The sequence below is a fragment of the Phalangium opilio genome, unplaced genomic scaffold (genome assembly GCF_054372755.1).
Source record: "Phalangium opilio isolate 3A_F unplaced genomic scaffold, DU_Popi_V2 ptg000209l_1, whole genome shotgun sequence".
NCBI classification, from domain to species: domain Eukaryota; kingdom Metazoa; phylum Arthropoda; class Arachnida; order Opiliones; family Phalangiidae; genus Phalangium; species Phalangium opilio.
The window spans coordinates 7953645-8024520 of NW_028324217.1; the positions used below are offsets into that span (position 1 = coordinate 7953645).

At 36.2% G+C, this 70876-nt stretch overlaps 8 protein-coding genes and 1 long non-coding RNA gene across 16 annotated transcripts in view; 4 read left to right on the forward strand and 5 right to left on the reverse strand.

Annotated features, from left to right (window-relative positions):
• Positions 1-14196: 14196 nt before the first annotated feature.
• LOC149618826 (uncharacterized) lies at positions 14197-15175 on the forward strand. Its single transcript, XR_016375512.1, has 3 exons — positions 14197-14330; positions 14401-14446; positions 14512-15175. It is a non-coding gene; the product is annotated as an uncharacterized LOC149618826 (long non-coding RNA).
• Positions 15176-18262: 3087 nt separating this feature from the next.
• On the forward strand, positions 18263-20363 carry LOC149618827 (uncharacterized). Its single transcript, XM_089854533.1, has 2 exons — positions 18263-18905; positions 19786-20363. Exons 1-2 carry the CDS (start codon positions 18383-18385, stop codon positions 20361-20363), a joined length of 1101 nt encoding a protein of 366 aa, XP_089710659.1. The 5' UTR covers positions 18263-18382.
• A 2123-nt stretch (positions 20364-22486) lies between these two features.
• On the forward strand, positions 22487-24048 carry LOC149618828 (uncharacterized). The gene is made up of 2 exons (XM_089855009.1): positions 22487-23058; positions 23167-24048. Exons 1-2 carry the CDS (start codon positions 22554-22556, stop codon positions 23667-23669), a joined length of 1008 nt encoding a protein of 335 aa, XP_089711135.1. The 5' UTR covers positions 22487-22553; the 3' UTR covers positions 23670-24048.
• Positions 24049-29382: 5334 nt separating this feature from the next.
• Positions 29383-33177, forward strand: LOC149618829 (uncharacterized). Of its 2 annotated transcripts, XM_089854279.1 has the most exons (3): positions 29383-30246; positions 30541-30806; positions 31618-33177. In XM_089854279.1, exons 1-3 carry the CDS (start codon positions 30037-30039, stop codon positions 31892-31894), a joined length of 753 nt encoding a protein of 250 aa, XP_089710405.1. In that variant the 5' UTR covers positions 29383-30036; the 3' UTR covers positions 31895-33177. The 2 variants fall into 2 exon arrangements, 1 of the variants encoding a protein (XP_089710405.1); XR_016375214.1 differs by lacking the exon at positions 29383-30246 and having other exon boundaries at positions 30685-31511; positions 31618-31752.
• A 24929-nt stretch (positions 33178-58106) lies between these two features.
• LOC149618830 (uncharacterized) lies at positions 58107-59389 on the reverse strand. Its single transcript, XM_089854382.1, has 2 exons — positions 58888-59389; positions 58107-58791 (listed from the first exon to the last, which is right to left on the reverse strand). Exons 1-2 carry the CDS (start codon positions 59387-59389, stop codon positions 58337-58339), a joined length of 957 nt encoding a protein of 318 aa, XP_089710508.1. The 3' UTR covers positions 58107-58336.
• Positions 59361-60767, reverse strand: LOC149618831 (uncharacterized). The gene is made up of 2 exons (XM_089854374.1): positions 59878-60767; positions 59361-59808 (listed from the first exon to the last, which is right to left on the reverse strand). Exons 1-2 carry the CDS (start codon positions 60759-60761, stop codon positions 59361-59363), a joined length of 1332 nt encoding a protein of 443 aa, XP_089710500.1. The 5' UTR covers positions 60762-60767.
• A 407-nt stretch (positions 60768-61174) lies between these two features.
• LOC149618832 (uncharacterized) lies at positions 61175-65027 on the reverse strand. Its single transcript, XM_089854384.1, has 4 exons — positions 63699-65027; positions 61969-62343; positions 61822-61855; positions 61175-61706 (listed from the first exon to the last, which is right to left on the reverse strand). Exon 4 carries the CDS (start codon positions 61646-61648, stop codon positions 61175-61177), a length of 474 nt encoding a protein of 157 aa, XP_089710510.1. The 5' UTR covers positions 61649-61706; positions 61822-61855; positions 61969-62343; positions 63699-65027.
• A 197-nt stretch (positions 65028-65224) lies between these two features.
• Positions 65225-70876, reverse strand: part of LOC149618833 (uncharacterized) — an 8757-nt gene continuing 3105 nt past the window's right edge. The window contains exons 2-3 of one of the 2 annotated variants that reach the window (XM_089854370.1): positions 67676-67757; positions 65225-66929 (exon numbers count right to left, since the gene is read on the reverse strand). In XM_089854370.1, the coding sequence (XP_089710496.1) occupies positions 65326-66897 (1572 nt within the window). In that variant the 5' untranslated portion in view covers positions 66898-66929; positions 67676-67757 and the 3' untranslated portion in view covers positions 65225-65325. Of the gene's footprint in view, positions 66930-67667; positions 67955-70876 lie in introns of those variants that run through there. The other variant, XM_089854371.1, reaches the window with a different exon arrangement.
• The window catches only part of LOC149618834 (uncharacterized), an 8795-nt gene continuing 7066 nt past the window's right edge, over positions 69148-70876 (reverse strand). For 4 of the 6 annotated variants that reach the window (XM_089854368.1, XM_089854367.1, XM_089854365.1 and 1 more), the window contains one exon: positions 69979-70876. This exon is cut by the window's right edge and continues 802 nt beyond it. In XM_089854368.1, the coding sequence (XP_089710494.1) occupies positions 70075-70876 (802 nt within the window). In that variant the 3' untranslated portion in view covers positions 69979-70074. The other 2 variants (XM_089854364.1, XM_089854369.1) reach the window with 2 other exon arrangements.

Here is a 70876-nt window from a genome sequence, read left to right on the forward strand (position 1 = left end):
AAAGTTTCTTAAAACGATCTAACTAGAATCAAGCTAAATTAATGACGATTAAAATAATTAATATCAATTATATTAAATTAAATATTAAAGAAAATTCTCTTAATTGCGTCTCGACTCGGAGAGGTTTATTTTGGTTTCCCAACTTGTAGCAATGTCTGGTGTTAAACATAAAGATCGGAAAACAAAAACCAGTGAACTGTAAGGTGATTTTATTATTGAAGTGTGTTAAGTTCAAATTATAATCTACTTCAAAAGGTGAACCGTCCAGATCTCTTTGAGGAATTCCAGAGAAGGTTGAAGAAATTTCCGATGGAGAACACACTTTATCCCATGGATGACGAATTTAACAAATGAAACGCAGTTTACATCAGCAGTGTCGTTCATTTGGAGTATTTTTGTCTTCATTCTTACAAATTAAAAAAGCCATTACATTACGGGAAAGATAGTTTCTTTTTGGATTTTGATACTATCAAGATGTCAAGAAACGCATCAATTTTCATCAAAAACGTCATAAACATGAGGTATTCCATGTTACAAGGAACATAAAGCAGGCATTGTGCTTTTTACCTCTCCGAGTGACGAGGATGTCACAGAGAGGTATTACTAAGGACGTAGCTGTGTGTCTGTCACTGCGAAAGTTTACTTTCCTTACGAACTCCAGTTTTGGCTTGGCGAAGCTAGAGGCATTTGTGGGCGGGATTTATACGTGCATGTATAAATCCCACCCACTAGCCTTTGCCAAGCCAAACCCGGCTTGGAGGAAAGTCCCCTCGTAGGGGATCCACTGGAGCCGCGCTATGCTTTAAATTATTATTATTTTTTTTGGTTTTCATCAACATCACCATGCACTAGCTGGCTGCTTGTTTACCCTCGAGATTTTCGGTCAAGTGAGAACTTAGCTTTAGCGTATATCCTTTATGGAGGCGAGGAATGATAATTTGATAAAGTTAAGTTTGTTAACCACGTGTAAACCAATAAAAGTACCGGAAGTAGCTCTAAAAAATTTCAAGACAACCGAACTCAACAATGGTCTGATCTTCGATTGTATATCCTATGTGATGGAACCAATGACTGCAATTAAATCGCTGCAAGTTTCCATTCTTTGTTGCATGTTATCATTTGAGAGGCTAGATAAAATTTATCTTTACTATGGAGAAACGTTAACAATCATACGGGATAACTAAGATTATTGTTGAGATGCAACGACAGGGTAGTGATTACAGGCCAATCGAGTTGTCAAAAAGTTGCTTATTCAGAAAATTAAGTGGGTAGAGTCATCGTTTTGACTCGGAGAGGTTTTATTTCGGTTTACCAACTTGTTAGTTTTTAACTTTACATGGAATTCTATTCCGGTAAAATTTAGGAACAGAGAGAGAGAAAGAATTTAAATTTCGCGGGCTTTTTGAGCGTGTAAAACTAATATTAAGGCTTTTAAGACATTAATGGTATGAGTTATACTGGTAAATGTTTGTTATAGTGCCCTGTTGCGAGGTATTTCGCGATACCATAATTGGAGAAATGAGATTTTTATTTCTTTTCAGACTGATGAATTTTTGGGAAACAGGACATCCAACTGTAGCAAATAAATTTTTGACCGGGAATGCGTGTCAGAAATATCTGAAACAAAAAGAGGGCGTGGAAGTTTCGAAAACATCCATGTCTGATGTCGGCGTCATATTTATAGTATTCGTGGTTTTAAACATGTTGTCCATCTTGGTTCTCTTTGCCGAAATCCGGTACGCTTCGAAGAATACTGGGTTTGAGCGAGCTCTCAGAAATATGGAATTGGATACATATTTCGGCTAAATCACGAAAAGTGATTTTCTTCTAAATTCAGTTTTGCTTCATATAAACTTATTCTTAATGCAATAATTAAACCTTCTTCAAGTGACACACTTGTTTTTTGTTTTTTCGTAACCAGGGATAGATTTAATTTTAGAAGTAGGAATGGAGAACAGAATAATCTGGGCGCGCGTCAAAGTCCCGGACCCCCTTACACGGGACGGAGGGGTAGGAAAGAAGAAGTGGGTCATAGCGAGAGAGGTAAAAAGGAATTACGTACTTTTCGCCGTCCACGTCAGCAACGTCATCAAAACGTAGTTTAAGTGAGCCAATAAGATAATTTAAACTTTTCGTTACGAGATGGAGGGAGGGGCTCTTTGCTGGACTATGAGTCGGACTGAAGTAAATACTAACCGTTCTCCATTCCTACTTCTAAAATTAAATCTATCTCTCGCGTAACATACTCGATTTTAATTCCCTCAACTTATTTTGATAAGCAGTGGCTATGATTATAGTTCACTCTTCTTTGGTGCCACCATGGCAAAAGAACTCTCTTCAACCTATCCATTTCTTAAGAATATAATTATTAACATTACTGTGACTTTAAGTTAAATAAAACTTAAATGGCCAGTTGCAAATCAACGGAGCACCGCTGGTGGCCCTTGGTTTCTGCTTCTCAAATTAAAATACATATAGAAATTTTCCACGGTCTATATTCCGACTTCACAATTTTACCCTAGTTTAAAACAGGCTCTGTAAATAAGACTGCAGCTATTTCAATATTTTTTAAACTAAATTAAATCTGAATCTACTTTAATTAAAGTGTACATTTAAGTTTAACGAGCAGGATTTGATAATTGTTGTACTTTTTTCTCCATAAATGGAACACTTTTGGCTACCTCTGATTAATTTGAAAACTATAGTCTTGGCACAATTCATATTTATGATTATAATTAAGGTAATAATGTAAAAGATTTAATTATTCTTCATTGGCAACGCCATTTTTTGGAAACTTTTAAAGTGTACGAAATATACGATGTTTTATTTTAAGTGTTCGAGAAGCTGGAGGGAATACTGAAGGGAAATATTCCTTTCTATTCAAGAAACTGAATATTGTAGATAAATATTCTTTTCCAATTAAGAAATGTTTAAAATTAATGTTCCTCCTGTATGCTTCTAATTTGTAATCCTATCGGCTATTTACGATGAAGTTAAAACGAGCTTAAAAATTACCATCCGTCTTCTAAGAGTGCACGTTTGTGATTATGTACATTTAAAGTGTTAGAGTCACCAAAAATCGCTATTTTTAAAACTAAATGGTTTTATTCCCATCTGAAAGATCAAATCTTTCTGATTCAGAATATCTATTTATATAATGCATTATAATTTTTCAAATATTATTAAAACCCCGGCTTTCGGAACCTACTCGCAGAATTTTTTCAAACTATTTTGAAAGTAAAATTTCGTGGTACTACATATACCCCTGGTGACGTCACGATTCGAGCGCGCGTGAACCGCGACTCCGCAGGTCCTATTTTTTATTGATAGGTGGCGCTTTCAAAGTGATCTAATTTGACGCGCGCGCGATGTTTAAAAACTAGGCTTAGCTCTCGTAATGAAATCTGTCTCGCGCTGGTCAACCACTTATGACGTCACCAGGGGTATATTTATAATTTATTCCGTCTTAATGAGGTATGTGGAATATCAATTTTCTTTTTAATATCACAAAATGAATAAATTTCTATAAGACTTTTTACCTTGGATCTACTGTTATTATAACCTAATTGGTGTTTTAAAACGAAAATTAGCCACTTTTCAAAAAACGTGGCACTAACACTTTAAGGTCAAAAATATAGTAGAACAAAGATGTAGTAATTTGAAAAATTAAGAACATTGGTGACACATGCTAAAGAGGTGGTTTTTTTGAGGAGACGAGAATTGAGAAAAATAACAGTTTCAATCGCAATATGTAATTCGTTTTTTGTTCTACGATTTACCTTTCTTCTTGTAATAACTAAAGCAAGGATTATTCTATATGCAGATGTAGTATAGTTTAAGTAAATTATAAACAGCCATTTCAAATAATAATATTAAAAAATATCCCAGGAATATCAAAGTGAAACAGCTTTATAGCTACAATTACGATTAAAGTAATTAATATCAATTATATTTATTTAATTATTTAAGAAAAACCTCTTAATTGGGTTTTCACTCGGAGAGGTTTATTTTGGTTTCCCAACTTGTTTAAGGACTACGAAGCAAAACTCGTTTATTTAGTTTATATCGCATCGTCCACTGAGGAGATCATTATGGTCTATCTGAACAGTTTTATTTCGTTGATTACCTACTGGTAATATAGAAAGGAAGAACCATTTGTTTGCACGCATATAGTGGGGGAAAATTCAGAGAATAATCTAGCTAGGCATATTTTCTACTAGATTAAAATGAAAGAGTATAATGGTCAATAACGCTACTTTGTTACATGCGCAGAGACATTTACTGTAAATTTTACAGGCATTTAAACGCTCTTTGCCTAAGCTAAACCCTCAGTCGGTAATAGTAGAGAAATATTACAGTTCGCATTTTTCCGTTGAACTGGACTTAATAGCGTTAAAATTCTCGTAATAATAAGAAAGTCGGTAAAGACAGTAACAGTTTTGAAGCTTAAAGAATGGAGAAAACAAGTAGATCCATCCCTAATTTTTAGAGTGTAGCTTAATAAATAGGGATTATTTTATTAGTGATTACTGTAACTTCTTGCGCTGTCATTCGACCGCTTCAGAAGACATCGGCTGAGACTCATTAAAGGTTAATAATTTATATTCTAGTTTTTTATCACAACTGCATGTAATTTAAAATATGGCTTAGAAAGTATCCCAATAAATTAATTTGAACGTAATAGTTTAACTAAGAAGTAATCGATTCTTAAAACATTTATACAATAACTGGAATTAATTAATGCCTGTTCTACATCATAGTTTTAGAAAAACAATCAGATATAAATTAGATGTCTCAAAGTTTTTTGCACGAGTAAAATAAATCCTAATAAAAACAATAACATGATAAACATGAAAAACTTAGCGATTAATTTTCTACACCGTAAAACGTACTGACATCTCTTTTTAGACAGTTTTGAAAATACAGTTAAAATTATGTATGGGGTTCGGTCATATGAGGGCTTCGCAGAACTTTCATGATCGGTTAGTGACCAAATAAGGCAAAATAAGTAAATTTTGACTTAAAGCATTTAGAAAACAATATAAGAACACACAGGTAATAATTTGTGTCAGAGTACTTTGGGTAAATGATATTTCAGACCTTTACCCAAAACGAAGATGCGTTGGGCTTAAAAGTTACTATGTTGCTTCGAGTAGAAAAAATAGTGTTTGGAGTGCTCAACTTTGTGCACTGCACTGGCGTTCAGTCTGACTTAGTTCATAAAGCGATTGTATTTCCGCATATAATATATTGAAAACGTGATTTGTGTAGACTAGCAGAGCCTATTTGATACACATTACTGGCATATCGTTTCTATTGCTTCGCAAAATTTAAAATTTAAATATTTACACGCTCATTAGTTTCATTTGTTAGCATAAATTATCACGCAAAGATCATAACAGAAATCTTTAAGAGTAACTTGTCTTTTTTTGTTAATATCTTGTGATTAAAATGTTAAATCAATTTTCTTCATCGCTCCCAACATTGCCATGATCATTTCGACTATTTGATTATTTTCTTTATATTTATTGTTTCTGGAAGGCACAGAGATATGGATTTTAGACTGAATATATTTGAAATCATATATTATAAGGCATCGTATATTTTCAAGATAATTAGGGTCTTCCTGACCATTTTCATTTTGGTGAAACAAACATGTTTACAGCAAACACGCAATTTTAAGTTTGTTTTGTTGGTATTCGTATATATTCAAGATAATTAGGGTCTGCCTGACCATTATCATTTTGTTGATCACTTAGCGAAAATGTACAAAACATGTTTACAACAACCAAGCAATTTTAAGTTAGTTATAACGCATCCAGCACTTTCTGGTCATTAAGGTGAAATTGAACGTTTTCATTTTCATGATTACTTTCTGAAAACATATACAAAACGAAGAGGTTTAATATTTGTTAAAGTTATACAGAAACATCATGAAGGTTTATTCATTTTTATTTTGTTGATTACTTCGTGTCTATATAGAAATATGGCAATGTGTATATATATATACGCACTTTAAATATTGCTTTCTTGTGTTCGCATATTATATGGGAACAACCATTTCGCACATCATTAAGGTTTACTCTACTCTTTTCAATATGTTGATTGCTTAGGAAAGCAATTAAACACTTTTTACCTCTCCGAGTGACGTATGTCACGGAGAGGTTCTAATTTCGACGTGTGTGTCTGTCTGTCTGTCTGTCTGTCTGTCTGTCTGTCTGTCTGTCTGTTGTTACACCCACGTGACCGCGTTCGCAGTTTCCAAATCGGAGCAAACGTGTTCGCCATTTCCGAACTGCTTTCACAGTCACGGAAATGGCTCCTTTACTTGAGTTCTCACACCACCATCTTCTGGTCGTTGTCCATTCCACACGGACACCAGTCTGTACATACTGGCTTCTAATCACCACCATCTTCTGGTCTTTGCCCATTCCACACGGACACCAGTCTGTACATACTGGCTTCTAATCACCACCATCTTCTGGTCTTCGTCCATTCCACTTGGACACCAGTCTGTACATACTGGATTCTAATCACCACCATCTTTTGGTCTTCGTCCACCCCACATGGACACCAGTCTGTACATACTGGCTTCTAATCACCACCATCTTTTGGTCTTCGTCCATCCCACATGGACACCAGTCTGTACACCTGGCTTCTAATCACCACCATCTTCTGGTCTTCGTCCATTCCACACGGACACCAGTCTGTACATACTGGCTTCTAATCACCACCATCTTCTGGTCTTCGTCCATTCCACTTGGACACCAGTCTGTACACCTGGCTTCTAATCACCACCATCTTCTGGTCTTCGTCCATTCCACTTGGACACCAGTCTGTACACCTGGCTTCTAATCACCACCATCTTCTGGTCTTCGTCCATTCCACTTGGACACCAGTCTGTACACCTGGCTTCTACTCCATCGTCATCGTTGGGTTTAAGACATTCGCGGCGATCAGCTAGGGTTACGAGAAACGTCTAGCCTCCCTAAGGTGGGTTGTCCACCAAAGGTTTTCGCAATTGCGGTTGTTCTTGCTTTTAGCTGTAGTTCGACACCGTTATATACTACCTATTTGAATAAGGTAATGCAACCGGAGTATGCTTCATTTCAAACGCCAATATTAGTCAGGTCTCTCAAGAATGTCTAATTGTTCTTTATAAACGCGATGTAACGCTCAATAAGGCGAACAACTAACGAAGAAAATATTTAATATTAATTATATTTATTTTAATATTCAAGATAATCTAGTTTCTCAACTCAAAATTAAAACGGAAAGAGTTAAGAAGCAGCCTATGTTTTAGTCTGTGTGTGTCCGTCCGTTAGTGCACCGCGTTAGCAGTTCGCTTTGTTTTGTGGAAAGAAATCCTACAAAACCTTAAAATTTGGTTTTCTCATAATGTATAATTAATATTTGGAAATATTGTTCGTAATTTCGATGCGTTTAGTGATTTTGTAGCTATAAAGCTCTGTTTCATTTTGATATCCCAAGAATATTTTTAATTATTATTATTTGAAATCGATGTTTATATATTACTTAAGCTATACTACATCTGTTTATAGCATAATTCTTTCTAAAGTGATTTCAAGAAGAACGCAACTATATTGGTCAAATAAATTTTTGTTTGTCAATAGGCCTAGTGAACCAAAAAGTTAACGCTTGGGTTTGGTTTTCGTTTCTGTAATACAGAGACATTAACGGTTCAGAGTGAGCCGAAAGTTAAATACACTTTTTACCTCTCCGAGTGACGTATGTCACGGAGAGGTTTTGTAACGATCGTGTGTGTCTGTCTGTCTGTCTGTCTGTTGTTACACCCACGTGACCGCGTTCGCAGTTTCCAAATCGGAGCAAACGTCTTCGCCATTTCCGAACTGCATTCACAGCCGGGAGTGTGGCGCACTCCTGTAAGCCAAGCTACTGGGCGGCAAAGTTTGAGGGAATAAGACACATGTCGGCGATCCTACCCTATAGGTGCCGACTGCCCCGTGTCCGCCGGAGGTGACTTGACCCCCACACCCCGTCCGTCACCTCCCAAGTAAACCTCATTTCCTTCCCCTGCTTACACTCCTACTGAAACCTGATTAATCACATCCTTGCCGCGGTCCATAGACCCTATTCGCATTGAAACCTCAAAAAAAAAAAAAAAAAAAAAACTGCATTCACAGTCACGGAAATGGCTCCTCTACTTGAGTTCTCACACCACCATCTTCTGGTCTTTGTTCCATAATATAAAGTGAATATGTGGAAGTATTTTTCGTAATTATGATGCATTTAGTACTTTTGTAGCTTTAAAGCTTTGTTTCATTTTGATATTCCAAAGATTTTTTTAAATATTGTTATTTGAAATGGCTGTTTATATATTACTTAAGCTATACTACATCTGTATATAGAATAATCCCTGGTTTAGTGATTTCATGAAGAAAACTAAGACCTAGACTCCGGCGGGTATATTAAGTATCATCCGCAATAGGCTTAGTGAACCAAAGAGTAAATAATTGAGGCCTGAGGTGAAGTAAACTTGTGGCTTTGATTTTCGTGTCTGAAATGAAGAGACATCAACGGTTCAGTGTGAGCCGAAAGTTAAATACACTATTAAATAATCAGGTTAAGATTTTATAATAGAAGAAAAGATCATGGTGGCAATTCGAATAGTAAAAGGGCTAATGGTAAACGGGTAGTAGCTACAGACTTTTTATTCTCTTTATGGTGCGCATTGACTATTAGTGCGTCTAGCTACAATTTAGCTTTGGTGTTATTTAACATTAACATTCATGTTGGCAAACTAAGAATATTGTTGAGGTGAGACGAGACGATAGTGTTTACACTGCAAACCAGTTGTGAATGTAGCTATCAGAATATACGGTAAACAGCTAAAGCGTAGACTTCATTTCCTGATCTTTTCCCCATTGACTGATTTCCATGTGTCCAAGATTTATCCTTATTGGATGTAAAATGTCGTCTGCTTTACTGTATTATTCGCTATGCTTGGAATACTGCTTCAATATTTCGTAAATGTTTACTTCAAAAAAGAGAAATAATTCCATATCTAGGTAAATAAGTTTGTAGTAGTAGACCTCTTGACTCGGAGAGGTAATATTTTGGTTTTCCCAACTTGTTTAATTTATATTTGGTAGTTGGTTTACTTTTTAATTATACGGTCCGTGACATTTAGGCACCGCCTCTTAGGCGCTGGTTATTTAGGCGCCGCCATTTAGCCGCCAAGACAATTAGGCGCCGTGACATTTAGGCGCCGAGACAATTAGGCACCGTGACATTTAGGCGCCAAGATAATTAGGCACCGTGACATGTAGGCGCCGTGACATGTAGGCGCCAAGATAATTAGGCGCCGTGACATTTAGGCGCCGTGACATTTAGGCGTCGCGACATTTAGGCGTCGAGACACGTGCCGATAAACTTTCCACTATTTCTTCTAAAAATCCGTAATGACCTCTCAATTTGGCAACCCGTGTATAGTCCCTGTGAGTCACTGCATGACTATGTTCGCAATCCCCGTTAAAGGACACGAAACCTTAGCTGTTTTTACAAAACATATCCTAAAATAATAAAAAAAAAAACCTAACCTAACCTAAGTTGGGAAGTCAATGAAGATAAACAATAATATTTTGGAAAAGGCATACTATTTAGGGAAGTAAATGAAGATAAACAACAATAATTTGGAAAAGGCATATTATTTTGGGAAGTCAATGAAGATAAACAACAATATTTTGGAAAATGCATACTATTTAGGGAAGTAAATGAAGATAAACAACAATATTTTGGAAAGGCATACTATTTAGGGAAGTAAATGAAGATAAACAACAATAATTTGGAAAAGGCATATTATTTAAGTCAACGAAGATAAAAAAAAATATGGTTGAATTCTGATGTCAGTTGAATAAAAGAATATAAGCATAAAAATACTTGTCTTGTTCCATTATTAAATATCTCGAATCTTTCACGAAAATTATACTGCAATATCGCGGTGCCTAATTGTCTCGGCGCATAAATGTCTCGGTGCCAAATTGTCGCGGAGCCTAAATGTCGCGGCGTCTAACTGTCGCGGAGCCCCCAAATGTCCGGTTCCGTTAATTATATAATGCAATGCATCAATATTATACGTGATTATTAAGGTCTATCCTTTAGCATATTATTCCGTTGGTTGCTTTGGACTATATAGAAATTAGAACTTATAATCAATTCCATTATAGTACCATTTGTGATTATATATTATATTATACTAGCTGTTACCCGCGGCGTCGCTCGCGAGTAATAAGAACTTTCATCAAAATGATATAAAGAATGGGTAGATTTTACTGATGGCTAATATTTTTGTAGCACCTTAGGAGCGACGGCACTCGGCGTTGCCCGTCAGCCCGTCGGGACATTTTTTATTACTTTTCATGCGGACTTCATTCCATAAAGAAGGGTTTTTATGTTTTTGGCCGCCATTTAAAAAGATGGCAACAAATCGAGCCCAAAAGACCATTCAACCCGTCTATAGGTTAAAGGAAACCAATGTACTAAATATTTGTGGAATCGGTTGAAAAGCGCGAACTTTGTTGCATAGAGAAGATATTTTACATTTCTGGGCGCCATTTATTAAGATGGCGGCGGATTGGAAAACTCTTTTTAGTACGTCCCTACTACAGGAGTAACGTTCCTGCAAATTTTCAGCCTTCTAGGGCAAGCGGTTTGGGCTGGGCGTTGATAATCAAGTCAGTTAGTCAGGACTTTGATTTAGATAGATTGCAACGTTCTTTATTTTCTAGAAAATGACTTTCTGACTAAATATAAATAAAATTTAAATTGACGAACTTCATAATCGTTTTTTTACTCATATAATATAAGGCACATAGCATTGCCAAGATCATGGGCATCTAAATTATTATGTTGATTGCTTCGAAAATCATATGGTCAGTACTATATATTTTAAAACTAACCCCAAGTTAGTGTCGATGGTACACATATTTCAAACGCATCCAAAACTATCTGAGATCATTAAGCTCTAACTGTTCGATCGCGTAGAATTGGTGTTTTTCATTGAATTATCGCAAAGCAAAAAACAAAACCAGAGTCGCTAAAGCAAATCAAAACGAATCCAACGGCTAATTAAAATAAAGAATAGTTGAAATCATCCCATCGAAAGATTTGTGTCTAATAAAACTGTTGCAACTTAAATTAAAGGTTGGATGAATGATAAGGTAAAAATAATAAGGGTAAAAAAAAGAATATATTTTTAGATTAACTCTGATACAAGCTGTTATCGGCAAAATAGTACAGGTCCAATGGGAATGCGGTCCATTGGGAATACGGTTCATTGGGAGGATACCGTGTGGTGATTGTAAAGTCAGTTTTTCAAGGACTGCGAAACAAAACTCGTTTTGGTATATTTTAGTGTATCACTACTTAATAGATATATAGAAATATATTAACAAATTAAAAGTTATTCCAATTATATAGTAAACGTGTCGACTATTGCGCAGATCATTATTAATTTGTTTATATCGCATCGTCCACTGAGGAGATTATTATGGTCTACCTGAACAGTTTAGTTTCGTTGATTACCTACTGGTAATATGGAAAGGAAGAACCATTTGTTTTCACGCATAGTGAGGAAAATTCAGAGAACAATCTAGCTAGGCATATTTTCTACTAGATTAAAATGTAAGAGTATAATGGTCAATAATGCTGCTTTGTAATATGCGCAGAGACATTGAAAGATTGTGCAAGACATCGACATTTGTCTATCGCAGGTAAGTATGTACGTGCGGAATGCTCAACTTGCTACAGTGCACCCAGGTAGTAATTGATAGAGCTATTTATCGTATTTTCTTGATTTCTTGTGATTAAAATGTAAAAAGGTTATCCTCATTGACACTGCAGCTATATTAATCGAATTCAACATTGCCAAGATAATTTAGACTATTAATTCGAATATTATCTTCATATTGATTGCTTCTGGAAAGCACATGGATATGGATTTTAGGTGAGACTAGAAGTAAAGAGCTCTAGCATTGGTAGTAGATCCTGGCACTAGTGAACAAATTTGAGGATTTTATGCCGCTTCCATCGCGCCTACACTACAGAGAAAAAAATTGGTCGAGTTCCAAAACATTTCCTACCCCCTTCCCCTCAACCTAAAGCCGCGGAGCACGGACGCAGTTGCTTGAATCTAGTTCGGCCGTCTACCGCCGCGAGCGTCTCACGTTTTGGAGGGAAAATTTAGAAACCGCTACTAGAGGGCCAACCGTTGGTGCGTTATCAAGAATATTCACTTTCGCCAAGTGAAGAATTTGGTTAGCTCAGTACTTCTAGTCTCATCTCACTTCAGATTTTAGGCTGTATGTATTTGTAATCATATATTACAATGCATCGTGTAAATTCAAGATAATTAGGGTCGTCCTGACCATTTTCATTTTGATGGCATAAACATGTTTACAGCAACCACGCAATTTTAAGTTTGTTTTGTTTGGATTCGTATATTACAACGCATATAGCATTTTCAGATCATTAAGGTGAAATTGACCATTTTCATTTTCATGATTACTTTATGAAAAATGCATAATTTAAAACGAACAAGTTTAATATTCTTTTATTTCATATGTTATTGTGCATCCACCATCGCAAAGGCCCTTAGAGGAAAACAAAGATCTAGTGTTATAGATTATTTTCATTTGTCACCGGGTTCGAATTAAAAAAGAAAAAAACCAGCCCAAATATATATATATATATTTGGGCTGGTTTTTTTTTGCAAGCTTGAAACCTTTTATGCAGTTTTATTTCTGTATTGATTCTGTTTCTCAAAGATTGCATAAATACTTACGAATCATGAATCAATGATTTACGAAATCATGTAAATAGTGTTTGTTTCACTTTCAGCCTTTCCTTTGCAAATTTAGCGCGTTCGTCATAAATTTCTCGTGTGTTGTTGCTAAGGAGTTGTCATCCATTATGGATACTAGAGAAGTAATGAAAGTTGTAGTGGAAATGGTAAGTATTCTATAAGCCATTTACGATTTCTAGTTGTTTTCATCGCATTAGATTTTAAAGAAGATACTTTTCAAAAATCGATTTGTGATTTTTATGACCTTTTTTTATTTTCAGTATGACGGGGTATTATGACCGAAGAATTTTGTCTAGAACGTAGGGGGGTTTTGCCTGGAGAGTGGGGGGAGTTTGTACGCTTTCCTAGGATGGGACGAAAATTAGCGGCTAATTGGTCTATTGAGAAGAGATATTTTTACTTTTTTAATAATGGGGGTTATGGACCGAGGGTCATTTGTCTTTGGGGGTATTTGGTCCTTATATCGTGAAGAAATGCCTCGAATTCAATAGTTGTGTGATCGTAGATCAGATAGTTCTGGATAAAAATATCATTTTCTAGTTGTGAACTAGATTTGGGACTGTTCACGAGCTGAGATCAGCGGGCTTTTAGAAATAATAAAGCTCAGCTGAACTGGCTCGATTTTCAAATGTAAAGCGAGCCCTTCTTGAACAGTGTGACCGATCGTTCTAAAATCAAACTGGCAACGAACGGTACAGTATTAACTCAGAATTGAATTTAAGGAACGCCACAAATCGGAAATGAACGTTGCAGAAGATACCAAAAGTTTCGTTAAATAGAGAAAATAGAAGCTGTTATGAGATCTCTTCTCAACCAGTTAGAGAAACTAGACTTGGCATTATCTATCCATTATCTATATTCGTAATTATCCAATGAAGTTGCATGTTAAATCGTATTGTACCCACACCTTAAATAAACGGTTATTCATGATTATGAGTAGATAATGACAAGTTCTATTCTTGCAACAATGGTTTTTCGTGTATCTTAGCTCCACAATCACAACGATTACTTCTGCAATGGCTTCTAGTGTTTAGCCATAAAACCACACCTAAGAACATAAGAAAACGAAATTGCCACACATTTTCGACCATTTCTTCCGTGTAAAAATCCAAAAGTGAAAGAACAAATCATCTCGCGAGCTATACTGTTGGCTCGACTTAAAAACGTCGGTTCTTCAATTAATCGGTACGAACTAGTGGACAGTCCAAACCAGATTCAATGTACATTTAGGCTTGATGATTACCAGATTAAAGTTAATGTTGGTATGATTTTTATATGCAATCATCGAGAATACGGAATACGAGCGCGAGGTTTCTTTGCCAAACGAGTCGAAATACGGAGAGTGATCAACGGCGAAAAGCAAGAATAAAATAATTTTGTTTTTACTTTAGGAACAATACAACGTTTTAGAGAAAAGATATCTCTTCGAAGGACATCATCGTGCAGAGGTTTTATTTCTTAGATTCCTTTTGCATCCAACAGGACGGTAAATTTTGTTGGCGTTTATATAAATAATTTGAATTTAGTAGAAAATTTTAATTTCATTTCTTTATTAGGGTAAATGTAACGTACATTCCCGTCTTCGAAATGAACAACGAAGGGGTATACTATTTTCCTATATGACACCTTTGTGGAAAATTTTTATCTTTTTCCATATTTCCTTTTAGTACGGAGATCTTCACATCAGAATTTTAAAACTTTTCATAGATGGTTACAACTTAATGAAAAACTCTAACGTAACTTGCACGAGCCCAAAATGGTACTCAGAACACAACATGCTTTCTTATTTCCGTGATGCCGAGAATCATATATCAATGACCGCATTTCTGAAAGTCTATAGTCCTCAGGCATGTCTCTTCTCCTATTATTTATTGCCGATCAGACCGACGGTGGATACAGTGAGCACGTATAAGAAAGAGAGACAAAGGGGGAAGTGGGAAGATAACTAAAACGGCACAGGCAGATATCTCTCATGGACACCTACCTTCTTAACGGATCACGGGACGTCTAGCCGAGGAGCCAGATGTCACGTGACCCGTTAAGAAGGAAAATCATACAAGCTGCCCTAGCAGAAAGGACACCCGTGCGGGATATGTAAGATAATATGAAAGTTAAACAATAGGGGCTAAAAAATCGAGCATGAGGTAAAAATTTCTTTACTAGACGCCATACCTCCAGTTCTGAGCGAGACTGATAAATATTAACTTAACAGTAGAACTCGCAGCAGACAGCTTATGTCTTTAGAAGGAAAGTTATCCCCTAGCACCATCCCTAAACCATGGATTACAGAAAGAATTTTACACATAAAAGTCTCTCTGCATAGACTCAGCTCGCGGTACCCTTTTTGAAAGGTCTCTCCGATACATCGTCCTTCTCATACGTGCTCAATGATGCCTTGAACTCCATGTTACAGAATTCCTATTTCCCTAACAACGTGCATAAGCTAATAATTTTCATCTTTCAAATTTTTATTAAATGCACAGAAAAAAAAGTGTTTAGAAACTAAACACTTGCCTAAACACGAAAATGCAACAGATATTTTATCATGTTTAAAAACACTCATGTTTAAGTAAGAATGGTGTTTAGGTTTGCAACACCTTATGTTTAGGTTCAAAATGTGTTGATTGCTTGTCATATCTAGTATTTAAACATAATTAAGGTGGTATATGTCATGTTATTATTACCTCTCCGAGTGACGTATGTCACGGAGAGGTATTACACCGGCCGTGTCTGTCTGTGTGTGTGTGTGTGTGTCTGTCTGTCTGTCAGACCCCACGTGACCGCGTTCGCAGTTTACAAATCGGAGCAAACAAATACCCGATTTCCGGAACGCGTTCGCGGTTCACGGAAATTTGGTCATTCATCTACCAACACCAGTCTTTACTAACTGGCTTCTAAGGACCACAATCTGCTAGTCTTTGTCCATCCCACATGGACACTAGTCTGTACGTGCTTGCTTCCAAGCACCACCAACTTCTGTTCTTCGTCAATTTCACCTTGACTCCAGCTTCTATGCACCACCATCTTCTGCTCGTCGTCAATTCCACATTGACACCAGCTTCTATACACTACCATCTTCTGTTCTTCGTCAGTTCCACATTGACACCAGCTTCTATGCACCACCATCTTCTGTTCTTCGTCAATTCCACATTGACACCAGCTTCTATGCACCACCATCTTCAGGTCTTTTGTCCATTCCACATGGACGCCGGTCAGTACATTCTGGCTTCTTTTCCACCGTCATCGTTTGGTTTCAAGATATACGCGGCGAGCGGCTAGGGTTACGAGAAACGTCTAGCCTCCCAATGGCAGGGCTTCCACCATCGGTTCACGCGAATGCGTTTTTATCTATTATTTGGTTTTAAGATATACGCGGCGATCAGCTAGGGTTACGAGAAACGTCTAGCCTCCCAATGGCAGGGCTTCCACCAAAGGTTCACGCGAATGCGTTTTTATCTATTATTATAATGGAAACGGATCGTATATATACCCCAAAATTTGAAGAAAGCGGGCAAGAAGGGTACCCTTCACTTTAAACGTCAATATTAGCAAAGATTCGAAAGATATTATGAACAACTTTATTTTAAACGATTTAACTATTTTTAAAGTTATTTACTGGCGATTAAAATAATTAAAAATAATTATATTTATTTAAATATTAAAGATAAACCCAAGTACCGAAGTCGTTAAATCATTGCCTCCTATATCTATCAAGGCCCGTGCATTGCGTTATGTTTCCTACATTGCCTCCTCTATCTATCGAGGCCCGTGCATTGCGATATATTTTTGAGAACAACAACCAAAATGGGAAGCTCCTCTCAGAACCATAATAATTTGTTTTCTCAGTTATATGAAATGAAAATATGGATAATATTTTCGGCAATTCGATTTGAATGGCTCTTTCTGATGTATCATTCTCTCAGCACTGTTCATAATGCACAGGAACGTAGAGATTCGAGACACTAGGTATTACGATAGTGTTTCAAATCCTCTGTATTGAGGGCTTAAAGGCTTGGAGTGAGTCGAAAGATAAATACACATCCTATTTTTTAGTTGTACCATGCGTACCACAAGGTTGCCAGGCGTTTATTGAAGGATGCTTGGGTACTTGGTACAGACTGTTACGTCTACCAAGTTTCCTAGCATCCAAGAATAAATAGGATTCATAGAAGCCAGTGTTAAGGGCATGTCATGGGTCAAGTCGTTAAATATATCGACGCAGTTAAATAGCTGATGGCATTATTTTATCCACTTTCCCATTGCCTTCGAGTGGAAGTTCAACTTTGGCACGGACGACAGATGGCGCTCCTAAACTTCTACCCCCAAAAATCGTTGTTGTCTGCTCGTTTTCCCCTTCCGCGTTTTTTCGTTATAAACTTATGATTTAACGAACTGTTAAGATAAAATTTCATATTTCCTAAGACAGATAAGCTTCTACTCCTTTCATATTACTCCCAGTTAGATTTAATGCTTAAAAAATATATTTTCAATAAAAACACCGCTTCCACTAGTGGATTTTTACTCCTTGTTAGATTAGTGTAGGTGTAGAGAGTAATCATTACAAACGCTAAAAAATATATTTTCAAAAATGAAGAACATAGAACATTTATTCTATATCAAAAAATATTTTGGTGGTAAGATTGCTTTAGAAAAATCCAAACGGCTAGATATTGGTAAAAAAAGACATGTGTAAGCTATTTGTAGATGAGATAATTGTTTTACATGTTTTAAATGAGACTAAAACTTCCACTATTGTGTCTAAAAAAGTGTTGGCCATGTATATTTTTTAAATATGACGGAATTGCGGTTGATATGATAGCGCCCTATTTGCGAAAAAAACCTTTTTTTAAACAGTTGAATCATTCTTTGATAGAATTTCGAAGGAAGAAGTTAAGTGTTAGATTTGCTCGATTAATTTTGTTCGGCAAATAATATAATTAAGCCTTACGTATTACTGAAGGAGATTGATTTTGCCAACCTTTGTGAGTATTTAACTGTTTAATAATTATTTTGGTTAAGTGGGAGCCAAGCTTATGTGTGATTGGGTTGTGGCTTCCATGATTTGGGCACATTTGCTTTTTGTGTGGCGAGGTATGATTCAGCTTTGATATGGACAAATGTTACAAATCATACTGGTAGACTAAGAATGCGGTTGAGGTATAGCGAGAGAGTAGAGTTTCCACAGCAATTGAGAGATATTGAAAAGGCTTGAACAATAGACTATTTTAAAATTCAATTCCTGCACTTGCAAAGAATTAAAAAAAGCGATAGATGCATATATTTAGGTTGTTTAAGGGGTAGTGATAGTCATCTCCACTCGGAGAGGTAATATTTTGGCTTTCCCAACTTGTTTCTTGTAAAACAGAGTGTAACATCTTTGTGCTGAGTTCGTTTCGAGTGCGTTTTTCAAAGTTTGGAAGTTTTCATTAAACTTCAATCAGCTAAAAGTTTAATTATAGAAACGTGCCTCGCCACTATATCCAAAAATTCAAACAGTTAAAAGGAAATTGCGAGAATTTAGCCAGTTTGGATCTGAACATGGATCTACCTAATTGCCTACATACCGCGATTGTCATACATGCCGCGATTGCCCAAGGCCAGATAGAAATCTTAAATAATTTTTTAAATAGTGATAATGCGGACGTGATATGCGCCAACGCGCAAGGTGAATCACTATTGCACACAGCTTGCCTACATGGACGAATCGAAATCGTCAAGTTACTGATAAATCATAGTGCCCCCTTTAATATACAAGGACATAATGGTGATACTCCCCTGCATGTCGCCGTCTGGACGGGGAATCTTGAGCTTGTTCAATGGTTACACTTCGTAGGTGCAGATCACAATCTCGCGGACAGACATGGTTCTACTCCGTTGCATATTGCCGCTGTGAATGGTCTCGCGGACATAGTCCAATTGTTAATTGAGAATGGAGCTGACGTCAACGCCTCAACAACCGATCAAAACCGTCCCCTTCATATGGCGGCTTCCGAGAATCATTCCTTGGTCCTCATTCATTTATTGGAAGCTGGTGCAGATACCAAAGTGAAAAATGGTGCAGGTAAGAGGTGTTATGCTGAGGATTACGAATACAATATTTTTTACTAGGTGTGGTTACCTATGCGCTGGTGGTTTGTGTGTATGTGTATGTTTGTAACAGGGGTACGCCATGAACAAGTGTGGCTAGAAACTGATTAAGACGAGAACCGCTACCACATTGGAGCTTGTAGTGTGAAAGAATTGCAAAAAAAAGTTCATTAGTTCCATGGTATGAGTTATCAACAATTTTCCGACTTCAGACTGACGTAAAACAAGTTGGGTTGGACCCTTGTTAAGAAAAGATCCTCTTCCGGCTCTTGGAAGTATTGGGAGGGAAACAAAATTGGTATCGTCAAAGAATTCACCCGGTTATTAGTTTAAGGTTAATTTGATTAACGGATGCGAAGCCGATTTATTGGAGCGTCTATGAAGGGAAATATTTTCTTTATAGACCGGTTTGTTGGGTTGGACAGGAAGGTGGGGAATGCGGGCACGGTAGCTAGAATGAGAGATTGATTTTCATACGGAAAGGGCACTATGCGTAAAGGCTGGGTCGCTGTTATTTATTTATAGTTGTCGTTATGGTTGTGGTTTGTCTTGGTTTGTCTATGGTTTGTCTGTGGCGGCTGGATAGACGAAAAGACCATTTCAGTTAGGTGTGGTAAGACCTTAATGTACCCTAACTGTTGGGCCATCTCGAATATTACCTCAGCGAGTTGGAAAACAAGAATACTGTACTACATTAGCTTATTCAGAAGAACGAACACGCCCTCCCCACCCCAACCACGCCTAGCTAATACGTAAATTGTTTTACGTGACGTGTTATGGAAGGGTCAATTGTTAATGCAAGGCATTTATTATTGATAAAAGTGACATTTTATTTGCTTCTGTGGTGATTATAGGTCACACTGCGGTGCATGTTGCTTTACAAGGTGGACATGAAGAAAGCCTGTCTGCTTTACTGGCGTCCGGAGCTGATTTTAGTTCAATAACGGATAACGATGGTGATACCGCCTTGGACTACGCTGTTAAGAGAAAATTAACCTACTTCATAAATGTCTTTAACGCTGTCAAAGTCCAAAGTACGTGCGTAATGCAGGCAATCGAATCCGGTGAAGTTGTTAAGGACATTATGAAGTTATTGGACAATATGCAAATCCGTGCCGTTAATATCCGTAATATTCGTGACCATAACCAGCTAGTAATTTCTGAGAGGACAAAAGAAATAATGGACAAAGCGGATGTCGAGATCGAGGAGTGGAAAAAGATAAATCCTCAAGTCGAACATATTCTTATTAAACAGCCACTTGCATCCACAAGTCAAGATCAAGCAGCTAAGCCAGGACCGTCATCGCCTAGGTCCGCACCCCCGACTGGCGCCGAACCATCACATTCCGAACAAGAACTCGAAGATCCCGTTGGTTCTCCACCAAAAAAAAAGATGAAAACAACTGAGATGGAACCACCAGAGTTCGAATAAAAACCCAGAGCAGATAAGATGAAGTCAGAATGAAATACACTTAAGTTTTGTCTTAGAAAAACTACTTCAGTATATTAATATTACAAAATAAGAGACTGGATTCTTTTATATTACCGCGGTAAAACCTTTACTTTCATTCGATTTCCACTAGTGAAAGAAGATATTTTGAATTAACATTTTAATTCTAATTTTTTATAAAGTAGTGAATATTAAAAAAATATTTGAACTAATCATACATGAAATTTTGCAATTTTTCATGTAGTTGAGAATTTTAATATTTTATTGTATTTTAAAGTGGTCCGAATGAAGTAAAATTATTTAAAAATTACTTTCAGTATCTTTAAATTGTTTTCTTCATATGGTTAATAAGTGCGTGTGTTCTTTAGGTTGGAATGAGTTTAGTAGCAAAAGTTTCATAACTTTAAGTACCCATGTCTGAATGTCATCTTCCCAGGATATCTTTGAAGAATGCATGTTAAATGGTGAATGGACGTCTTTTGTTTTGAAGTTATCATCCGCGTTCTTTTTAGTTTTGAAATTGGAACAGTGAAATTTCTCCTTAATAAGTTAAGTAAAAGCAGACATATATTTTAAAATAGTCGCGTCACTTTTATTAGAAATTACAGTCCTCGGTTTTTCGAATTTTTTTGAGCTCAGAAAGAATTTTACGGAAGTGTATGATTTCATATCCAGCATATTTGATGCACAGGAAAAATACTTGATTAGGATATGCTACTTTGTATGGTCTTATACAGAATTTCTAAAGGCATTGGAACATTTCATAGGCAAGGGGAAATGCAAAATGTAAGCTACAGAGGGAAATTATTACACAAAGATTGCCGATGATGTCCTCGGGTTTCTTCAGACGCCTAAACCATGAGATTTTGTTCATGTGTTAAATAAAGATATGCCAAATCCGCAATTACCATTCTTGGAAGAAATATTAGATCAAGTTGTTAAATACAAAGACAATTTGTCTATTAAAATTGCAATTGATGGCATTGATTTTAAGGATTACACCAAGAAGTTCTTAGCCAATGATGGCTTGTTGACTTTCTATTTTATGAAAAAACAAATCATTAATTTGAACTAAAATTTAAGGGCACCCTACACGCTCAATAATTTGCGCAAAAATCGTGGGGCCCGTTATTTAAGTTACCAAGTATAAGTAAATCGTTATCCAGACTAATATTTGTTCAAATATAATGCTACAATATTTTTTAGGAAATGTAAAATCATTTGCGGTAAATTTTGGACAATACTTGCGTAAAAAAACTGAACATATATATTGAGTGAGTTTTTATTGCTCAAAATGTTATTCAAAATACGAACAATATTTCACATTCGAATGGCATCAAATAGCGTTTTCCTTTGGGTCCTCGCGGAGCGCTCCCATGGAGGAATAAAACTAGGAGATCCTATTCTTCAAAAACAGTCTTTAACGAAGCTGGAAACTACTACTACCATTTTTATTGCTCCTTGGGAGCGCTCCACGAGGACCCAAAGGAAAACGCTATAAGTCTGTGTATTTAACGATTCATATGTTATGGTTGGTCAATAAAATTGTACACGAGCATGGACTCAACATCAACTTTTTTATTGTGATAAAATATATTCAATATAATTGAATAAATCGTGTGGAATATGATCAATATATTTGTCCAATAAAATTTAAAATTTTGTTCTACATATTGAGCTTTCAATATCGTGACAGATTTTTACTTGCACAATTAGTAAAAAGTCTTGGGAATAATTTATGAGATGATGATTTTTTTAAATGTCCCCCACTTAATTTGTGCAAAACATTGAGCGTGTAAAGGCCGCTTTAGTTGAGGAACTTCTTATCTATAAATTTTTTATGGATCATTCGGAGCCTACGTAATCTGTCTCCGGATTATTAGGCTTTCCGGTAATTTTTTTTAAACCAACACTTATCTGAAAAATATTTTTTCTCATTCCGATTTGTAGCAAAATAAAAAAATTAATAATTTTGAACGGAGACGCCTTCAAAAGCCCATTTTTCTTTAAGAAAAGAGTTTAACATCTTTCTGCTGAGTTCGTTTCGATTGCGTTTATCAAAGTTTTAAAACCTTCATTAAACTTCAATCAGCTAACGTGCCGCACCACTCTATCCAAAAAGTGAAACACTTAGAAGGAAATTGCGAGAATTTAGTCGGTTTGGATCTGAACATGGCTCTACCTGAGGACCTACATATCGCGATTGTCCTAGGCCAGATAGGAATCTTAAACAATTTTTTAAATAGTGAAAATGCGGACGTGATAAGTGCCAACGCGCAAGATGAATCACTATTGCACACGGCTTGCGCGCATGGACGAATGGAAATCGTCGAGTTACTGATAGATAATAATGCCCCCCTTAAATTCCAAGATCAAAATGGTGATACTCCCCTGCATGTCGCCGTCAGGAAGGGGAATCTCGAGCTTGTTAGAAGATTACTCTCCATTGGTGCCGATCACAGTCTCGCGGACAACCATGGTTCTACTCCGTTGCATAGCGCCGCGGTGAATGGTTTCTCGGACATAGTCCAATTGTTAATTAAATTTGGAGCTGACGTCAACGCCTCAACAATCGATAATAACCGTCCCATTCATATGGCAACTTCCGGAAATAAATCCCAGGCCCTCATACATTTATTGGAAGCTGGTGCGGATACCGAAGTCCAAAATTTGGAAGGTAAGGGTTATTATGCTAAGGACTACGATTACAATATTTTTCATGAAGGGTCTAGTGTTAATGGAAGGCTATTCTTATTGATAGAATTACATTTGATGATAATTATAGGTTTTACTGCGGTGCATATTGCTTTACTAAGTGGATATGAAGAATGCGCGTCTGATTTACTGGCGTGCGGGGCTGATTTTGATACAATAAAGGATATCAACGGTCATAGCGCCTTTGAATTAGCCGTTAAATTAAAAGCAACATACTTTGTAAATCTCTTTAACGCTGTCCAAGTCCAACGTAAGTCCGTAATCCAGGCAATCGTATCTGGTGCAGTTGTTCCGGATATTATGAAGTTATTGGACCAGATAAGAGTCCGTGCCCTTAATCTCCGTAATATTCATGCCCAGTACCAGCAAGTAATTTCTGAGAAGGCGAAAGAAATAACTGACAAAGCGGATGTCGAGATCGAAGAGTGGAAAAAGATAAATCCTCAAGTCGAAAAAATCCTTATTAAACAGCCACAATCCTCCGAAAGTCAAGTTCAAGCGCCTAAGCCAGGACCGTCATCGCCCAGGTCCGAACCCTCGACCAGCTCCGGACCTTCACATACCCTAGAATAATTCCTAGATCCCGTTGGTATTCCACAAAAAGAAAGATGAAAACTCTTGAGATGGAACCATTATATTTGTCTTCAAAACCCGAAGCAGATAAGATGTTGTCAGATTGAAATATGCTTATGTTTTGTCTAGGAAAAACTACTTCACCATGTTAATATTATTACTAAATATGAGATGACTTTACTTTCATTCGATTACCACTAGTGAAAGAATATATTGGTAATTAACATTTTAACACTAATTTTTTTAGAGCTGTGCATATTAAAAAAAACATTAAACTATTTATACTTTAAATTTAGCGATTGAAATATATCTGTGTTTCTAGTAGATAATGAGAATTTCAATATTTTATTGTATTTTAAAGTGGTCCGAATGAAGTAAAATTATTTAAAAATTACTTGGAAGTCTTTAAATATTTTTTATAATGTTTTCTTTAGGACGTTTATCTGCGATAGCTGTTTTACGAAAAGTTTGGTTCTCTATGCTTGACCAGAGTCAGGTTAATCAGTGAATGTTCGATAGTCTACAATAAGTTTATGGGTGGTATAAGCAGAAGTTTAAGGATTTTAAGTACCCATGTCAGAATATCATCTTATCTTCTATCCTCTGCACCCTTCCACGTCACACCGCAGTTTGATATTAAATGAGACACAATCGCCGTGAAATCCTTCCCTTCTGTTTGCTCTTAGTATGTGAAATTTGGCTTTTTGTTTCGCTAAGTATATTAACAGATTAGACTCCTTCTTGTAATCCCTTACGTAAAGTATATGCTATATACAGATGTAGTATAGCTTAAGTAATATTTAAACAACCATTTGAAATAATAACATAAAAAAATTCTTGGAATATCAAAATGAAACAGAGCTTTATAGCTACAAATCTACTAAAAGCATCCAAATTACGAAAAATATTTCAATATATTCATTTTATATTATGAAGAAAAGAAAATATTAAGGTTTTGTTGGATTTCTTTACATATCAACACTAGGCGAAATGCTAACGCAGTGCACTGGTGTAACAACGGACGGACACACACAGACAAACACTTAGACTGCCGTTTAACTCTTTCTGTATTAATTTTGAGCATGAATTTATTCATTAACATGAATATACATGTGTATCATTAGCCTTTCTATCATGTTATTCAGGGATGGGAGGGATCTTTCTATTACATACGCGTTTAACGTCATCGCGGTAGCCAATCAAAATCGAGACACCTGGAAGTTCGAACAGCAGACGAGCAGTTTAACAAAACTGTATGAGGGATACAATTTTCAGTTAGGTTTACCAAACTGCGTCAACTGAATATTAAAAATGATCGCCGATACGTGAATAAATATCTCAACACGATATCCGAAAGTGATATTGATCTTTTAAAGTAAATTATGAAAAAGCCTACAATGTTTTTCCTGAAACTGAAAACTGTTGGTAAAGTGCTAAGCCTTGGCCATTAAGAAAATGAATGTAAGGTAACGGTTGAAAATAAACTACTAATTTTTGAAATCGTGAGAATTGATGATGCTGGTTTTTTCAGCTGTTGGAGGTAAATTAATGCGGTAGTTGATCAATTTACAAGCATAATTAGCCTTTCGCATGACAAGAGCTTTAGCTTTAAAAACAAGCCGCCGGAAATTTTCTGACGTCACGCAAACTAAGCCCCTCCCATCCCTGAATATGTAGTTTAACTAGTCAATGCAGATATATATTCATGTTAATGAATAAATTCATGTTTTGAGTAGTGAAACCAGATTATCTTAAACTCTAAAATAAATTTAATTAAATTATATATTTTCACCGTTAGTTATTCACCTTATTAAGCGTTACATCGTTTTAGAAAAGGTGAATTAAGCTTTCTTGAGAAACTTGACTAAAATTGTCGTTTGAAATGATGCATACGCCTGTTGTTTCGTTTCACTCTAATCGGTGGTGTATAAAGGTTTCGAATCTTAGCTATGGATAAGAACAGCGCAATTACGTGAAACTATGGTGGAAGCCCCCATTGGGAGGCTGGACGTTTTTCGTAATCTTAACCGATCGCCGCGTATAACTTAACCTTAACGATGATAATGGAAAAGAAGCCAGTAAGTACAGACTGGTGTCCATGTGAGATGGACAAAAGACCAGATGATGGTCATGTTTAGAAGCCACCAAATAAAGACTGGTGTCCATGTGGGATGGACAAAAAGAACAAAGGTTGGTGGTGTTTAGAAACCAGTAAATACAGACCGTTTCCATGTGGGATGGACAAAAAACCAGATGATGGTGGTGTTAGACAGACAATGGAGTCAGTGTAAGTGGAATAAAATTTTCCAAACTGTAAATGCGGTAAGGAAATTGAGAACACATTTGCTTCGATTTGCAAACTGCGAACGCGGTCCCCTGGGGTGTAACGACAGACAGACACACACGTCGAAATTAGAGCCTCTCCGTGAAATACGTCACACGGAAAGGTAATAAATAAATATCCAATTGTATTTCTGCAACTCGGGAATGCGCATATACAACTCATAGCATAGTTATTTAAGAAATAATACAATTACTTCCTAGACAACCGTCACAACCAACTCCCATAATTATAAATTTAATAATGCGTAACTCTTGAGCTTGAAGATTTTCACCTTTGTTTTTTACCTCTCCGAGTGACGTATGTCACGGAGAGGTTCTAATTTCGACGTGTCTGTCTGTGTGTCTGTGTGTGTGTCTGTCTGTTGTTATAGACCTTTTCACACTTTCTCAATATTAGCAAACTAAATTAATACAATCATGTACATACATCATCAAATTAAATTGTGGCGATAAAGTGCAGTGGCCACGATTAGCCTCAGTCAAAAGCAGCTAATGTAAAATAAAACCGCACTATTTCTTCACGTGCAATATCACAAATTAGCTTGGGTACGTGGTGAATAGGCGAGGGGGATGAAACAGATTTTGCGGGGAAGACGAGTAAAAGCGTCACCCCTGATGTCATGCATAATGCATTGAACCTAGAAACCACGTGATATCAACGTATAGCTTGCAACCTATGAGCGTCGAAAGCGAATGTAAGCCCGTTGAATGATGGCAGGAATACTTAGATTTCTTCTACTTGAAATCATTAATAAGTCATTTTCTGGACCTTTCTGGTTGAATTAGAGGGGTGGAGTTGCAGAAACTGCGACCCCTGACGTCTTGTATAATTTATTTGAACGTAGAAACCACTTGTTATTTACATAGCTAGCGACCTGTGCCGAGATTCCCGCGACCTATGAGTGTTTTCTTCCAATTTAAAGAAGTTCTGATTGCGTGTTCTGAACGAGTAAACTTGCGATGGACTGTTGTCTTATAAATGTGAATAGTCAATGAGATTGGAAGAAGGAGGATCTAGCTGTTTAACAAAGTTTTGAGCCTTCCTCTTACCTTCAATCTAATATTAGTATGGGATCTATGGCCTCTTAAAGACTCCAAGTAGTAGAAGTCTATGTTTACCTGGTCCTTGACATACATGGACGTAAAATATAACTACAGTGTTTACGAGATCAGACCAACACCTTCCTTTGTGGACAACCCCCAATACTCCCAATGGATGTTGTCACTCTGCTAAAAAATAGAACTCTAATTCAAGATGTAAATAAATGCTTTTTACCTCTCCAAGTGACGTATGTCACGGAGAGGTTCTAGTTTCGACGTTTCTGTTTGTATTATCCGTAATCAGGTAATAGGCCTAGTGAACGGAAGAATAGAAAATTGAATAATTGAGGCCCGAGGTGAAATATGGTTTTTGACATTCGTCTCTGTAATGGTTCAGAGTGAGCCGAAAGTGAAATACACATTTAAATAATCGGGTGTGGATTTTATAATAGAAGAAAGCATCATGGTGGCCATCAGATCAGTGAAAGGTCTGGTCGTAATCGGTTTATAGCTGCTAAGAATATCGTTGAGGTGAAACGAGAGGATGGTGTTTAGACGGCAATCCAGATGTGAATGTAGCTTTGATCATAAAGGGTATGTAGTTGAGGCGTAGACAAATGGGCCTTTACAAACACTTAAGGCAATATCTCTTGTTAATTTTTACTCTTCATTTCTTTTTTTCTTCTCCGAATTGACTGATTTCCATGTGTACATGACATATCCTTATTGGATGTATAATGTCGTCTCTTTTAATGTATATTCGCAAAGTTTTAAATACTGCTTTAGTAATTCATAAATTTTAACTACTGCAATTGCTCATAAAAAAAGAGAAATAATTCCATATCTAGATAAATAAGTTTGTAAGTAGTCTTCTTGTCTCGGAGAGGTAATACTTTGGTTTTCCCAACTTGTATTATAATGCTTAGTAACAAGACGTGTTTACACGATTATATGCCTAGTTGTACAACATGTTTTCAGGATTATTTGTTAGGTTTGAAACATGACTAAAGGTTTATAAGCTTAGCTTCATATCATGTTTAAGGGTTTATAAGCTTAGTTTTAAAGATATTTGCAGGTTTATCTTGAAATATTTGAATGGTGTTGGTTTAAATACATAGGTTGAATTAATTCCTGCGAAATAAGAGACATTTTTTTCAGAAAAACACGTGCCGCTTCTCGTTGGAAAACATAATTTCCGTTGAACGTCAACTTAGCTTTATTTAAGCGCTTCAGTAGCATTGCGCCGAATTCCATTCAACCGAACCAACCCCATTCGACCGAAAACCCTCACTTTGGTGGATTTACGATGCTGTCCAATGGGAAAATCCCATTGCACCGAAAAACCCGCACTTCGGGTTTTTCCCGATGGAATTTAAATTAATTTAACTTAAAACAATTTACGGCCTACGTGAAATGAACACTAGATCCAAACATTTTCTAAATTATTATTTTAGAATTAAGGATTATAAGAACAAAATAGTAATAAATCAGCAATATATGACATAATAAAATCAATTGCTAATATTTATTTATTTTTTATGTTATATTCATTATGAAAATACTTTAAGCCAGCCGTTTTACTGTACTTGAAGTATATAACCGCCCCTAAGAGGACGAGACGTCCTCCTAACCAAACCAAACCTAACCTAACCAAACAGCAACTTTTTGGAAAAGGCATATTATTTGAGAAGTCAATGAAGATAAACATCAATATTTTGGAAAAGGCGTAACAATGATAAATGATTTATAAAATATTACTAACCTAACCTGATTTTGAACAAAAAGGCTTTATTGGACGAAAGTGCTTTTGTTAAATGCTTAACCCAAGTCCAATTTTCACTTTTTGTGTATCACACGGTGTTGAAAAAATACCGAGGTCCTTTTTTATTATCATCTTGTTGCATAGTCGTCCAATAGTGGCACTTCCAAGGCAGTACGAATGTATTGAAAACGCTAGCACTTTTGGGGTCGCTTAATTCGACAAATAGCGTCGTTTGAATTGTAAATACCAAACCCGCGGTTGGGCAAAATTCATTAGAAACTTTGACGGGATTGGGTCTAATGGAATTCTGCGCAATGGGAATATACCTATTTAAACAAATCTAGCCGACCTGTTGGAAATCTTGTTCTATTATGAAAGCCAAGAAAGCTTATTTATTCTTCATGTCAAGCCATCACTTTAAACATATATTTTGCTCAAAATTTGAGTAAAGGAAGCCACCCGCGGTTGGGCAAAATTCATTAGAAACTTTGACGGGATTGGGTCTAATGGAATTCTGCGCAATGGGAATATACCTATTTAAACAAATCTAGCCGACCTGTTGGAAATGTTGTTTTATTATGAAAGCCAAGAAAGCTTATTTATTCTTCATGTCAAGCCATCACTTTAAACAAATATTTTGCTCAAAATTTGAGTAAAGGAAGTCCTTTTCTCAATATAAAATGAAAGTCATTGCGGCTTACAGAATGAATATAGCCACAAGGTGTTAGATTATTCACCTTGTGGTAGAATATACCTCCACTTTTTCATTGTTTTTCTAAAATATTATAATTCTTAAAAAAATAAAGATTTAAAAAATTTAAACCATATACCAACGTATTAAAAACATGTTACATTAAAAAACACCTGGCAAGCGTTAATGTTTAGCTTAGTGTTAAGATTATTCTGTGTTTACCTCTTAAACGTGATAAAATAAGAAGTGTTTCTATTTGCAACACATTTTAAGGATCCTTAGAGAAACAGAGATGTAATTAGACATCAACATTGAAGAAATAAACATTACCTCACACCAATGTTTAACTTTATAACATGTTCAGATGTTGCGAACCTAAACACTTTTTTTTCTGTGTGGTTTGACTTTTTTTCTAGGTTTGGGTTTTTATCAATCTGTTTCTCATCTTTTTTAATTTGAAATTCATTTTCACGATTGCCAAACGATTTGTGCCACGGCTCCGTCGGGTTTCTCGGACTGTATCTGAAATCATGGAGACCAAATACGAGATTGTCAAGAAGTTTTTGTTATGTACCTATTTCATCGGCTCTTTCCTTTTGGTGGAAGTTTTCAAAGCTAACCTGTCGACCAAATTGACAGTAGAAATTGATCGCAATATAAATCACTTCGAGGATATCTTCAAATATCCAGACATGCGTACTCTTTTCCATCGAGGGGAAAAAAGTTATGAATATATTAAGGTATAAAGGGGCTTGAACAATAGACAATTGTTAATTTCTTGGTTTCCTCGAAGGTTGAGCGTGGACATGACATAACCCCAAACTCGAAAAAGAAAAACGTTTATTATGTAGGTCTTCACAATTATAATCTATTAATCTATTATCGCGACCATATCAAAGCTCTAAAGATAAAGGACTAGTTTTGCTTATGTCGGGGATTAAGCATAAAGATCGGCAAACAAAAACCACTTTGTCCACCGAACTGAAAGATAATTTTTCAGTGTGTTGAGTTCAAATTATTGTCTTCTTCAACAGGAGACCCGTCCTGATCTCTTTGAGGAATTCGAACGAAGGTTGGAGAAATTTCCACTGCCGAACACACGTTATCCCATGGATGACGAATTCAACAAAGGAAACGCAGTTTACATCAGTAGTGTCGTTCATTTGGAGTATTTTTGTCTTCATGGTTACAAATTGAAAAAGCCATTGCATTACGGGAAGGATTTTTTCTTTTTGGAATTCGATACTGTTGCAATGTCAAAAAACGCATCAAGTTTCATCAAGAACGTCATAAACATGAGGTATTCCACGGGTTATACAGCAACATGCTATGTGCTATATTTTTTTCCTTGTTATTTTTTTTTTTGCTGCCATAATTATGTCAAAACTGGTACTAAGCCTCAAACATCAATGGAAATTTATTAAATTGGATATTTTTCAACTTTAACTTGAAAAAAAAAAAATAACTAATAAATTGCATTATTTACTGTAAATGGTTACTTGGTAGATCTGAAACGTTCTCTATCTCGTAAATCTAATTGGCCAAAATAATACAGTTACATAGCATTAAAAAGTCTGTGATGCACCAATACCAAAGGTATATTGTGCACCCCGAGCTAGTTAGACCCCCTGGTTAGATTACGGAGAGTTCAGTCGCCTCGATGAAACGGAGAATCTTCTGAGGTTCCAATGATTGCATATCAAATTGCTCAAAACTCAGACCCGCTTGAAAAGTAGTCACAGCTTGTGAAGACATGGGAGGAGGTCTCGTGTTCCTCCCGGCAGAACCTGTAAAGCGGGTCATAAAAATGTCCCATTAAGTGCAGGTGTCTATTGAGTCGGCAGTGTCCAGTAACTGGTGACCAGCATGACCTTGTTTTGGTGCTGGCAAGCAGTTCTGGGGATCAAGGAAAAACTCATAGAGTGCAGAAATCCGGTAGCGAATCCTCTGGCGTATGATGCCAAAGAACCTCTCTTCAGCCCAACAGTAATGAGAAGAGTAACTGGTAAAATTTTAAGCCCTGTTGAAAGCTATTTCGGCAATAAGATAGGTTACAGGGGCTCTCTGACAAATTGTTATTAAAATTTGTTTTACTATTTATTTATTTTCAGACTCATGAATTTTTGGGAAACAGGACATATAATCATAGCAAATCAACTTTTGACCAAGAATTCGTGTCAGAAACTTCTGAAACAAAAAGAGAGTATGGAATTTTCAAAGGCATCCCTCTCAGATGTCGGCGTTATATTTCTAGTAGTCGCGGTTTTAAACATGCTGTCCATCTTGGTTCTCTTTGCCGAAATCTGGTACGCTTCGAAGAATACTGGGTTTGACCGAGCTATCAGAAATATGGAATTGGATATATATATTTCGACTAAATCACGATAAGTGATTTTCTCCTTACGAAATATCTGCTTCATATTATGTCATGCTTAAATTTTGCTAAGAAGAAAGCTTCTTTAAGTCACACTTGTTTTGGCGTAACGGACAAGAATTTACTTGTCCTCCGTTTGTTTTTTGCAATAATTATAGTTTTAGTTTGTGTGGTGGCAAAGGGGTTAGCACTTTCTCCTCAAAGCAAGAGGATGCCGGGTTTGATCCCGGACTGTGGGGCCGGGTACAAAAACCAGGGAACAAACGCTTCTGCGTAGAATTTGTGTGTTCCCTCCCTACTTATTAAAAGAGTTTTCCTCCGCATTGTTAGCCGGTTTCTTCTGTCCATCAAGACTTGCTTAGGTTAACTGTAAAAGTTAGCATAGGGCGCTGTTGGTTAGCTATGCCATGGAAGCTTGGCACGGTGTATGTATTTAACTTTATTAGATAAATTTTGTAAACATTTGCCTATAAAAGGAACACTTTAGGCGAGTTCTGATTAATTTAAAAACTAATCTTGAAAAGGTTCACATTTAGGAATATATTTATCGTAATATTGTTAATGTTTTAATTATTCTCCACTGGCAACGCCATTGTTTGAAAACTTTCAGAGTATGCAAAATATACCCATGTTACATTTTAAGTGTTAAGAAAAGGAATTTTGGAAGTAAATAACCCTTTCCATTTAAGAATTGTTTAAAATTAGCATTTCTCCTGTATGATTCAAATTGTGTTGACGATGAAGTTAAAAATAACTTCAAGTTTGAAATCGTACTCCTGAGAGTACACGTTTGTGATCATGTTCATTTAAGGATAAAAAACAGTAGAACAAAGATCTACAATTGCAAAAATTTATGAACATTGGTAACACGTGCTAAAGATGTTGTTTTGAATGCAAAATCATATTCTTTAGCCTTGATAACTCTATCTTAAACCCAATTGTGTATTGTGAGTCAGTTATGCAACTACGCAGTCATCCCAGTATACTAAATAACTGAAAGACTCAGAGATGAGCGCACTGTAAATATATGTGTATTTAATGACCAATTAACCGGGTGTTTCAAAAACATTGGTAGAAACAAAGTATAGACTCCGGATACACGAAAAAGAAGCCTAGGTAGGAAAAATGTAGTAGAACATTTTCATCTCGAAATCGCCTATAGAACTGACTGAACTTCGGTCTTACCACCCTTCATTTAACACCTTGTATTACGAATTTTAAATAAATAGTGTTACAATCACGTGCGTAAAACACATTAAATGTGTATTAACATTCCAAATTTACTTAAGTTTCACATTAACTAGAGAAATACCGGCTACGTGCATTATTATATTAAACTGAGCTGTATACGTCTAGCATATGAAATAATAAAATACTATCTTTCAAACGACAAATCAGAATACATCACACGTACCAACGTACTAATAATAAAATAATTTATGTTTTGAAAATATTAAAATAACACGTTTCTGAATACCTAAAGTCACAAAGTCCGTTAATAGAATATAAAGAACCAATATAAACTAAACATAAGCGAAATCGGTTGAAAATCCCTTAAATTATTCCCAGAAAAACCATAATAACAAAATATTTCGACGTGTTGCTAAAAATGTAGCGTGACCCTTAATCTTGGTATTGTAACATATCAGGGATTCATGTAATTTTAGAAGCAGGGTATATTTGGCGCGCGTCAAAGTCCCTGACCCCCTTCCCTGGGACGGGGGGGGTATGGAAGAAGAGGCGGGTCATAGCGACAGAGGTAGAAAGGAACTACGTATTTTTCACCGTCCCCGTCAGCAACGTCATCAAACGTAGTTTAAGTGAGCCAATAAAATAATTTGAAAATTTTGTTACGTGTTGAAGGGAGGGGCTCTATACTGGGCTATGAGTCGGACTGAAGAATAGACTAACCGTTCTCTATTCCTGCTTCCAAAATTACATGGATCCCTGAAAATATCTAATCTATAGATGTTTAACGGTCCTATGATTTTGAAAAATTCAATATAACTAGACCTAGGTTTAAAATTATGGTAAATCGTCAGAATGTAGGCTTATTTTGAATGAAACCAAAGGCTGCATTTCAATTAAACCGCAATGTCATTAAACATTACCATAAAATAATCATTCCCCTGGATATATTTAGAGACTTTTTTAGAAGTTTAAAAAGAGCGCTTCCCACCAAATAAAACTGTGCAAAAAACTTTGGGATGGGTCTTTATAAAAAAGAATGAATAGCATGAAAAAAAAGAATAGAATTTAAGGGAGATCCAAATTTCGCCTGGGGGATTTGAGTTAAAATGAGCGGAAGGCTTTGAAAGAATTATTCTTTTCTTTTTCAAGGGGGCACTGCGTACCTGGTCCGCTTTGTGAAATGGGGCAATGCTTCGGATGTTGTCGATGTTAGGAACCTTCTGATTAAAAATATCGGGAACTTCGTGATATTTTTTAGTAATACTAGAGTGATATTGACGAGAGAGAGGCTACAATAAATAAATAGTGATATTCAACTCAATTTTATAATTTAGTCAGATTTTCTCCCCATATCGGTGACTGGAGACCTCTACTCCTCAAAAAAACCAAATGGGGCGAATTTTACTAGTGTTTGGTGAAAAACTTCCAACACCCGCCGTCACGGCGCTAATGTTAGGCGTTGCTCTAAGCAAACCTGGCTCCCTATTCAGTTGCCTGTCCATGGGTTAGTGGTCTGAGGTCAAGCTTAATATCCACCCACAATCAGGTCCATTATTTGAGACTAGGATTTATGGCTAGATGGGATAAGCGCTGCTATTTATTTATACATACCTGCTAATACACACATGTTATCAAAAGTCACCAAATTTTTTATTAACTTGTAGCAAAAGTGGATGAGAGGAAAAGTATGAAAAGGGCCAAAAGTCGCGAGTCATCAGAGTTTCGCCGTAGTTGACCGTTTTATTGGCGTAGCTATACTGGGCCTGTTCACTGCCTTAAAATAGGTCTTGTATTAATTTGCGGTTACGCGGTTACCGTCGTCTGCTATTGTGTATGCTAGAACTTCCTCGATTTGTGTTTGTAGTCAGGACAGTGTATCTGGTGATGTTTTAAAAGGTATTTGAAGGTATAATATAGGTTATCGAAGCAATAGAAAGCACATAAAACTAGATACGTATAAAACAAACCTCGATAATTTAGCTATAGCGTGAGCAGCTTGGGTCGTGATGCGCGTGATCGAATGGGCTATGGTTAAACCAAGGAGCATAAATGTCTGAACTACTTTCAGTCGCGAGTTTGCAAGTCCATCAGTCACTAGTAAACTAAATAGTTATTGGCGAAACTTTGATGTCCGCGTTTTTTAACACAGGCTCTATGGCCATTTTCATACTTTCCCTTTCATCCACATTTGCTTGTAGTTAATTAAATGGTAGAACAAATTTTTAAACAGGTTTTGCATTTTTCTTTGGAAAAAACTATGGGAAAAGGGGGTTTTTGAAGTTTTCCAGTGTTTGCAGGCCGTTGGTGAGTAAAGAGATTACAGAAATAGAGGCTACCAGTTCAGCTTGCATTAGTACTTGACCAACCTGACTCACCAAGAGCCCGACAACACTGCGCTGATGTTCAAGCTGAGAGAGTGGAGGAAATTATTTTTATCTCCTTTAGTGTTTAGATGTTCGATTCTGAACAACAAAATTAGTTGGCAATAATCTCTCGTTTATATTTTAACATTAATAGAACTTTTAAATAGATTCTGATACAAATTTGAAAAATTATCGACTCAGTTCTCGTGGAATATCTTTAATTATCTTTAAATTAAACGTAAGTGATTACGAACTTCCATAAATATTTTTAAATTAACAATACTGAATTGAACTGAGAACTTTAATGCTTTAAAATATTTTTTTATTTTTTGAAACCTTAGTTTGTGGACCCTAATATTACGGCCTTCACCACCTTGTTATTTTTAGATACTTTTTTTCAGGTTGGTTTTTGGGACTATTTTTTAATGGCCGTAATGCTATTTTTACTCAATGAGACTTTATTCGACCGAGCGTGTAAGCAATGAGAGACTTAGCTAACGGGAAAAAATAATTTTGGGGAATGCCATCTATAGGTTTGCATTGCCAAATCAAAAATAATCTAGGGAAGTACAAATATTTCTTATACGGGGAAATATGTTAGCTGTACCATACGCCAAACTTTATTACAGCTGACAATTTAACTATAGCATTGCTTCCATACTGTCAAAATGTTCGATGATAAAATGTTAAGAACTATCAATAAACTTACATTCGTTCTATTCTAAGGGAGCGGTAGCTCCCTTAGATAAGGCCTGATGACGGCTATAATGTATAAGGAAGGTTTTTGGATTGGATTTAACTTTTTTCGTATTAAGTTGATTGTTTTGAAATTTTTCTACTGAACTAAACTCCGGGCCCTTAATATGTGGTAAAAATTTCAAGATGATCCATCCAATAGTTTATTTTATAAAGCATAAAGTTGCTAAGGCTGGTTTTCATTTCCATAAAATTAATCACAGATTTTGGCGAAAAACTAGAGAATCTCCATAGAAATAACATGGGAAATTTTCCAAACTTACCCATTTTGTAACTACCCTTACAAAAATAACTATACGTTTGATAGATTTGAAAACGGTCTTAAATGAAAGCCCCATTTTTAAAGTGGGCGCCAATTTTTGTTTCATTAAGAAAAACAAAGTTTAAGTATTGTTTTTAATAGTTTTAAGTACCTGCTCCGAATTACGTGGTTTACCTTTAAACTGTGGAACTTAAGACTTTTTTGCTTGGGTTAAGTAATAAAGAAAGTCATTCTAGGACTTACGTCGTTTTACTGCGGATAATCAAATTGGTAGGGCAATTAGCTAGCTTAATTGTCATTATAACTTTTGCGCGTCCAACTAATTTAGTTGCGAAGTACAGATTAAATTTAATTAAACAAAATAAGCAATTAAAGATAATTACCAATTATAGGTAATAAAATTTTTACACGAGTCTAAACTATAACATCTGTTTGTGTACAAGTCTACGGAATCTGTTTAAGCACAGACCTACAGAATATTTTTGTGCAAAGGGGTGTAAAATCTCTTTGTGCAGAGGCCTATGCAATCTTTTTGTGCACAGGTCAGTGGAATATTTTTGTTTTCAGGTCTATGGAATCTTTTCGTGCACAGGCCTATGGAATATTGTTTTACACAGGTCTACGGAATGTTTTTGTGCAAATCTGCATGGAATCCTTTTGGGTATAGGAGTATGGAATCTTCTGTGCACAGGTCTATGGAATTTTTTGTTCATGGGTCTATGGTATATTTATGTGCACAAGTTTGAAGAATCTTTATGTGCACACAAGTCGGAAGAATCTTTATGTGCACACAAGTCTGAAGAATCTTTATGTGCACACAAGTCTGAAGAATCTTTATGTGCACACAAGTCTGAAGAATCTTTATGTGCACACAAGTCTGAAGAATCTTTATGTGCCCAAGTGAAAAATCTTTCTTTGCACAGGTCTACGACTTCTGTTTGTGCACAGGTCTACGACCTCTGATTGTGCACAGGTCTTTGGAATCTGATTTGCTCATTTCTATGACATCTCTTTTTGCGCAAGTCAATAACATTTGTTTATGCACAAGTCTAAAACATCTGTTTGTACACAAGACTAAAACATCTGTTTACGCACAAGTCTAAAACATCTGTTTGTACACAAGACTAAAACATCTGTTTGTGCACAAGTCTGAAACATCTGTTTGTGCACAAGTCTAAATCATCTGTTTGTGAACAAGTCTATAACACCTGTTTGTGAGCAATTCTGTAACACCTGTTTGTGATCAATTCTATAACACCTGCTTGTGAACAAGTCTATAAAACCTGTGTGTGAACAAGTCTATAACACCTGTGTGTGAACAAGTCTATAACATCTCTTTGTGCACAAGTCTATAACATCTGTTTATTCACAAGTCTATGACATCTGTTTGTGCACACGCGAGTGACTTCTGTCTGAGCAAGGGTCTACGGAATATTTTTGAGCACGGGTCTACGGATTATTTTTGTGCAAATGGGTATGGAATCTTTTTGAGCATAAGGGTTTGAAATCTATTTGAGCATAGGGGTATTGAAAATGTTTGTGCATAACTCTATGGAATCTGATGTGCACATGTCTATAACATCTCTTTTTGCGCGAGTCTACGACATTTCTTTGTGCACAAGCCTGTGATTTCTATTTGTGCACAAGTGTACGAAATATTTTTATGCATAGGTGTACGAAATATTTTTATGCATAGGTGTACGGAATATTTTTATGCATAGGTGTACGGAATATTTTTGTGCACAGGTGTACGAACTGTTTTTGTTCACAGGTGTAAGGAATATTATTGGTGAAAATGGATTTGGAATATTTTTGTGCACAGGTGTACGAACTGTTTTTGTTCAAAGGTGTACGGAATATTATGGTGAAAATGGATTTGGAATATTTTTGTGCACAGGTGTACGGCATATTTTTGTGAAAATGGATACCGAATATTTTTGTGCACAGGTGTACGTGATATTTTTGTGCACAGGTGTACGTGATATTTTTGTGCACAGGTGAACGTGATATTTTTGTGCAAATGGGTAAGGAAAATTTTTGAGCATAGGGTTATGGAATATTTTTGTGCAGAGGTAAATAAAATATTTTTGTGTACAGGTATATGGAATGTTTTTGTGCAGAAGTCCGTGAAATATTTTTTGTGTACAGGTATATGACTCATGTTTGTGCACAAATCTATAGAATGTTTTGTACACCGGTCTAGGACATATGATTCTGCACAAGTCTATGGCATCAGTTTGTGCAAAAGTCTAAGGGATGTGTTTTTGCACAAATATTTGACATCTATTTTTGCACAAATATTTGTCATCTATTTTTGCACAAATATTTGACATCTATTTTTGCACACGTCTATGGTATTTGTGTGTACAGTTCTACAAAATATGTTTGTGCACAAGTCTGAAGAATCTTTATGTGCACAAGTCTACGGAATCTCTTGTGCAAATGTCGATGACATCTCTTTTTGAGCAAGTCTCTAAAATCAGTTTTTACACAAATTAAGCATATGACATCTGTTTGTGCACAAGTCTATAACATCGGATTGTGCAAAACCGTGTGACTTCCGTTTGTGTACAAGTCTGTGGAATCTATTTGTGCACGAGTCTACGTAATATATTTGTGCGCAAATCTATGGAATCTGTTTATGCGCTAGTCTACGGCATCTGTTTGTGCACGGGTCTACGGAAAATGTTTGTGCAAATGGGTGTGAAATATTTTTGAGCATATAGGGGTATGGAATGTTTCAGAACAGGTCCAAGGCATGTTTTTGTGCACAGGTCCATGGATTATTTTTGTACACAGGTCTATGTCACATGTTTATACAAAAGCCAATAGAATATTTTGTGCATAGGTCAATGGAATCTTTTTGTGCACAGTTTTATGAAATATTTTTGTGCGCAGGTGTAGGGAATATTTCTGTGCAAATGGTTATGGTATATTTCTGTGCAAATGGTTATGGAATAGTTTTGTGCTATGGGTATGAAATCTTTATGTACACAGGTCTAAGGAATCTTTATGTGCACAAGCCTATATAATGTTTTGTGTACAGTTCCATGAAATGTTTTGTGTACAGTTCCATGAAATGTTTTATGCACATCTCCATGAGATCTTTTGTGCACAGGTCTATGGAAACTTGATGTGCACAAGTCTATAGAATGTTTTTGTGCACAGGTCTATGACTTCTGTTTGTGCACAAAACTGTGGAATCTGGTTTGAACATGTCTATGACATCTGTTGTGCACAAGCCTGTGACTTCCACTTGTGTACAAGTCTACGGAATTTGTTTGTGCACATGGCTACGGAATCTGTGCACAGATCTCCGGAATCTGTTTGTACATAGGTTTACGGAATCTGTCTCTTTGCAGGTCTACGGCAATTGTTTGTGCACAGGCCTACGGCATATTTTTTGAGCTCAGGTCTAGGGAATCTTTTTGTGCACAGTTTTGTGGAATCTCTTTGGGCACAGGTCTATGGAATATTTTTGTGCACAGGTCTATGGAATCGTTTTGGGCAAATGGGTATGGAATCGTTTTGTGCTATTGGGTATGGAATTGCTTGTGCAAATGGGTATGGAATCTTTTTGTAAACAGGTCTATGGAATCTTTATGTAAACCGGTCTATGGAATCTTTATGTAAACAGGTCTATGACTTCTGTTTGTAAACAAGTCTTAGACTTCTGTTTGTAAACAAGTCTAAGACTTCTGTTTGTAAACAAGTCTTAGACTTCTGTTTGTAAACAAGTCCAAGACTTCTGTTTTTGCACTAGTCCATGGGATCTGATGTGCACATATCCATGACATCTCTTTTTGCGCAAGTCTATGATGTATTTTTTGCGCAAGTCTATGATGTATTTTTTGCGCAAGTCTATGATGTATTTTTTGCGCAAGTCTATGACATCTGTTCGTGCACAACCCAGTGACTTCCGTTTGTGTACAAGTCTCCGGAATCTGTTTGTGCACATGTCTAGGGTATCTGTTTGTGCACAGGTCTTCGGAATAATTTTGTGCTTAGGTCTACGGAATATTTTTGTGCACAGGTCTACGGAATATTTTTGTGCACAGGCCTACTGAATCGGTTTGTGCAGAGGCCTAAGGAACATTTTTCTGCAAATGGATACGGGATATTTTTGTGCATATGGATATGCAGAATTTTTGTGCACTGGTGTACGAGATATTCTTGAGCATATTTTTGAGCATAGGGGTATGGAATTTTTTTCTGCAGAGATCCATGGAATCTTTTTGTGTACAGGTATATAACATCTCTTTTTGCACAAGTTTATGACATCTGTTTGTGCGTAAGTCTATGACATCAGTGTGTGCGCAAGTCTATGACATCATTTTGTGCGCAAGTCTATTACATCAGTTTGTGCACAATTCTAAGGGATCTGTTTGTGCACAAGTCTACGGGATCAGTTTGTACACAATTATATGACATGTGTTTTCACAAGTCTACGGGATCAGTTTGTACACAATTATATGACATGTGTTTTCACAAGTCTATGTTATCTACGAAATATGTTTGTGTACTCAGGGTGACCACAAATAACCTTGTAATAGTTATAGGAAAATAGGAAATTTACAATTGATTTACAGGAAATTATAGGAGACTAGCTGTTACCCGCGGCATCGCTTGAGTGTAGTAAGAACTTCCATCAAGTATGGGTACATTTTACTGATTCGACTAATATTTTTGTAGCATCCTAGGAGCGAAGGCACTCGGCGTCGCCCATCAGCTCGTCGGGACATTTTTTATTACTTTACACACAGACATTCTATAAAGAAAGGTTTTTAAATATCTGGCCGCCATTTAAAATGATGGCAACAAATCGATCCCGAAAGACCATTCAGCCCGTCTATAGGTTAAAGGAATCCAGTGTACTAAATATTTGTGAAATCGGTTGAAACTCGCGGACTTTCTTACAAAGAGAAGATTTGTTACATTTCTTTGCGCCATTTATGAAGATGGCGGCGGATTGGAAAAAATCGTTCTTAGTACGCGCCTACTACTTACGAGTAACGGTCCTCCAAATTTTCAGCCTTCTGGGGCCAGCGGTTTGGGCTGGGCGATGATTGTCAGTCAGTCTGTCAGTCAGTCAGGTTTTTGATTTATAGATGTATAATTAAAAAACAGGAAAAGACAAGAGAACTGCTCTTGAAAAAATAGCAAAATATAGTTTGCAAATGCTTTGAAAGTAATAAAACAAGATTTACAAAGGAGCTTTGGTTTAATTATAACCATAAGTTCGTAAGATATGTTACATAAATTTGTCACTGTTAACTGAGAGCTTGTCTCGAAGTGACGTAAATGAAACGTCATAGATTCTCGTAAAGCGACGCCTGATGAGGCCCTGTCAAAGGCTTAGTACAGACTAAATAGGAAGATGGAGTAGAAAATCGCGTGTAGTCAATTCTCGCGTCGTTCTCGAACTAGCTCTCATTAAGTCTCTAGCATTTTGAAATATAGGAAGTGTCATACTTATGGAACGTAATCTTAGAAACATATGCTATAAATTTAAAACATCACAGACTTCCGTGACAAATATTTTTAGAGGCTTCCATAGCTTTGGTGATATAGAACAAAACCAAAAGTGAGAGCGCACAAAATATCTACAATTTCAAAAAATAGGAAAATATAGAAAAATTATCGAAATTATAGGAACTAATAGGAAGACATCCGAAAATAGGAAAAATTATAAAATTTAGGAAATTTGGTCACCCAGCGCAAGTCTATGGAATATGTTTGTGCACAGGTGTATAGATTGTTTTTGTACACAGGTCTACGTAATTATTTTTTAGCCTAAGTCTTCGGAATCTATTTGTATTATTGCATCCACTGTGCTTTGCACGTGAAAACGACGGGAAGGCAATTTGAGTTGGACTGGGCGTTGAAGCAATCAAGTTCAAACGCGGTAACTAATAAACGCGCAACACCACAAGACTTAAATGGAGCGCCTGCTTTTCAGTATACGTTTTAAAATACTAGTTTCTAAACAGTTTTAATTCATATTAAGACTGAAGTTACAGATATTAATAAAAACTGTCTTTGTACACAAAGACGCGAAAAAGTAAGAGATAAGTGTAGAAAATTAATTGTTTGAAGTAACAGATATTCAAATTTTCATTTTTGAAGACGTGATTATAAAACATCAATTATTTGAAAAAATTTCTTATCTTAGTTTTTTTCACAAAAATTTCAGAGAAACTACCTTGATACTACTGTTTATTTTCGAGAAACATTTGCTTCGAGGAAGTTCAAATACTCGGATATCTGAAAAATAGAGCTAGAAATATTTATTTTTATATTTAAAAATTGAAAATATTGCGAACCGAAAATTACATTCGCCCTTTGACTGTAATGTAGTTATTAGAGTCAAAAGGATCTGTAGCTTGATTGTGATCTTTTGAGAGATATACAACACGTAAATTTTGAAACCTCGAAAACTTCAAAATAAACGAACACGTTTTGTTAAGTTTTCATCCTTGTTTTATTCTGTCTGCTATGAACAATTATCTACCCATTTTATTCTCCTTATAGGCCCGAATACTCAAACTAACTCTAAATTTTAAAAATAAATACAATGCATACGTTTTCTACTTTTACAATGATGCACATGTTTAAGGATAAAATATTTAACTTAAGGAATTTTTGGTGAAAAAAACTAAGATAAGAAATTTTTTCAAATAATTGATGTTTTATAATCACGTCTTCAAAAATGAAAATTTGAATATCTGTTACTTCAAACAATTAATTTTCTACACTTATCTCTTACTTTTTCGCGTCTTTGTGTACAAAGACAGTTTTTATTAATATTTCTTTAGATTTTATAAAGTAAGACAAACAAGACTATGAAATCTTTAAAAACTGTATTATATCACATAAGTTTATAAGATATGTTCCATAAGTATGACTTAGTAATGCTAGAGACATATTAAGAGCTAGTTCGAGAACGACAAGCGAGAATTGAAGTCCTACACTCGGTTTTGCTGTCCATCTTCCTATTTAGTCTGTACTATGTCTTTGAGAACGCCTCACCAGGCGTCGCTTTACAAGAATCCATGACGTTTCACCTACGTCAATTCATGACAAGCTTTCAATAATCAGTGACAAACTTATGGAACATATCTTATGAACATATGGTAATTCTCATACCATAGACCCTTTTCAAAAGTTGACAACCTTGTTTTCTTAAGACGAATCATAAGCTGTGAGGCTCCAATGACGTTAAAAATGACTTCAAATTAAGACGACTTCGGTGGACTAATAACTTTGAAGTCGAATCTAACGTCTTTGGATATACATAGCGGATGTTTTGTCTTTTAAATCCGTCAATACGACCAATCCCCCTTAGTTTCTTGTTTTTATTTTAGTAAAATTATCCGTAGAGAAATCTTGAATTTCATATTTTTTATATTATTAAGTAAAAAAACTTTTAATTAAGGATTAATTTTATCCGCTTAGAAAACAATTCAAAACACATTAAAATTTATAATCAACCAACGAATAAGAAAATTCCTCAGAAAATCCAGTCAATTTCACCAGTAGAAGCAAGAGTAAATCAGAAAGAGTACAATATTCAGATATTTGCAATAGAGTCAATTTTTTCAAGAGGCTGAAGAGGGCCCATGAAAATTTGGAATTATGTTTCAGCAGATGCGAATTTACGCTTCTGGTTTCAGCAATATACAACGGTCGCTATTGAAACTATTTGGAAGTAGCAATGATCACTCGTCATATGCGAGTATGGTTCTATAACATTGAAGCTTCGAGGAAAGAGGAGCAAGTGCAGCAATGATTCGAAAGGGGTGTGGCAAGTGTTGGTGTCTTGCGGAATATTTCAAAAATATTTTCTCATTTAACGCTAAGGATAATTGGAGGACTGCGTTGCAGATGCTAGGGGTTACACAGGCAACACTAGAGATGTAAAGATGACCTCAAGACGAAATATACATTTTAAAATTGGACTAGTAACACTTTGATATTTGTAGCAGCCCTGTAACTTTCACTTTCAACTTGATGCAGAGAGTGTGATGGAGTAGAAACGTTATTGGGCGATTTACGACAAAGTCCTTCTCCCAGAGTACTTTGCTCGGGCCACTATCCATCGGTAGGGGTTTTTTTAAGTGCTACCACGTAGTGCTGTTGTAATTGTATGAGAACTCGCTTCTATTGTTATGACACAGGGGGTATCCTCGACGTTTTCATACCTGCCGAAACGCTGGAAGGACTTCGTTGCCATAGATGGGGGTACAGAGGCTACGTTATTGGTATGGATATTACTACTCCATCTCACCTCTGTTCTCCAAGCTCTCAATACACAAAAATGACATACATTTCTAAAAGTCTGACTGTTTGAAAGCCCTACCAGTACTTTTGTAGATTTTGCAGAAATTGGAGGAAAGGAAATCATAGGAAAAATGAAACGTAGTACCTCCACCTAACAACAAGATTCGCTACGACCCTTAACACCATCCAAGTTGCGCACTTCCGTTTGATTTACTCTTGGTGATGCATAAAATTTTTTGCTTAAAAATAAAAATCAGGGACTGTAGCAGTATAGGAGTAGGAGATAGATTGTTTCTTGCCTATTTTCGAAAAATCCAAATTAAAATAATTTTTTCATCTCTCAATATTTCCAAAAGTTCAGACTCAAGTAACTTTATATTTTCGAATGAAAGAAGTTGAGTGTATTTTGAATGCACTATTTTAGATTCTTGAACCAAATTCTTAAGTCAATGAAGTGCGAAAAAGCCCCTAGTTTGCTACTTCCTTTTAAAATAAAATTTAAAAAAAAAAGAAACTTTCTTTCGGTGAAGGGGAGATTAAAATTAAGTACTTCGAATGATATATATTCTCATAGGCTTAAAAGCGATGCAAATTCTTCTTTGTTTAAATTGAATTTTTCAGGGAAGAGTTATTTGGAAGGAATTTTAAGACGAAGCTAAATTAAAAGTATCAATTTCTTTCTTTCAAAAAAGGACTCTCGTTTAAAAGTCAATGTATGCTATGAGACAACATCTCTCGTTAGATGTGGCAGTGGTACCAGGAACCTTCTATATAATGGACCAGAATCTTAATGGCGGATCCCATGTTTAAGTTTTCTTGCTTAAGTGTCCCAAAATAATAAAGTAAAAAAAGCTAGCAGACGACGATGTCTTGGAGAAAGACGGTACTAATATGGATGAAACCAGTCTGGGAAATAAGGATATTTTTTAAACTAGTCCATGGGACCAGTGACCCCCCTAGTCCCCGAAATAATTAACTGGTCTCCGGACTGGTCTCAGCCTTTGTTCTCCTATAGATTTGCAATTAATAAACTGGTCCTGAGGACCAGTAACCCCCACTTCTTGAATTAAAAAACTAGTCCAAGGCCAAGCAATTAATAAGCTGGTTTTGGACCAGAGGAAGTGTGCTATTTCCCAGACTGGATGAAACCATGGTACTAATGTAAACAAGTAAAATGGCCGCTTGGTCTCAAGTCGCTAAGCGTTGAGACTAATGTTAATTTTTTAGCATCTATTTAAAAGTGGAGTTTAATACAGTAATTAAAACTCGGAAAAATAAAGATTTGCGCGTTTAGCAATTGTGAAAGTGATTCAAGGAAATTTAAAATGAAAAAATACGTTTCGTACGATGTATCGCTGTGCGCTTACCCCGCGAAATTGGCAGGCAACTGCGCACAGACGTTGTAAGCAGAAAAAAAACCTCCCAGTTTCTGGTCCTTCATGGTGGCACAAACATTTTTCATGGCCGTTGAGGATATGAAGGTACTACTATACTTTTGAGGTACTGAATCGGGGCTTTAGCATGTTTCTTAAAAGTATAGCCAAAAATAAATAGAAATTTATTTTTGGTATGGTGGGATATTTAAAGCAAAAACCACAAAATACCAATACGTTTATAGAGATCTTTCAGTTGAAGGAGAGAAACGTCACAGGTGAGCGTGCCAATAAACTGAGTCCCATTTCACCCTCCTTAATTGGGCGTCTTCTCCCGCTATCTCCAACCTATGGTTTTTACCCGAATCACGCAGTACTTTTCCACCCATTACTCTACTGATGATAGTGGTGAAACGGGTTGTAGGCAGCAAGGGGACACACTAATCCACTTTAGACTTAATGGTAGATTATCTATTTATGGTCATACTTATACAGTCACGTATTTTCATCTCGATTATAGTAAACTTATACCATACCCTTTACTCGAATTTTTCAGATAACGGTTTTTCGGATAATACCGTGAAATTTGATCATATCTTTTGCGTGTTATCCAACCTCTGTCGTATTAGACTAATTTTTGAGAGGATATGCTTCGAGAACGAATTAAGGAAATATATAGCTACTTTTCATTATTTTACATTCTTCTATATTCTACTGTATTCAACTTGACTGGTTGGACCGATTTTTAGGAAGAGGGGAAAACCGCCTAGCTAGTGTCTCATTATTTGAACAAGGGCTCGGATTGTAAGAGGCAGGTCCCACGGAGAAGTTTCAGGAAGATGGGGAAGTGAAAGAGGATGGGGAAATGGGTGTAGATTTTCCGGAAGAGAGAAACGCTTATACGCTTTTCTTCTCACGGTGTCTTTTACCAAGGATATTTTATCTCTATCGGGGTGAGAAATTCATTGAATTTTAATAGTAAATGTCAGTTGTTACTATGGTAATTGTAGTTGACAGTTTTCTTTGTAAATTATCAAGGTAATTGTAGTTGACAGTTTTCTCTAAAAATTACCGAAGTAATTGTAGTTGACAATTTTGTCTATAAATTACCGAAGTAATTGTAGTTGACAGTTTTCTCCATAAATTACCATGGTAATTGTAGTTGACAGTTTTCTCTATAAATTACCAAGGTAGATGTAGTTGACAGTTTTTTCCATAAATCACCAAAGCAATTGTAGTTGTTGACAGTTTTTCCATAAATTATAAAAGTAATTGTAGTTGTTGACAGTTTTTTCCATAAATTATAAAAGTAATTGTAGTTGTTGACAGTTTTTTCCATAAATTACCAAAGTAATGGTAGCTGACAGTAGAGATAGGCCGATACTAGTTTAAACCGATACCGATATCGGATTAGCCAAATATCGGTACCGATACAGTTTTCTCTATAAATTATGAGTTGCAGTTGACATTTTTCTTTTCAATTTAAGAAGGTAATTGTAGTTGACAGTTTTCTCTGCAAATTGCCAAATAGGTTTGAAAAGTGGTAATTTTCAAGTATTTGACAAAAAAAATTGGTAAAAAGAACTACCAATATCTTGATACTAACCTTTACGTGGTAAAATTGGGCGTATTTTATTGCTTTACTAGAGCACCCTGCGCGTTGCAACGCTTCCAACTGAAATTGAATTTCAACGAAGCGTAGTCGAACGATTTCCAATCTTGCTTCCCGTAGATCGTTCTGCGTCCCTTGCTGACACTGAACACTAATTAATAGTCTTTAGAACCTCCCCTGTCTAATATCTGCCCTGTGTTTATTTTTTTCTTAAAAACTATTGTTTTTACATTTCAAATTAAATAAAACGACTTTTTTAGGGATCAAACATTAAGCTAAACTGTTACGGGTTCGGAATAGGGGGCGTTATTTACACGCTTAATACCTAGGGGTTCGCGGACCTAACTTTGAGTAACTCAACCTAGCCACCTCTAAAACGTTTGCGGGAGTACTCACATCAACTCTACCCAGTTTCATCTCTATCAGATGAATGGTATAAGAACTCAAAAAGGACAAACAAAGATACATTCACTTTTACATTCTTGCACCGAACCAATGCTCAAGGAACCAAAATGTAACCTGCATTGGTTCGCAACATCAAAATCTACTAATATAAAAACAAAACGATTTAATTTCATACTCTAATAGAGGAGCTATTGGACCTCGGACACACTGTACTCCAATTAAGAATTTAAGGGTTAAGTGTTGTCAAGGCTGAGTGACTGCAGGTCTGTCCCGTTAAAGATAAGACGTCCTTGGCTAAAGCACTGTCTTTTCTGGTCGTAACCAGCCAAGAGAGAGAGTGCGCTGTGCTAAGCCTAAACTCATTTCCCGAAGTTGCCAAGGGAGTTGAATTCGACCCCAAGGGGCAGTGTAGGTCGATTCCCTCGGTGGTTGGGGAAGGAAGGTTCTTTTTTCTTTTACTAATTACTTGATATGGGGATAGGGGGTGCCGAAGTTCGTACTTGATAAGGTAGGGGTTAATTTAAAATGACTTCACTGCATACCACCTTTTCGGGAAAGGTTTTTAGAAACAGATGTGCACGATGACCCAGGCAGCGAGATCATAGTTTAAAAAGGAAGATTATGAAATTTAACGAGATTCGGTTCAGTTCAAGAAGTAGAAAGTAGAAGCGACACAGGTTATTCTTATCTCCCCGTCTAGGGTATTGTACCTGATGTGGGCAGGTATCCTAGTACACTCATGGGCCATGGTGACTTTAACTAACAAATATGATACAAAACTGGTACCGCATCTTTAAGTACAATCGTGGCATCACGAGAAAGTCCTGTATTGCTTGTATGTTTCCTGGATCGAGTCGTTTGTGAAATGGTTTTCTGTATATTAACACTGACCTTTTAATCATAGGCCAAAGTTTTACAATTTAAAATGGCTTCACTGCATGCCACCTTTTCGAGAAAGGATTTTAGAAACAGATGTGCACGAAGAACCAGGCATAGTTTAAAAAGGAAGATTATGAATTTTATCCAGATTCAATTCAGTTCGAGAAGTAGAAAGTTGAAGCGATATTGGTTATCTTTATCTCACCGTCTAGGGTATTGTACCCTAATACACTCATAGGCCATGGTGACGTTAATTAAGAAATATGGTACAAACTGGTCCCATATCTCTTAGTACCATCGTGGTATCGCGAGAAAGTCCTGTGTTGCCACGTGTTTCGAGTCATTTGTAAAATGGTTTTCTGTATATTAACACTGACCTTTGTTCCATCATATGCCAAAGTTTTACAATTATAGGCAGAAGCTTTAAGAAAGAGAAATCACTTTTTCGGAGATAAAGATAGCAATGACTAATATTTCTTGACACTTTTTCTGCCGTGTCCCCGTTTTCTTTTCGGCAACTTCCCATCAGAGGGGAAAAAGTGTCAATTTTTGCTTTTTTAGCTGGCATACATGTAGTTGGAATTTTTTTATTATATTTTTTTTCTTTAAAAACGACGAAATATGACGTATTTGATTTCTTTCATTGTTGCCCATGTGACGTCCCATTGAATGGAAAGTCGAACGTGAAACGACAGATTAACCTGACAATTTATCCCCATAGCAAACCGGTTTTTCCTTATGTTATACCTCAGCCAGGATAAGTTGTCGTTTTCTTAAATTTTGTGACAGTACGTCGAATTAGCGTGACAGTTAACTGTTACTGTTTCAGTTATATTTCTTCGTAATGGTTGTATTTAAGAAAATAGATAACATTGTTTTCCTTAAACATCATTTCGACTAGAGCGTTGATTTAGGTTTTCCTGCTTTTATTAATACTATCAAGATAGTTTGACTCGTATCATAAGGTAACGAATGCAGTTTCACAGTAACATGATACCGAGAGTTAGGGCATAAAAACCTCTTTTCAACGCTGCAATCTTAAGCCTTGCGATTCTCGTTCGTTTAGGCAATTCGAGATCTATCAAATGTCACATCCAACAGTCCTTATATTCGAAGTTTATGCCTTAGCTTTTAGAAGAAAAAAAAGTTTTTTTCAAGATGGAATTTTATTTTTTATTACTTTGCCTGACATCTAGCGTCCGTTTTAAGAAACCCTTCTCCACCACCGTTAGAATTTTGCCTTAGGTCTAGAATAGTCTAGAAGCGACGACAACCTCTACACTAGAAGCAGTCAGCACTTGAAAAATAAACTTTTAGCTCCAGCAGTAACTTTTGGGGTTTTTGGAAAATATTGACTCTTTCTCTACCAAGCTGTCTCTAGATGGTGGCTTCAATTTTCAAATGACCCTTCTTCAACGTCAAAAGTTTAAAATCGCTGTTTATGCAGTCAACAACCTATCCCTAGATTGTTCCCTTCTAGTTATTTGCTTGGCCCACTTGAACTTTTCAAACTGAAACCTCCGATTATTTTTTTTCTGTAAAGTTTTAAGTTTGATCCTGTTTACCTAAGGCCTAAATTTATTGTGACATATCTGATAGATGGTTACAGTCAAATCAAAGCTTCATATTTTAGGTATAGAACCTTTATATTTATTGAATGAAAAATAATTGGAGTATTGATCACAATAGTATACCAGTTGTGTAATTTAGTCTCAGAAGTCAGAAGGACAGAAAAATAAAAAATAAATTTGGTCCTTTGTTTTGAATTTTGAAATTTTGCTTGAATTAACAATTCTTAAAAGGTTGTTTACATATTGCGTAACGCGAAGGCGATCGAAGGATGGGAATTCAAAGGAGGTCTAACTTGACATTAGATTATTTGAGACGTATTCTGAGAATATGTACCAAAACCTCCACCTCCCATAGAACCTAACGTTAATTTTGGCCTACTTTGTTTTGATAATCCGAGAGTCGCGCTTATACATAAAGTCGAATTCTTTGAAAGGCTTCTATAGTGATCGAGTGGGCTATGGGTTGAGTCGGATTACTGGTAGCATGGAGCAATAATACACAAGTGTGAAAGTGTTCTGAAAAAAAAAATATTCGAGGGCGCAACGAGGTTTGTTTATCACGTGACTACATTTTACAGGCTGCCAACAACACATTTCCAGCCCACCGCATATTCCCGCTGCAGGTAATTGGCATCAAAAGCTTGTTTAAACCGGTCCTGAATTTTCTTCTCCCTTTTATTTTTCCTCCATGCGGGTAGAAATGGTGAGCACAGTAGACTTAACGTTCTCAAAATCTCTTGATTTATCAGATGTGTAATCCGCCAAAAGTTTCGTTTTTTTGGGAAACTCTGCAATAGGTGATGGTTTCTTTTTAAACCAAAGTCACTACCATGAGGTGCCAATGTACGAAAAACAAATCCTCCACGAGAGGCAGTTAAATAAACGATGAGTACTCGTAACAAATATTCTTTCGACCCATACTTATGGAAAGTATGATAGACTTAATAAAGAAAAACTTGATTGTAGACAATGCATTCACACTTGGGATTGAATTTTACTGTCCACCACAGCACGCTGTAATATCCATATGCTAATAGCCTTCGTGTCTCAAATAGCCCTTTCTCCTGTCAATGTCTTTTTTTAGCTATTTTCTTGGGGTTTTTCTTTTTTTCTTTTGGTACATGGCAAAATTTTCATTTCTTTTTCCCTCTCGGCATAAGAGCTTTTCCGAAGCAAAAGTTTGTTTTTCTTTGGTGGCACGAAAAACTTCGATATATTTCTCGAGTATAGATTTGCATGGAGCTCCGGGTGGACTTGTACAGAATGTAAATCTTGTCCTTGTCACTTGGCTGTAAGTCTTGGCGAATAAGGGCACATTTTCATGGTTTGAAAATGGTGAAATGCTACTTTCGATCAGGGTGTGGAATTCCGATCCAACGCTTGGAGTAATTAGATAAGCAGTTTTTAAGTTCAATTTAGAGACGACTGCTTCTTCACAATTTCTTCTAGTTCCTTGGTCGGATAAAAACGAAAAGGGATTAGACCCTGATGTATAAATATAACGATTTTTGGGAACTCTCTGTCTGGATGGTATTTTGATTTACATATCTAAAATTTGCCCTATTTTTATGTTCCACGTTTTTGAGCATGTTTGAGAGAATTTCACAAACTGAAAGGTTTTATTTGAACTAATGGGTTCCATTTTAATAGACATAAATAATGGAGTTGAAATAAGGCCAAAAAGACTAACCAAAGTGCACTGAGGCAATATTTTATCAAAAATGTTCAAGAATTGATATTGCAATCGTCATGAAATAAATGAAAGACGGCTGCGAGTTTTGCAATGTGCTTTACTTACCCTTAAAGAAAATCGTTCAAATTTCCCAACCGTCTTTTGAGGATTGACAGAGCATTCTGGGTAATCAGTATATTAATCTGATTGGTTTAGACGGCTATGGGCCGATTTTGCGCAGTAGTGGCACGCAAGTGTACTTTAAAAATTTAACGGCGGAACTTGGGAACTGAAGTTTCAGGTGAAAGTGATTTAGGAACTGTTTTAGAGCAGATTTCGCTTTACCACAAGCTCACAACGTAATTACCTTGTTGTTTTTCGCAATGGAGTCTCAAATCGTAGAAAGGTAAGGAGATTTCCAAAGCTTGTCATTGAAATTACACAGTTTTAGATTTTTTTTGGCAAAGGCTTAGTAAAATTTTATAATTTATTCAACGAAACGTTTCGCCACTATAGATGGCGTTGGTACTCTATTCGAAAAAATCCTGACTCGGCGATATAAGGTGTCCAGCTTGTTTATTTTCTTTAAGGTTCACTGCTGCTCATAACTAATTTTAATTCAATTGACTTACTCTTCTGTTAACTAACCTTACATTAAATTATTCATTAGAAATTTTCTTTCATAAACTAGTACCGTATAAAATTTCCGAAGTCAGGCAATATTATAAAATTATAATTGGATTTCCGTAGAAACCAATATCTTAAAGGGATGTACAATCCGTTCTGTAGAGTGTGGCCTATGTCAAGCTTATCTTCCATCAAAATGATGCCTGAATTTCGTAGCATTGGGTATGGACATCAGCATTTCAGTTGTATCTATCCGCCTAGTTGTTCCAAGCTTACAGTCGCTTGACACTGTCTAATCACTACTCTACGAAATAGTAACATTACTGCTTCAAAATATAGTTCTAAACACGCCCTTACATAACGCGTTGTACATCGACCCTTTAACTAAGGAGTGTAGACGCATAAATTCGAGTGACTCATCTAAATACCACACTTTGACACAGTGTTTCACAGAAGTTGAGGAAATGTGGCGCTAGTTACGTTAACAAATAAGCCAGATTAGTGCCATCAAGGAGGTTTTTTGTCCCAAAATTAAATAATTTTCTTCATTCTATAAAATAATAATTTCATCCCTTTTGAATTAAAAAAACGAGATGTGGAGTTTCGGTGTAAAGTGTGATGAGGCTATGAACAGTGAAAACTCCTATGTTATTTAAGCTATGAAGGAAGGAAATAACTTTCTTGTGAGCCGTATAAATTGTGTTCTTCGGCTGTCTGGGGTAAATTCCTCAATGGGGAATACAAGCCTTCTTTTACTCCGTTTTCTCTCATAAATAACGGGGGCCAACGTTAGTGACATTTTTTTTCCTTATTTTATTTTAGTTTTTTTAGGTATATTAGAATTCCAGATTTTTGTCTTGGTCCCCTTTCTCCAAGATTTTAGGATGGAATCTATCAGGGGCTAACGATAAAGTATTTCCAGATCATCGTTAGAACAAGTTTCTTATTTTCTTTATTATCTGAGTAGCAGCAAAGACAACCGTCATGATATTTTTTTATACTCTGCTTGCCGTCATTTTAAAATAAGACAGCTGATTTGAAGCTTGTTTCTAATATATCGAACTAGTATCCTAAATATTAGTCAAACCGCGCGAACGTTATTCCAACAAGATGGGAAACCAAAATAAACCTCTCCGGGTAGAGACGCAATTAAGAGGAGTTTTTTTTAAATAATTAAGTAAATATAATTGACTAGCCGTTACCCGCGGCGTCGCTCGCGTGTAATAAGAACTTCCATCTAAAATGATATAAAGAATGTGTAGATTTTACTGATGACTAATATTTTTGTAGCACCCTAGGAGCGAAGGCACTCGGCACAGTCCGTCAGCCCGTCGGGATATTTTTTATTACTTTTCACGCGGACATTATTCCATAAAGAAGGGTTTTTAAGTTTTTGGCCGCCATTTAAAAAGATGGCAACAAATCGAACCCGAAAGACCATTCAGCCCGTCTATAGTTTAAAGGAAACCATTGTACTAAATATTTGTGAAATCGGTTGAATCGCGCGGACTTTATTGCACAGAGAATATTTTCTTACATTTCTGGGCGCCATTTTAAAAGATGGCGAAAAATCGAACCCGAAAGATCATTCAGCCCGTCTTAAGGTTAAAGCAAACCAGTGTACTAAATATTTGTGAAATCGGTGAAACGCGCCTAATTTATTGCATAGAGAATATTTTTTACATTTCTGGGCGCCATTTTTTAAGATGGCTGCGGATTGGAAAAATCTTTCTTAGTACGCGCCTACTACTTATGAGTAACGTTCCTGCAAATTTTCAGCCTTCTAGGGCAAGCGGTTTGGGCTGGGCGTTGATTATCAGTCAGTTTGTCAGTCAGTCAGTCAGGACTTTGATTTATATAGATATAGATATTAATTATTTTAATCGTCATTAATTTACCTTAATTCTAGTTAAAAGTTTTAAGAAACTTTATTTCTAAAATAATTTTAAACATAGCTATTGTTGACGTTCGATTTCAAGCGTATGCCTCTTTAACAATTTTTGGAAATTTAGGGTATAAAAGGCGATTGATTCATAATAAATGATGAGAAAACCCGTAATTGGGTGAACCCTGTGGTGGAAGCCCTGCCATTCTCGTAATCCTATAGCCGATCGCCGCGTACTTCTTAATGCGAACACGTTTGCTCCGAACGCGGTGACAGACACTCACAAACACACAGAGACGTCCAGTGTAATACCTCTCCATGACGTCATCGTCACTCGGAGAGGTAAAAAACACTATTTTTGCATTTTTGGTCGCAAGTTTGCCTGCAATTGAGAAGAGGTTTATACATCACCTCTTTCGCGTCATACTAATAGTACACTAAGGTTAGACGCATTATATTCTGTAGGGGGACAGACTAGTCAGCCATAGATCCCATTCAGACATACAAACTTAATGGGAGATTATTAATTTATACATATATATAGATACAAAAACTAAAGGATTCCTGTTAGAACAAATTACTAATAGCATTGTTTGCGGGAATAAAATTCGCACATTCATTTCAATTTAATGACAAACATTTAAAAATTTTAATCAATAAATGTATTAAGATATCTCTCTGGCCTAAAATATCAGTAGTTTCTATCTTTGGTCATAGTGAATTAATATTGGTACTCAAATCGGTATAGACCTTTTCGATGTAAAAAGAGGGTAGGCAACCCTCAGTATCGGGACGTACAATTGCCATCCGTCTCTGCACAAGCTCATGATACAAAAAGACTAAAGCGCAGGTGTCAAAAAGCGAGATGGAATGCAAAGTTTTACCCCAGCGTCTTTCCCATCGAAATGGTTTATTCGGTGTAGCCTACTTTAAATCTTTACGAAAGACCCCTCAGTATTAAATGCTAAATAGATCTATGCATATATCATAACTTTTTGCTTTAGGGACGAAAGTGACTGGATTCAGAGCGGTGCAGAGTAGAGGAGGGATTTTCTGTTATTGTTTTCCTATATTTTTGGTTGGTCTCTGTCCTTGTGGGATCGAGTTTCGGGCCTCTTGACTCTTTCGTTGGCTAGTTTTGAATTTCAGATGAGTCTATTACCGTTCGATGGAAGGGCAAAGCTCTCCTCTTCTAGATATCCTTTCCCGTATTCTTTATCTTGAATATCTTCATCTCATCTTTTTCATTCTCGATATTGAACGGGAGGGACATTTGCAAAGACGATGTATTGGGACAAAGACGCGACGATGTTATTTTGGTAAGTTTTTTTTCGCCCACTAGGTTGCAAAGTGTCGAAAATAAGTTTAACCAATATTAGTAACATCAGAAGTAAATGAACCGAAGTTATCAAACTCTTATCGTTCTTTCATTAAGGACGATTGACCATTAGCCCTTCCCCGGCCCCCTCAGTGTGTGGCGTGCTGTTTAGAAAGACGGCATATTATAAAAATTATTTTTTAGGTTTCAAGGGTCTAGATTTCCTTATTGGCCTATTAAAAAAAACACTTTAGAATCAGGGCGGCTCACCCTGAAAGTATGGGGGAGCGCAGCAAAATACCCCCAAACTTTGCGCCCAACTCTCCACATGTTTTCAATAATTATAAAAATTTGAGTTAACATTATATACAGTTTTGAACATTTATTTTACAGTTATTATACAAACTTTCTAGTTTCTACATGTTTTTAACCATTTTAAAAAATGGTCCAACATTTTCCACAATCCACAGTTCCCCAATTTTCGACATTTCCTGAAAGGGTATGGGCAGCTTCAATTTCATACCATATTTTATATCTAAAATGGTCTAAGCTTACTCTTTCGAGCCACTAATTTCTAAATATCAAGTTTTTAATTTAATTTCTAAACTAAAAAAAATCGTCAAAACTCCATTTCGACATTTGGCTTTTGAGCTGGTTTTTTTCTGGGGAAGGGGGTGTTCACATGAACCCAAAAAGCGGGAGAAAAACCAGTGTTTTAGGGTTTTAATACATTCTTAGCAACATTGTATGATGTATATCTACGATGAGGTTATTAGTTTGACCTGACCTGTAACAGTAGTAGTGCAAAATATAGGTTTGAGGCGCTACAGTAACTTTAACAGTGAATGTTGTTGAATATATAGTAAGCTTGCGCATATTGTGATTATTTATTCTTAATACTGAGTGTCTAATCTTCAAGTAAATTCAAAAGCTTTGCACATACATTTTAAAGGGAAAAAACCTTCCCATGGTGTCAAGGTTAATACTTCGTTTTGCGTAAATTCAATTGCCCGTTACCGCCATCTATGTCTTTACCGTGCAGTTGAAGATTATTGATTGGTGAGGGGCTACTTTAAATTGGAAAAGATATAAAGAAATTTGTTATTTCATGTTTTCGTTATCAGCTTAAATGGTCCATAAAATAGACACCTGACAAAACTGGCTCTCTTCGACGTAGTAACTTTTTAGCAGCCCCGTAAGGTATATGATAAGGTCAGTCCTGGTCGGTAGATGTAGTAGCACTAGAACTAGGATTAGACGTACCTCTTTCGTCATTTCAAAGGGAGAGTTAAAGAGGGGTGACCATTCCATTCTCCCTTTAATCATAAACATCTTCAAAACGAATAGATAATTAACATACACGGAGGTTGCATACCATTTACACAAAGAGGCCGGGCTGCCTGGAAGACAGAAGCACGTCTTTTTTTTTGTTCTCCAGGTAGCCTGGCCTTCAGGTGTAAATGGTATAAATCCTCCATATGTGTAAACTAGCTATGTGTGAAAAATGTGGTACTTCGTGGATATGGTGTTCCTGGTATGGTACGTGAAAAGCTACCAACTTTGGACTACTCCTATCCTCATAAAGAGGGAACTAAAGAATTAATGTAAAAATGTAAAAATATAAAAATTCTACAATTATTTAATTTCTTCTGGCTTTCACTAAATTTCAGTCGCAAATTTAGCTATTATTATAAAAAAATATTTTATCAAACATGTTGAGGTTTTCAATTTATTTGACATTGAAAAATTTATTTATTTATTTGAAATTTAAAAATTTATTTATTTACTTGAAATTTAAAAATTTATTTATTTACTTGAAATTTAAAAATTTATTTATTTACTTGAAATTTAAAAATTTATTTATGTAATTGAAATTGATAAATTTATTTATGTAATTGAAATTGATAAATTTATTTATTTAATTGAAATTGATAAATTTATTTATTTAATTGAAATTGAAAAAAATATTTATTTAATTGAAATTGAAAAATTTATTTATTTAATTGAAATTGAAAAATTTATTTATTTAATTGAAATTGAAAAATTTATTTATTTAATTGAAATTGAAAAATTTATTATTTAATTGAAATTGAAAAATTTATTTATTTAATTGAAATTGAAAAATTTATTTATTTAATTGAAATTGAAAAATTTATTTATTTAATTGAAATTGAAATTTTTTTTATTTACTGAAATTTGAAGAAAAAAATATTTACTTAAAATTGAAAAACTTTTTAACTCTTTTGAAATTGAAAGGAGTATTTACGAAAGATTGGGATCCTGAACTCTTTCCATAGTTTTGTTCGCGCTATTAACTGAAGTACTATTTACGGTATTGGCTCCGGAAGCCAAAATAGACGTTTCACTTTGATTAAAATTGATGGTGTTGGCGTTTATTATAGTGTTTACTGTGAAGAGATTTTGTAATAATTGTTGCGATTCATTAAGTTTTTTGTGAACGTCTAAAATTTCCCATATTTCTCTGTATTCCAACTGTTCAGCGACATCAATGACTGTCTTTCCTTCGTCATTTCTAAGGTTGAGAAGAGCTCCATTTTTAACCAGGATCCTCACAATAGCCCTTTGACCATAAAAGACACTATAATGCAAGGCAGTATTTCCCTTTTTATCCATCTTGTCTATATTGGTTTTCGTCTGCTCTTCTTTCCGTATCCGCAACAACTCTTGAACAACCGTGACGTGACCATTCATAGCGGCTAACATTAAAGGAGTCACTAAGTTATCGTCCTTTTCATCCATTGCATTGGCGTTTGCACCATTATCGATCAACATTCCAACTTACTCACTATTACCTTTTAAAGCGTTTTCCAGAAGCTTTCGATCCAATGATTCGGCCTCTTGCGTTGAACGATTTTGAAGAGGACGTCTTAGATTATCATCTTCTTCGCTTCTCGCGGTATTCTGATTTTTATCATCTTCGCCTCGATTATTAGCACTCAGAGTGTCATTATCTACTTGTTTCGTGGCGTTCTTAATGCCCTCTCGTTCTTCACCACTACGGGTTTCTCTCTTGGCTTTCTCACTTTCACCGTCTTTGTTTTCGCTCTTGACGCTCCTCGTGTCTTCTTCTAATTCTTCACTGGTATACTTGACGCCTTCTCCTTCTTCATCGCTCTGAGTTTCTCTATTTCTATACTTATTTTCATCATCTTCCTTCTCAGTCTGAGTGTCACTGTCCTCTCTCCTAGTGATGACAGGGTAGGCGGTGATAACTACTGGTGGTATTATAATGCTCTTGAACATGTCATCTTTACACTCTTTTATTTTAACTTCGTATTTTTCGATACCATGCATCTTCTCCGTAAGCCAAATTGCGGGTTATGTCGTCCGACCTGTTCTGAAGCTGGACCATTTGCCCTCGAAGAATTTCAATAAGTTTTGAATTGTCTCCCGTTTCGGTCGAATAAGATTTGAAAATAGGCAGGAGTCCGAGACACTCGAGCATGTCCGATTTAAGACTGATAATCTCCGATTTGAATGTTTCAATTTCTTTTTGATCGGGTAGCAAACTCTGATATAGTGAGCCAGTTATTTGACATAGTCTTTCTTCTAGTTCTGATAGTGCTGTTTGAAATAGTTCAGCGTGTCTACCGTCAACCATAGATTCACTTATCAATGAATCTTGGAAATTTACATCAATATCCATGGAATATAATTCCTCCTGTAGTTTTTCGATGGAATTAGTTTTGGCTTGTAATGCCTCTTGTAATGCTCTAAATTGTTGAAGCTGTAAATGAATACAATAATGTTTTCTCCGGACCTCATCTTCAAACTTGCTGTACTTTTTGAAGGTTATCTCAGACAATTTTGAATCTACCATTTGTATTAGACCTTCGAGTTCCTTATCGCTTCCCGTCTTATTTTTTAAGTTTTCTATCGTACCCGTAACTTGTTTCACTTCTTCCATATATTTCATGTATGTTTGAAGATATTCTAAAATTTGTTCCATTTCTAACCTTTGTTCCATTTCTAACATTCTACTTCTGGGCTTAACTGTCATTGATTTTAGCGTTTTAATTTTCAGTTCCATGAACTCTACTACCGTTTCGGTAAAACTACTGTCCAGCGAATATTCTGACGCAAACCAGTTTACGTCCATTTCATAAGAACTTGGATCCAGATAATTTAATTCAAACCGTATAATGATTAAACTTAATCTTCCTACTTCTGAAAGTAAATTTTCAAAAATCATCTGCTGATATTCGTCTTCTTGATTTAAAAGTTCTTGAAGAAGACTTATTGTTGATTTTATCTCAGCACGGATTGCAGAATTTCGTTGTAAATCAAGGGTCTTTGAACGTCCGAAGGTTTTTAATTGTGAAAGAAGGGAAGTAGCATCTTTGTAGTGCATTATGAAGCTTTCATCTCGCGTTACTTTTTCCTTTCTACTTTTTAGAAAAGCTTCAATTTCGGCATTCATATGTTTAACGGCCATATCTAGAGACGTTTCTCCTTTCCTGTTTCGAATTTCAAGATTCGCTTCAAGTAGCAGTAAAAGCAATACTGCTTCTTTCTGATGGTAAAAAACCGCTACATGTAATGGAGTATATCCGTTTTTGTCCTGTGAATTGATGTCAGCACCAGAACTAATAATCAGTTGCACCACTGAACATATATTTTCCCGCAAAGCAACATGCAGGGGCGTTTCTCCTTTATTGTTTGTCATGTTGATATCAGCTTTGCTATTAAGTAGCTCTCGCACCACTTGTTCGTTACCATTTTGACAAGCCAGTGCAACGGTGTATCGCCATAACTACATTTTGCGTTTATGTTTGCACCGGAATCAATAAGCAGATTTACCAAGGAATCGGTTCCGCACAGTACCGCAGTATGCAGTGGTGTTTCACCGTTGTTGTTCGTCATGTTGACATCAGCTTCCCTTTGAAGTAGCACACTCACCACGGATTCGCGACAACATTTACAAGCCACGTGCAACGAGGTTTCACCATTATTACATTTAGCGTTTAATTGGGCGCCAAAGTCAATTAGTAAATTTACTAAAGTGTGGATTCCGCTACGCGCCGCAGCATGCAGTGGTGAGTCACCTTTCTCCTTTAACATATTGACATCAGCTTTGTATTATATTAGCTCAAGCACTACGTCTTCACGACCATATTGGCAAGCCGTGTAAAACGGTGTTTCGCCATAGTTACATTTTGCGTTTACGTTTGCACCAGAATCAATAAGTAGATTTACTACGGAATGAGTTCCACTCTTTGCCGCAGCATGCAGTGGCGTTTCACCGTTCATGTTTGTTATATGAACATCAGCTTTGTGTTTAAGTAGCTCTCTCACCACGTCATCCCGACCATATAGACAAGCCGTGTACAAAAGTGTTTCGCCATAGTTCCATTTTGTGTTCACATCCGATCCGTGACTTAGTAGTAACGAAAACATGTCTTTGTGTCCTTCACAGAAAGCTATGATTAAAGCCGTCCGTCCGTCTTTATCTGTAGCATTAATGTCGACCCCGCTTTCTAACAAATCCTGAACTAAGGATATGTTATTATCTTCCACTGCTACATGCAAGTCGTTCTCTTTCGCACTGGCCATTTATGAACATACCAACGAACTCCGCGATTAATGGAATATATTACTTATACGTGAATGCCTGATGAAATTACACAAATTAAAATCAAGCTTAGGAGATGGATCATTTACCATAATATTTCATAATTAGGTGAAATTAAAATTTATTATTAAATAAGGAAACTTTTTAAATCTACCTTGGTTTTTGAGAGTAAAATCCTGAAGTACGTGCTGTATCGAAATTCGAAGTTTAAAATAACAAAAGAATAGAAGATAAGATTAGGAAGTCGTTGTTATTAGTTAATGGAATTTGTCATCGGTTGTAGCAACGATGTCACACTCACGTTTCTATGGAATATTTAGTACTATCATCCTCTCATAATCAAGTCATTATCTTCTACGTATTAGCCGATACTGTTTCAATTGAAACAGTATATGTATCTTCAAAATTAAAATTTATCGACCATGTTTTATCATTAAATCCACCCCAGTATTGTTTTGAGTTCAGGTTACAAGGTTAAATGTGTCTAGATGTAGGAAAAAAATTTCGTATACTTAACTTCACCGTGATTCAGGGAGCCCAGCGGTTCTATAATTCCTGTAAAATCCTATTTGAACGTTTCCTATATTATCCTATAATATCATGAAAGGTCCTATCCTATATTTTTTATTTTGTCGAAGTTTTCGTACAGTTTAGTATCAAATTTATCAAAATTTACCTCTTTTATGGGGGTCTCGTACATAATCCCCCTGGACATAATCCCCCCGGACAAAATCCCCCTATTTTGGATTTGCCAAGACTTTTTCCCCCCGATTTTAGACGTGTTTGTACAAAATCCCCCCAGAGAAAACGTCCAGGACAAAATCCCCCAAAAGGAAAACTGTTCAACAAAATCCTACCGAAAGGATCATTTTATTGAAAATCCCCCAGATAATAGGCATTTAGAAGTAAAGGTAAACGGAAGCCCAAATCCAAAGATTATCTTCAATAATAATGCAAAAGTATAATTCACAAGAGTGAAAGGTATTGCAAACAATGTTCGTTAACCAAAAGAAGTAAACTACTGATTTTGTTTTAACTTATTTCCAAAATTCCAATATTTTGGAAAAGGCGGAAATTTATGGTTAGTCAGCGATATTTTGGAAAAGGCGGAAATTTATGGTTAGTCAGCAATATTTTGGAAAAGGGGGAAATTTATGGTTAGTCAGCGATATTTTGGAAAAGGCGGCAATTTATGGTTAGTCAGCGATATTCTGGAAAAGGCGGCAATTTATGGTTAGTCAACAATACTTTGGAAAAGGGGGAAATTTATGGTTAGTCAGCGATATTTTGGAAAAGGCGGAAATTTATGGTTAGTCAGCAATATTTTGGAAAAGGCGAAAATTTATGGTTAGTCGGCAATATTTTGGAAAAGGCGGAAATTTATGGTTATCAGCAGTATTTTGGAAAAGGGGGAAATTTATGGTTATCAGCAGTATTTTGGAAAAGGGGGAAATTTATGGTTAGTCAGCGATATTTTGGAAAAGGCTGAAATTTAGGCTTAGTCAGCGATATTTTGGAAAAGACGGAAATTTATGGTTAGTCAGCGATATTTTGGAAAAGGCGGAAATTTATAGTTAGTCAGCGATATTTTGGAAAAGGCGGAAATTTATGGTTAGTCAGCGATATTTTGGAAAAGGCGGAAATTTATGGTTAGTCAGCAATATTTTGGAAAAGGCGAAAATTTATGGTTAGTCGGCAATTCATACTATTTTCTCCATCATTGGTTCCGCTTTTCCTCGTAGGGGGAATACTACTATTTTTACTACTATCCTACTAAAAAAAGTTCCACTGTGGAAAACGACCTCTAAAATAGGAATGACCCCTGAAGGGTTCGTCTCCAAGGTGGGGATTTCGTTCCGTAAGCGGGGGATTTTGTCTCCAATTTGGGAGGGATTTTGTCTCCAATTTGGGAGGGATTTTGTCTCCAGTTTGGGGGGATTTTGTCTGCAAATGGGGGGATTTTGTCTTATGCCCATTTGGACGGGGGGAAATTTTTGGGGGGATTATGTCCAGGGGGATTATGGGAGTCACCCCTTTTATGGAGATCACATTCGACTAGACACCGAAATTGCGGAACTATCTTCGCTCGCTTCAGGAACTTTAAATATTTTAGTTAAATTCCTCTTTTCGAAGTAAAATCCAATTTACTATTTTTTGAGATTATTTTACAAAGCCAAAATAGTATTATACAGTATATGAGCATTTTTAGTCCTCTATTTTCCCATAAAAACACATTTTTCACCTATATTTTCCTAAAATTCTGAAAAAAAAAAACAACCTATTTTTGATTTTTCCAATAAAGAATTTTAATTTTTAGCTGGGCTCCTTGCGATGATGAGTGAAGCTACAATTATTTAAAACGTTTATGCACCTACATGTAACACAAAACTTTTGGTATAAAATACAATACTCGAGTTCATCGTACGTTTTTTGTCCCCATGAGCGAGAATACCCAATTGCTAAATGGGGTTTGACTTAGTTTAAAGTTCTTCATTTTTGAAATGGCCGATATTTCACATTTCTGGATATTACAAAATGTGTGATTTTTTGCTTACTGAGACCTTTCGTAATAGCATAAGTCTATCATGCCTCTAAGTAGAGAAATGGCTGCTACTCCTATGGCAATAGTGTTTGTCTGGCTCCCTTTAATGAAATCCTATACTCTCTCTCCGTATCATTTATCACCTCAACTTCAATACAAAATTGTACTGCCTAGCCTAGTGTTTCTTTTACCCCTTTTAGAATGTTTCAGGACTGAAACCGCCTCTATCTCACGAGAGAGAGGGATTTTGGGGTTGCTCAAGTAAAATTCGTTTCCCCGCAATGACTGCCTATACGAAACGTAAAAATCTCCTTTTTCCCATTGGATGATTTTTTTTTTCACGTGACCCATTTAGTAATCGTCTCGACCGCTTGGTGGCTGCACCGAGACAGAAGTTTCAAAATTTTCTCTCTTCGGATCTTAGCGCTATACGAGTTCTGACGTCACAGTAGCCTGCCTAAGATGCCCAGTTGTAACCCATATTTGTGTACTAGAGGTATGATAAACTTATGGTAATAGGCTTACATGGTTTATTTTACAAAGAATCCTATAAAATTTAAAACCTTCACACAAAAAGGCGACAGAGTTGATCACGAATTTCAATTTAATGGTAGTTCCTGGTGAACTTCGACTCTTCGAGGACCATATGACCTTCTACCCTTCAAGGCATTTAAGCAACCCCAGTTTGAAGCTTTCAAACGTTTTCTGGGCTCAACCACTGAATTTATCTATTTTCAAAATTAACATCTGTCCTCAAAACATTGGTTTAGGTTTAAAATCGATATTGAGTAGAAAATATTTTTGATGAATTTTGGTTATCATTACACTAATCATAATGTGGTCGATTTCGAGACAGTTCAGTCCTTTTTTCAGTAAAATTAATAAGTTATTTCCCGTCAGACGAAATAAAATCCCATATCAGTAGTGGTGAATAGCTTGACCACTGAACATGTAATTTCAAGATATTTAATAAAAGTTGATACATGGTAAATTTTCATTCGCTCAAACAAATGTGTGAAATAATTAGAAAAATTTATTAAAACTAAGGAATGTGAAAAAAGTAATTTATACATCGTTCTTGGTTAATTATAAGGTTCTATTAGACCAGGCACGGGTTTACTTTGGTTCCTCTTTGATTTGGATTTTAACTCTGGGGTATGTGTAAACACCAAAGGCTGCAAGTTCCTTTGGAGATAGCCTTTTCAATACAACGCGGAAAGCACGCAATTTAAAGTTGCTATTAAAATGGAAAGCTGCTTCGTGATTCCGACGGGATGTTTCGGAATAGAAGTACCTCCGACATTTAGAACACTTGTAGGCTTTTGTGTAGGAGTGAATCAATTTATGTTGTTTAAAATGGGAGCTACATATGAACGCCTTGTCGCATTCAGTACATTTAAAAGGTCTTTCATCAGTGTGAACCCGTTTGACGTGCTGGTTTAACACGCAAACTGTCTTAAAGGCTCTGCCACATTGATCACAGCCAAATGGTCGTTTGCGCTCGTGAACGTTAAGCTTGTGACTATTTAAACTCATTTTGGTTTTGAAAATGGCGTTACATAAGTTGCACTGAAATGATTTAGTAGTGAAATGAACTTCTGTCTTGTGCTTGTATAAGCATCGTTGAGATTTAAAAGAACGCTCGCACTGTTGGCACTTGAATTGTCTATCCTCCAAGTGTGTCAGTGTGTGCGTAGTTAAATAACATCTCGTTTTGAAAGACTTGCCACACATTTCGCATTTGAAAGGTCTGTCTGAACCATGGGTAATTTTTATGTGTAGACGTAGTATATCTTTGCTTTTGAAAAAGCTATTGCAAATGCAGCATTTAAAAGGCCGATCCAAAGAATGAACAAATTCATGCCTTTTTAGTTCATTCAATGCTTTAAAAGCTTTATTGCATTCAGAACATTTGTAATTCCTTTCGGTTCTGTGTCTTTTCATGTGCGTTCTCAAGTAACCTTCTGATTTGTAATAAGAGCCGCACACGTTGCATTTGAAAGAACGCTTCGACAAATGTACGACTTTATGTTTTGTCAAATACTTTTTGCATTTAAAGGACGTCTGACACACTTGACATTGAAAGGGACGGTGGGACGAGTGTCTAATCTGATGATATTCTAAAAGTGATCGTATTTTAAAGGACTTCTCACACGTGTCGCATTTAAAGGGCTTCTCAGATTGGTCCGTTTGTGCGTGATTCATTAAAGCAGATTCTACAACAACTGATTCTTTACTTTTCCGAGATCCATTATCTTTTTCATTCAATTTCCTGGTGCAGTCTTTGTTTGTTTTGCTGCCAGCGATCTTCTGTCTGTCTGTCTTCCCTTGACTTTTTCTATAAGTTTTTAAACTTATGGTTTTCCCAGTATTTTCCTTGAGGGCATGGACCGGAGCTGCTTCTATAGAAGTACCAGGCTCGTCGCCATCTTCGTTTTTAATAATAATTGGCATTTTCAATGGATAGTTTGACGGTATTTCCAATCTTAACAACTCTTCCGAGTCTTTATTCCTTTGAGTTTCTCCAGTGTTTTCCTTGGGGGCATGTACCGGATTTGCTTCTAAAGAAGTGCCAGGCTCGTCATCTTCGTTCTTAATGATGATTGGCCATTTCAATAGATAGTTTGAAGGTACCGCCTCTTCCGTGTCCGGCTTCTCAGTTTTTATGAATTTTACTGGACGATACATTTTGCGCCGTTGGATTCTTGAATTTTACGTCACTTGTAAAAACAAAAATGATTGTAATCTGATATTTTGCGCCAAATTTATTATTCTGTCAAAGATATTATGTTACTTTAGATATGTTACTACTATAAATAGATGCATGTAAATAATTCTAAAAAAATATTTAGATTTCACATTTTGTACATAAATTTCATATTACTGAACTAGCTTTGCTAATCGCCGCTTATTATAGATTTCACTTCATTTGAAATTGCATTTAAAATTAAAAAAATGAACAATCAACAACCAAGAAAAGAGCAATATATACATAGTTTACAGGCGTGGAGGATTCATACCATTTGCACGTGGAGACCTGGCAACTTAGAGTGTAAAATAGCAGACGATTTTACACTCTAAGTCGCTTGGTCTCCCGGTGTTAATGGTAGGAATCCTCTACGCCTGTAAACTATGTATATTCAAGTAGACGAAAATCAAAGACTAATTATTTCTATTAAAAAATTCGCTATTATTAATTTTATTGGTCTAATGTTTGTAAATATCGAGTTGATTGAAAAAATATCATAAGTGGTGGCTTTTACCAATGTATTCAATAATAACATTTTTGGGACGAGCGTTAAAAACAGACCATTTTTAACTGATATTTGTGTCAAGAGCTGAAATAGCGGCTATCTCCCAAATTTGGATATTTTAACGTAAAATTTAAAAAAAAAGTGTTTTATTTGCAATGACGCTCAACCACTATTATGACAATTTAACATTTACAAAATACTTACAAAGTTACAAATTGGCGTCCTTTTCCAGTTAGTATGTATTAAAGGCCATAGAGAAAAGTTTCATCCTTGGTTTCGAGGTTGGATTCGCCCCTATCGGAATTCCAAATTTTGAAAACACGTTGCAACCTTTAAATCTGTTTACTTATAGAAAAACACCCTTCTTGCTGAACTTGTTAATTGCCACCATCGGAACTTAACAAACCCTAACTTAAAAACTTAACCTGTTTCTTTAAGGTATTTATAAACTATTCTCAAATTCACGTGACACTTGCGAAAGTCAGCCATCAGCCATCGGTCACCGCCGTTTATAAAAATAACCGCATACTAGACATTTCGGCCTCGTGACTAAAACTTCGCTAAATACCTGTATGGTTTATTGAAGACTACACTAAATAATTCATGTGTTAAAAGCAGGCAACAACGATTTCGGGTCACACTTGATTATGTTAGCACTGTCACAGAAAGGGATTTTGATCACGGCAACGGCTGGTTTTCACAGGCCAAAAACTCAGGGAAATGCACGTGCCGCGCTTCTTTTCAATGATAACATACCACAAATTTTAGCGTCTACTAGGCGGATTGCGCATAAGGTTTTTCCATTTTTCCGGAATTGTTTTTGCAAAGGAAAGCGGTGGCAAATAGGAAGCTACCATTAAGGGACGTCATAGACGTAATTTTGCTCAGCTTGCGGGAAGTTTGATTCTAGTTTGCAATGTAAGAGCTTCTTTAAGAAGTCAAGCAGAATTTCTAACAAGTTGGGAAACCAATTTATACCTCTCCAGGTCGAAAGGAGAGATATCTACTAGTGCTGTGCGAGTACTCGATAAGACTCGAGTACTCGATCGAGTATCGAGCCGAGTACTCGATAAGAGATTTTCTGAGACTCGAAAAAGTTTCGAGTATTAAACCAAGGCTCGATAAATACTCGAATCTGCTTTTGGAAAGCCTTCAACTCTGAAAACAGGATGTAGTAGCTATAAAAATCTACAGGAAAGTAACGCTTATTGGTTAAAAGACGCACATTAGTGCTCATTGGGTAGTTTAGATCATAATGCCAGTGCAATGTAGTAGGGTAGTAGCTCCTAGCTGGTAAAATAGTGGAAGTAAAAGTAATGAAATACAGTTAAAGGCGCGTTTACTATTATTATTTTATTAATTTATTTATTTATTTATTTATTTTTAAGTTCAGGTTAGCAATTTTCGTTTGGAACTTTGCGCGAAGTATAAAAATGGCTACAAGTGACTTCGGTGAGGTATGAGATTCCGAGGAAGATATTAATGAGGAATTAAGTTAGTTAAATTTAAAGGGAAGAAGACTAATACCGTCTGGGAATTGATGGAAGTAGTTGTCGATGATCAAAATTGCACCAAATGTCTATTATGAGAGCGATAAATTAACAGAAAATGTGAAAACACTAGAAAATCAATTCCCAATTACTCGTTAAATACTCGAAACAAATTTTCCAAATACTCGATACTCGATTCGAGTACTCGAGACTCGGCTCGATACTCGATAAGGGAAAATTTCAATACTCGAGACTCGACTCGAAACCAAAAATTCAAGGCTCGCACAGCCCTAATATCTACCCACTTAAATTTTTTCTCTTAAATAAAAATAATTGATATTAATTCTAGTTAAGACGTTTTAAGAAACTTTTCTAAAATCATTTTAAACATAGCCATTGTTGACGTTTGAATTCCAGCGTAACAATTTCTACAAGTAAGGCGATTGATTCACAGTAAATGAAAGCCGCAATTGCGTGGCCCATGGAGGAAGTCCTATTGGGAAGGTAGACGTTTCTCGTAGTCCTAGCCGATCTCGTGCATCTTAACCTTACCGATAATAATGGAGGAGAAGCCAATATTGCTTTATGTTTACTACGAACACGGTCTGGATATTGCGAACACGTTTGCTCCGATTTGCCAACTGTAATCACGGATGCAAGCAAGCTGTTTGCGCCCGTTCTATCGGCCAAAGCCGCCAAAATACACGACTTTCGGACAGGGAGGAGAGACTTGAGAGCGAGTATTAAATCGATACAGAGTAGAGAATATTTTTGATGAATTTTGGTCGATTAATAATCTTTTCAATGTCAATTATCATTACACCAAGGTGGTCGATTTCGAGACCGTTCAGTCCTGTTGAAAGTAGTACCAATATTAAGATACTTCTCGATAAAAAAAGCCCATATAAACGCAAGGACAGTGTATGTCAATTGAAAAAGCTTGACCACTGAACATTTTTTTCTTCATTATATTTAATAAAAGTTCATCAATGGTATATTGTCATTCGCTAAAACAAATGCGTGAATAAATCCGAAAATTTTATTTAAACTAAGGAATATGGAAATAGTATTTTTACAATGTTCTTGCTTAATTGACAGGTTCTATTAGACCCTGCATGGGTTTACTCTGGTTCCTCTTTGATTTGGATTTTAACTCGGGGGTATGTATAAACACCAAAGGCTGCAAGTTGCTTTGGAGTTAACCTTTTCAATACAACACGGGAAGCACGCAATTTAAATTTCTTGAGGGAACATGTTTTCCCTTCATGTCGAAACATAGTGTACTCACTATCAAACGTGGTTTTGCAAATGTAACATTTGTAGTTACCTACGTTGCCAAAAGATAAGATAGATTTCACGTCAATGCTTGAACATTTATGATTTAGACTATTTTTGTAATACTTTCCGCAAGCTTCGCAATACTTGTCATTCAAATGAAAAGATGTTTCGTGTGTCCGACGGGATGCTTCGGAAATGAAGCACCTTCGACAATTAGAACATTTGTAGGCAATTGATTCACTCCTGTGAATCAATTGATGTCGTTTCAAATGGGAGCCAGATGTGTACGCCTTATCGCATTCCGTACATTTAAAAGGTCTTTCATCATTGTGAACCCCTTTGACGTGCCGGTTTAACGCGCAAGATGTCTTAAAGGCTTTGCCACATTGATCACAGCCAAATGGTCGTTTGCGCTCGTGAACGTGACGCTTGTGACCGTTTAAATTCACTTTGGTTTTGAATTTGACGTTGCATATGTCGCACTGAAATGGTCTTGTAGTGATATGAACTGCTCTCTTGTGCGCTTTTAAACATTTTTTAGTTTTGTAAGAACGTTCGCACTGTAGACACTTGAATTGTCTATCCTCAAAATGTGTAGGTCTGTGCCTAGTTAAAAGCCATCCCGTTTTGAAAGACTTCCCACAC

Excerpts from the sequence above, each read along its gene's own strand:
- LOC149618827 (XM_089854533.1), top strand. The coding sequence starts at position 18,383 with ATGGATCTACCTAATTGCCTACATACCGCGATTGTCATACATGCCGCG. Across the intron at positions 18,906-19,785 it reads CAAAGTGAAAAATGGTGCAG|GTCACACTGCGGTGCATGTT; the intron begins GTAAGAGGTGTT and ends TGGTGATTATAG.
- LOC149618828 (XM_089855009.1), top strand. The coding sequence starts at position 22,554 with ATGGCTCTACCTGAGGACCTACATATCGCGATTGTCCTAGGCCAGATA. Across the intron at positions 23,059-23,166 it reads CGAAGTCCAAAATTTGGAAG|GTTTTACTGCGGTGCATATT; the intron begins GTAAGGGTTATT and ends TGATAATTATAG.
- LOC149618829 (XM_089854279.1), top strand. The coding sequence starts at position 30,037 with ATGGAGACCAAATACGAGATTGTCAAGAAGTTTTTGTTATGTACCTAT. Across the intron at positions 30,247-30,540 it reads AAAGTTATGAATATATTAAG|GAGACCCGTCCTGATCTCTT; the intron begins GTATAAAGGGGC and ends CTTCTTCAACAG. Across the intron at positions 30,807-31,617 it reads AAGAACGTCATAAACATGAG|ACTCATGAATTTTTGGGAAA; the intron begins GTATTCCACGGG and ends ATTTATTTTCAG.
- LOC149618830 (XM_089854382.1), bottom strand. The coding sequence starts at position 59,389 with ATGCATGGTATCGAAAAATACGAAGTTAAAATAAAAGAGTGTAAAGAT. Across the intron at positions 58,792-58,887 it reads TCTGGAAAACGCTTTAAAAG|CCGCTATGAATGGTCACGTC; the intron begins GTAATAGTGAGT and ends CTTTAATGTTAG.
- LOC149618831 (XM_089854374.1), bottom strand. The coding sequence starts at position 60,761 with ATGACAAACAATAAAGGAGAAACGCCCCTGCATGTTGCTTTGCGGGAA. Across the intron at positions 59,809-59,877 it reads TCTGAGATAACCTTCAAAAA|AGCATTACAAGAGGCATTAC; the intron begins GTACAGCAAGTT and ends TCAACAATTTAG.
- LOC149618832 (XM_089854384.1), bottom strand. The coding sequence starts at position 61,648 with ATGGCCAGTGCGAAAGAGAACGACTTGCATGTAGCAGTGGAAGATAAT.